The sequence below is a fragment of the Orcinus orca genome, chromosome 6 (genome assembly GCF_937001465.1).
Source record: "Orcinus orca chromosome 6, mOrcOrc1.1, whole genome shotgun sequence".
NCBI classification, from domain to species: Eukaryota; Metazoa; Chordata; class Mammalia; order Artiodactyla; family Delphinidae; genus Orcinus; species Orcinus orca.
The window spans coordinates 37,415,756-37,487,844 of NC_064564.1; the positions used below are offsets into that span (position 1 = coordinate 37,415,756).

General features: G+C 39.1%; 1 long non-coding RNA gene and 1 pseudogene across 1 annotated transcript; one reads left to right on the top strand and one right to left on the bottom strand.

The window, feature by feature from the left end:
• Nucleotides 1-4,746: 4,746 nt before the first annotated feature.
• On the bottom strand, nucleotides 4,747-5,235 carry LOC101281216 (60S ribosomal protein L31-like; annotated as a pseudogene).
• Nucleotides 5,236-24,000: 18,765 nt separating this feature from the next.
• On the top strand, nucleotides 24,001-34,141 carry LOC125964900 (uncharacterized). Its single transcript, XR_007478235.1, has 2 exons — nucleotides 24,001-24,116; nucleotides 33,672-34,141. It is a non-coding gene; the product is annotated as an uncharacterized LOC125964900 (long non-coding RNA).
• The last annotated feature ends 37,948 nt before the right edge of the window (nucleotides 34,142-72,089 follow it).

The window sequence follows — 72,089 nt, forward strand, 5'->3', positions numbered from 1 at the left end:
AATATTGTGGGTAGAGTTTGTGTAAGACACTTAAAAAAAAAGACTTAGGGGGTTCTAAGGTGCAGCCAAGAGTGATAACCTTTGGTCCATGAAAGAAGGTATTTTCTTGTTCTCTCAGAACACTTTTGTATCATAATATGTCGGATTCTATGAAAATTTCATTTCACTGTATCAAAGCTTGATTTGTGCATATGCTTCTCCCTGTAGCTAAATCATTCTGTATTTTAGGGCCACCTTCGTACTCTAAAGGCCTTACAATTCTTTTGGAAGAAATACTGCAGGCTGATGCTCTGTTCTTCTAGTTTCACAGAATCTGTGTATACTTTTCTTGCCCAAATTCACTTTGTCTACTTAACATCCAGCCTCTCTTAAGTCAATCAATATATATTTTCCTCTCTAAAGTTTTTTTCTCATTCTGCCCTAAAATGCATTCCTCACTCCCATCTGGCCAGGCTCCTCCTTGTTAAACTTAATCAATAAAATTAATTCATTTTGTTTATTTGTGCATTGAACATATATTTAGAAAGGGTCCCATCTATGTTCATAGTTGTCTCTGAGGGTGATTTCAGATGCTTGATACACATATACATACACTTCATACCTGTCCTTCTAATTGCCTAGGATGTCAGTCTGCCAATTTCTGTAAGCAGGAAAATGGCTGTTATTCTCAGCTCAGAGATGTAGGGGTGGTGTTTTGGCAAAAGAACAAGAGCAGAGAAGTATTACTCTTCTGGATTCTTCTATGTTTTGTGTTAATTGGAAGTAACTTCCTAACTTCCATTCCCCTCTTGCTTTCTAAGACTTGGAGGAACAGTTTATCACAGGTCCATGCAGATTAATAAATAAGGGTCCAGGTGTCTTTGGAACGGCAGCCTTTTGATTCTTCTGAAACCACAAAACTGGTTAATTCAAAGAAATCGTTGCTTAATTCAAAGAATTAAGATCAAGGGTGAGTTTTCTCCCCTCCCCATCTCAGCAAAACACCTTGAAATCCCAGTTTGGCTGTGCTCTACCAGATGGGTCTTGGGCTTTCAGTGATTGTATAGCAAAAGCAGGAAGCAGCAGGAGCTTGGAGTGGCTCTGAATCTGCCAATACTGGGACCTAAGCTTTGATGATGCACAGTATTCTTGTTGGAAGAAGTGTTTTTATGGTTAAAGGCAATACATCTCTTCTTCCTTAAGTGGCAGTTTGTTGGCATTACTTCCTTTGATTTTATTAAATTCATAAGAAGAAAAGCAAATCCACATGGTCTAGAGAAGAGGAACTTGGTTAACTGCTCAGACTTAGACTGAGAAAACTGCTCAGACTTAGAATCTTGAAAGGTACATAAGAATTAGGAGTTGAATACAACCTCTCCTACCATGAATATAATGTTAGCAACTGTGTACAGAGAAGATGCAAGACAGTGAGACATAGTTTCCAGACAGTGAGCAACTTCATGTTGAGTGGGTGAAAAAAAGAAAACTGTTAGCAGATCATCTCAGAACATGGGAAGGGAGAAAATGAGGTGCACAGGGTACTTAGAGGTCAAAGGACTGGGCACTTAGTCTGTTGTGTGTCTTGAAGAATTAAGTGGATAGGTGAAGTGGTGGCAGTTGGGGGGACAGGAAGGGTACCCATTCCTACTGAGTGCTCAGTGTTGTTGCTTCTAGGACCTCTCACCTGACAGAGCAAGGCAATATATATATGTATATATACTTATGTATATACACGTATCTGCAAATATTTTTAATGTAAACATCTATATCTATTTTAAACTAAACATGAGTTCCTAATGGTGTCACCAACTCTAATTGACTGACACATGGATCAATCTATTCTTCTTCCCTCGTTTGTCCATAACCTCCCACTCTAACAGGGAGAAACCTGGCTCCCACCGTCTGCCAATCATTTACTTAACTGTCTAATCCAGTACACATGTATAGTACTTTCAGGATTGTTAACCCATATCCTCATGAGAAACAACCTTGTCTACTAGAGTACAGTGCTGATGTACAGTTCTTTTGCCTTTTGTGTCTTAAAGACACTACTCTTTTCCAAAGTGACTTAGGTCAGCATTTTCTCCCCATCCCTTTTGGTGAGGTTGTTTCATACATTTTTTTTTTACATCTTTATTGGAGTATAATTGCTTTATGTTTCATACATTTTTAACACAGATTATTTTGTCACATTTGGTATTCCATCCTGGTATCCTCTGACAACCTAAATGATTTTTTTAATATTTTCATATATTAAGACTCACTCTTTATACTATAAAGCTCTATGTATTTTAACAAGTTCATAGAGTCATGTATCTGTCATTGCAATATCATATGGAGTAGTTTCACCAGCCTAAAAATTCCCTGTATTTTATGTATTCAGCCCTCTCTTACCCACCTCCCCTCCAGGAAACCTGGCAACCACTGATCTATTTACTGTCTCTGTAGTTTTGTCTTTTCCAGAATGTCCTAGAAATGGAATCATATAATATATAGCCTTTTCAGGCTATTTCCGTTCACTTAGCAATAAACATTTAAGATTCATCTATGCCTTTGCATAGCTCGATAACTTATTCTTTTTTATTGCTAAATAGTAGTCCGTTACTTGGATGTACTAGCTTGTTTATCCATTCCCTATTGAAGGACATCTTGGTTGTTTCCAATTTTTGTAAAGTATGAATAACACCGCTATAAACATTCACATGCTGGTTTTTGTGTGGCTATAAAATTTCAAATCAATTAGGTAAATAACTAGGAGTGTGATTGCTGGAATTCATGGTTAGATTATGTTTATCTTTGAAAGAAACTGCCAAGCTGTTTTCCAAAGTAGCTATTTTGAATTCTTACCAGCAATGAATGTGAGTTCCTGTTGCTCTACATCCTTGCCAGCAATTAATATGTTTTTTAAAATTTTATTTTAGCCTTTTTAATAGATGTTTAGTTGTATCTCGTTGTTTTAAGTTGCAATTCCTAATTACAAATGATGTTGAACTGTTTTTCACATACTTTATTTACCAGCCGTATATCTTTGGTGAAGTTTCTGTTCAGATCTTTTGCCCTTTTTAAATTGTATTGTTTGTTCTCTTGTTGTTGAGATTTAGGAGTTCTTTGATTATTTTGGATATGAGTTCTTATCAGATATGTGTTTGCAAATATTTGTCACAATATGTTTTCAAAGTTTTGTCCTTTCATTATCTAAATAGTGTCTTTCATGGAGTGACAGTTTTGAATTTTAATAAAATTTACTTACCACTTTTTTTCTTTCATGGATTGTGCTTTTGATGTTGTATATAAAAATAAGGTCACATATTTTTCCATCTTCTAGAAGTTTCGTGGCTTTGCATTTTACAGTTAGATCTATGATCTAAGTTGAGTAATTTTATTTTGTGAAACATGTGAAGTCTAATTTTACATTTTTTACATATGGACATCTAATTTTTGTAGCACCATTTGTTGAGAAGATTATCTGTTCTCCAAACAATTGCCTTTGCTCATTTGTCAAAGATCACCTGACTATATTTATGGCAGCCTGTTTCTAGGCTCTCTATTCTGTTGTATTGATCTATGTGTCTATTATTTTGAGAATAGAGTGCTATCTTGATTGCTGTCTCTTATAATAAGACTTGATACCAGGTAGTGTCAGTCCTCCAGTTTTATTTTTCTTTTTCAATATTATGTTGGTTATTCTAGGTCTTTTGCCTTTCCATACAAACTTTAGAACCAGTTTGTCAGTATCTACCAAATAATTTACAGAGATTTGGTTGGGATTATGTTGAATTATAGGTAATTTGGTAAGAATTGAATTTTAACAATATTATGTCTTCCAATCTATGAAGGTAGGATATATTTCCATTTATTTGTATCTTCTTTGATTTCTTTTATCAATGCTCTATACTTATCTGTACATAGAATCTTATAATATTTTGTTAGATTCATGTCTATTTCATTTCTTTGTCCTAGTATAAATGGTATTCTGTTTTTAATTTTAAATTTCTTATTTAATTTTAGTAAATTGTGTCTTTCAAGGAATTTGTTCATTTAACTAATTTGTCAAATTTATTGGCATATAGTTGTTCACAATTGTTTTTACTATTTTTTTAAATGTCTGTGGAATCTGGAATGATGTACTCTCTTTCTTTCATGAGTGAAATTTGTAATTTGTATTTTTTCTCTTTTTTATTGATAAATCTAGATAGAGGCTTGTATTTTATTAATACTATCAAGAGACCTATTCTCAGTTTTGTTGATTTTCTATCATTTGTCTACTTTTTATTTCACTATTTCTACTTTGCTTCTATTTTATTGTTTTGTTCCTTTTGCTTTAATTTCCTCTTCTTTTACTAGCTTCTTAAGATGAAAGTTTAGATCAGTGCTTTTAAATCTTTCTTTTGTCTTTTCTAGGTATTTCCCTTTAAGCTTTGCTTTAGCTGCATTCCACAAAATTTTGATGTATTTTGCTTCCATTATCATCCAGTTCAAAATATTTTCTAATTTCCTTTGGAATTTCTTTTTTGATCCATGGGCTATTTAAAACTTTGTTGGTAAGCTTCCAAATGTTTAGGGATTTTCCTGATATCTTTTTGTTATTGACTTTTTGTGTGAAAGATCATACTTTTATTTGTTTTATTATTTTTAGAGAATATGCTTTGTGCTTTATAATGGATTGTGCTTTATAATGGATTGAGACCTTTCATGGCTCAGCAGCTGATCTATCTCATGTATATTCCACATACACTTGGAAAATATGTGAATTCCACAGTTGTTAGGTGTTGTGTTCTATAAATGTCAATAAGTTTAAAATTGGCTAATAGTGTTGTTCAAGTCTTATATATATTTATTAATTTTTAACTTTTTGTGGTTCTATAACTTTATTTGACAATCAATAGTTAGTTCTCATCCACATTAAGTGTCTGTAGATTTTTGGAAGTGGTGACAGGTATATAGGTAACCAAGGTATAGAGCTCGTTTGGTGAATCTTCATGTTCATTACGTTTTCTGCACATGGGCATGAGATGGGACATTCCTTATTCCTTTGGCCCAGACTGCTTTGCTAAGCTTGGTGTCAATGCGTACATCTGGAGTTCTCATCTCCTTCATGGCAAAGTTCAGGATATCTTTGAGTGCCTGAGGGACACGTTTCTTGAAACCCACTCCATGGATGCTCTTGTAAATGTCGATAGTGTATTCTCTGGTCACCACCTTATTGATGGCAGACCGGCCCTTCTTCTTCTCTCCACCCTTCTTTGTGGGAGTCATTCTGCCGGGCTCTGGTTGGAAAACAATCTTTAATATATATGTTTTAATCAATTACTGGAAAAGAAATGTTAAAATCTCCAATTTTAATTGGAATTTGTCTTTTTCTCCCTTAGCTCTGTCAGTTTTTGCATTATTTTGAAGCTTTGTATTAGATGCATACACATTTAGGATTATTATGTTTCCTTAATAAATTGTTTATTGCATCGTTATGAAATGCCTACCATTATCTCTGGTGATACTCCTTATCATGAATTCTACTTCTTGTGATATTAATGTAGCCCCTACAATTTTCTTCTGATTAGTTGTTTGCATGGTATAATTTTCCCAATCTTTTATTTTTTAAGCTCTGTCTATACTTGAAGGCCATTTCTTGAAAGCAACATATAATGTGTGTTTCCTACTTGTCTAGTTTGACGATCTTTACCTTTTAATTGTAGTTTTAGTCCACTCACAGTTGAAGTAATTATTGATATGTTTGAATTTAAGACCACCACTGCCTTGTCTGTTCTTTGTTCCTCTTTCCATCATTTCCTTCTTTTTAAATTAACCAAGGATTTGAAAAACTTATTCCATCTTAACTCATCCATTGGTTTTTAGCTATTTTAGTGATTGCCATAGGGATTGCAGTATGTGTCCTTATATTACCATAGTCTTCCTTGAATTAATATTATACTTCTTTAAGTATAATATAAAAAACTTATTATAGCATATTTTAAATGATCTCTCCCATTCTTAGTACTATTATTGTCTTTCATTTTACCTCTGCATTTTTATAAACCCCACAGTACATTTTTATGTACTTTGAATAGTAAATTGTATTTTTAAAAAAGAAATGAAGGTTTCCCTGGTGGCACAGTGGTTAAGAATCTGCCTGCCAATGCAGGGGACACAGATTTGAGCCCTGGTCCGGGAAAACCCCACATGTCGCTGAGCAACTAAACCTGTGTGCCACAACTACTGAGCCTGTGCTCTAGAGCTCATGAGCCACAACTGCTGAGCCCACGTGCCACACTACTGAAGCCCACGTGCCTAGAGCCCATGCTCTGCAAAAGGAGGAGCCACTGCAATGAAGAGCAGCCCTGCTCGCCGCAACTAGAAGAAAGCCCATGCACAGCAATGAAGACCCAATGCAGCCAAAAATAAATAAAGAAAAATAAAAAAAGAAATGAGAAAAATACTTTCTGTTTACCTGCATATACATACTTCCTGACATGCTTCATTTCTTCATTTCTGTTACTGTTTCTTTCTGATATCATTTCCCTTCAGCACAAAGAGTTTTATATTTCTTTCTGCTGGGGAAGATTCTCTTGGCAATTGTTTTTGTCATTTTTCCCTATTATTTTTAGAGAATATTTTCACTTGATATAGAATTCTAGGTCAACAGACTCTCTTTTTCCCTCTAGCACTTTAAAGACGTCTTGTCATTTTCTTCTGGCTTGTACTGCTATGGATGAGCTGTCTGCTCTCATTCTTCTCATTGTTCCTCTTTAGAGAACATGTCTTTATTTTCTGGTTGCTTTTAAGATTTTTCTCTCTGTCTTTGGTTTTCAACAAGTTGAATATGATTTGCTTAGGATTTGTTAAGCTTCTTGGGTCTGTCTGCTGGTATTTTTCATCAAATTTGGAAAAAAAGTTAGTCATTATTTCTCCAAAATTATTTTGACTCCCATGCTTCCTCTCATTTTGGATCACCTGTCTTAAATATGTGAGACCACTTGATATAGTTTTACCATCACTGGTACTTCTACTTTTTTCTTTTTCTCACCCAATCACTGAGGCTTGGAATACTCTGCACTGGCTGCAAAAGCTTTCACAGTTAGAGTCAGGACCTAAAACACTGGAAAAGGTAACACATAGATTTGGAGTCTCATCAAGATATAAGTAACCCCAGATGTTTTTATGAGGGTAAGCTATTGTGCAGAAGGATGAAGATGAGCTGAAGCTATTTTAGAGAGGAGGTAGAAAGAGAAAAGGCAGGGAGTAAAGGAAAAGACCCTATGATTAGCAAAGATAAGCTGTGAGGATGTCACAAATTGGCTTCCTAGTGTTTATTTTCTGAGTGGTAAAGAAAGGAGTAGAAATATTTGACAAACAATCCTTTATATTGCCCACCCATTTCTGGTGAATAAACTCAAAGAGGCAACTGAGCAAAGTTTGAGAGAGAAAGTGTATTTTCCACCTCCAATGCTCTCGTTTGGCTAACATAGGTTAGAAAAAGTGTTACCAGAGGAACTGATACCCTGACTTATTGTATCAGATAGCGACTTCTCTGGGTCTCCCAAGATTCACCCCTCTGTCACGTCTCCTGCCTGGAGTCTCTTCAAAAATCTGTGAAAGACCTCCAGCAAGTCAGGTAGCAATGACTTTTAAAGTTAAACAACATGTAGTCTATTTATGTTCTCTCATCAGGGGTAAATCAGAGCAATTAATGAAATCAATTGATTATTTTTTTAACATCTTTATTGGCGTATAATTGCTTTACAATGGTGTGTTAGTTTCTGCTTTCTAACAAAGTGAATCAGCTATACATATACATATATCCCCATATCTCCTCCCTCTTGTGTCTGATTATTAATTAAATTAACTAGCTTAAGTTAATTAATTAAAATTAAATTGGAATGTAATTAAATTTTCTCCTTGGAGGGAAATTAAAAAAAACAAAAACGTTGAGAAACTTTGCCTTGAGTCTCCTCAGATGACCCATAAGAAGGCTTGTTCGATGATGCTCCACAATTAATTTTAAAGAACTCTCAACCATGTTTTTGTCTTATTTTAAAGTTGTAGATACTTTTTCTTAAATGAAGAGAGCCATAGAGTAGAAATGGCTGTCCAGCACACCTAGATAGAGAGGGCCAGAGGCATCTAGCTTCAGATTCCTTGGAAAGGGTGGGAGCAGAAACATATCTTCTGCAGAATTCAAAGAGCCCAGTGTTCAGCTGAGGAGTAGTCAGACCTGGGGTAGACCAGAAGCTGGAAGTGAGAGATGCAGTGGCAGCAGCCGTACTCAGCCTAATGTATGCCAGAGCAGATAGACCACGTCCAGTCCAGCCATGTAGAGCGTCCCAGCATTCTCACATCCTTTTGGACTGTACCTGCACCTGTAGTGGTAGGGTCAGAACTGGCTGTGAATTGAATTCGATTACATTTCCAGCAGACGGCCCAGTGGGAACTCAAAATGGAAATAAAGTTCAGGTAAAGAAGAATATAGCACATCACATTTCTTATATCCCTGCATTTTTGGCCTGAGATTTTGTCTACTATGTGAACTTATGAAGAAACGCACATCCGATAATGTGATGCGGACAGAATGCTGGATCCCCTAGATGAGCAGAGCCGCAGAAGAACATACACTGGGTATAGGTGGAAATTCTTACACGTGATATGGGTGCATAGGGATTGTTAACTTCTTCAAGCAAAAGCTAAAAATTCCAGTGTTGAACTGGCAGAGATGGTGGTCTTTCTCCAGAAATTTCTGCTGGCTGCCTCTTCTCCTTTCCCCACTTGTCATCTTTCCAGGTGGCAAAATCCTGTCTGAATTTTAGTGCTTAGGATTTTCCTCATGAGCTGCTTGAATCCCAGAAAAAAAGCCCTGAGCACTGTAAAGTGAGCTCCCATGAATAATCCTTAAAAATTTTACTGCCAAATAAGATATTCAGTTCTGTGGGCTGAGTTAACCAGCTCGGCATAGATGACAATGATGGCCCAGGGCCCGTGTCAGCCCCTGCTGCCCTCAGTTTCTTACCCCCAGGAAGTTCCACTGGAGTCTTTGTAGTGTCAAAGTGTAATTTTTGGAAAGTTGAAAATCTAAGTCTCATAGAGATATAGAGGAAGCTTGTATCAAAGATTTACTCAACTCATTAGTGAGGAAGCCAGTAAGAAATAAGCTGATTCAAGGAGAATTTGAGGAACTGAGTATTTACACGCATTTAAAAAATGTTAGAATGAATTGCCAGGTTAGTTACAAGACTTGTTGGTACCCTACAGGACAAATAAAGCCAAATCTTTGGGGTTAGTTTATATCACAAACAGAAATCATTAATAGTTTTCTTGGACAGAAATCTATAAGTTATGAAACTTCACAGGACCTAATTACTAGACAACAAAATCAAACACAGGTATGTTCTCCTGGATAACTGAAGAATCTTTTGGTCAGCTTATTAAGCCATGTCCCGGTATGACATTGAAAGGACATGATTCCTCCCCCTTTGCCTTATTTCCATGTTTTAGATAGTATATGTTAACAGCAGCTCTTTGAAATGCTGGTGACAGTGTCTAGAACTTATCTCTGAGCTATGAGCCCTGCTTAATCAGCATTTTTGGACATGAATATATATACATCAGAATTGAAGAAAAAAGCACATTGCAGGAGGGCTCTGGCTTGGAGAGGAGAAGGGGACCAAATGGGTGGTGTGGGGAATTAATTTTTTAAAAAAATGTTCTGTTGTTAAAACTTTTTTTAGTCACTGAGCTTCATGTGATTAGTCCTTTGGATTCAACAAAAGATTTTGGCACTGTTTGAGTTAGGGTGTGGAGAAAAGAGAATCCTCTTGCACTGTTGGTAGGAATGTAAATCGACACAGCCACTATGGAGAACAGTATGGAGGTTCCTTAAAAAACTAAAAATAAAATTACCATATGACCCAGCAATCCCACTACTGGGCATATACTCAGAGAAAACCATAATTCAAAAAGACACATGTACCTCAGTGTTCATCGCAGCACTGTTTACAATAGCCAGGTCATGGAAACAACCTAAATGCCCATCAACAGATAAATGGATAAAGAAGATGTGGTACATATATACAATGGAATATTACTCAGCCATAAAAAGGAGCGAAATTGGGTCATTTGAAGAGCATGCATGAACTTAGAGATTGTCATTCAGAGTGAAGTAATTCAGAAAGAGAAAAACAAATATCGTATATTAATGCATATATGTGGAATCTAGAAAAATGGTACAGATGGACCTGTTTGCAAGGCAGAAATAGAGACACAGATGTAGAGAACAAACATATGGACATCAAGGGGGAAAGAAGGGGGGGATGAATCGGGAGATTGGGATTGATGTATATAAATTAATATGTATAAAATAGATAACTAATGAGAACATGCTGTATAGCACAGGGAACTCTACTTCATTTTGCCGTATAGTAGAAACTAACACAACATTGTAAAACAACTATACCCCAATTAAAAAAAAAAATGGAAAAGAGAGTGAAGAAAACAGGTTGCTTGAATTCTGGTTCAGCCACTGACTAAATGCATGACTTGATCAAGTCACCTAAGATTGCTGTAGGTGACAGCTGGTCTCCAAAGATGGCCCCCAGTGAACTCTGCCTCCACTTTAATACTCTCATGCAATCCCCTTCCAGGGTGGCTTGGACTGGCCCTGTGCCTCCATTTTAAGCAATAGAACATGGGCTAAGTGACACCTCCTAAGCCTTGGGAAGCCCTGACAGCCTCTGCTTTTGTGGTCTTAGAAGTCAGTCTGTACATAAGAAGTCTGACTGTCCCACCGGAACGAGAGGCCATGCGAAGGGGCCCTGGAGGATGAGGGGCATGTGGGGAGGGAGATCTCAGCGGGAAGCTCTCTGGTTCTGGACATGTGAGTGATGACAGCATCCTGGACACTCCAGCCTACGTGATGTTGAAAGCACTGGAGTTAAATGCCTTAAAAACAAGTAAACAAAAAACCATTTAAAACAAAGCTAAAGATGACATTGCCAAGCAAAGGTAGACTGTGTGCGGGGCTTCCTGGTGGGAGGTGAGCCTAATGAGAAAGGAGGGGTTTAGGGAGGAAATTAAGATTAATTGCAATGTTCAAAAGTTGTGGTATATTCTTTTTTTTCTTTTTGCGGTACGCAGGCCTCTCACTGCTGTGGCCTCTTCCCGTCGCGGAGCACAGGCTCCGGACGCGAAGGCTCCGGACGCGAAGGCTCAGCAGCCATGGCTCACGGGACTAGCCGCTCCGCGGCATGTAGGATCCTCCCAGACCGGGGCACGAACCCGTGTCCCCTGCATCGGCAGGCGGACTCTCAACCACTGCACCACCAGGGAAGCCCCTGTGGCATATTCTTTTAAAAGAAGCCAAAGATGCGCCGTTTCTTGAGTTATTGCAAAGTTGTACAAATCACTGGAGAAGATGTCTTAGGGAAGAAACCTGTGTGAAAGGTGGGGAGAGAAAGGGAGACCCCAGATAACCAAATAGATCTTTTCCATCCGATGTGAATGGTTTTATAACTGCATAGTGGGAGCTTGGAGTAAACCTGAAAATGAAAGAATTACTTAAGGATGAGATTTACTATAGCAACAGAATATTTGTCATCTAATTGAAAACAAGGCTTACAAGATTTTAAACAGAAACATACTTTATTTTCAGTAGTTTCATGATTGTTTTAAAACATTTGAGCCTACCCTAAGATAAACGATACCCTCCATAAGTCTTGTCTTCAGAATAAATTTTGAATTCAGAAGAGCTAACCTTTGAAAATATGTAATTCAATGTAAAGGAAACCTTAGCTTTCTTTACCTTGCATTCTTTAGAATAGTGAATTTTAGTATTTACTAACTTTGTAAATACTGAGGGTTTTCAAGTTCTCCAATATGATGTCAATAAAGAACATAAGTATCAAATGCAGCCTTAGATGTGGTTTTTAGTTTTCCCCCCCAAATTTGAAAATGTCCAGCCTCAAGTGGTTTCTTTATGTACACTACTCCGTTTATGTGTTGTGAGCATCTGCAGATCCCATGGGGTGCATGTTGTGTCTCTCTTTTCTTGAGATCCAGGAGCAAGGCAGGAAAAGATTTCAACAGGTCCTGAAATAGGGACTGTTTTATATTACAGGGATATAGAAAATAAGAACAGAAGGTCATGGAACTGCATACAAGAAGAACAGCTGTTGCAAAAGAGATGCAAACACAAACTCTATTCTGAGTTGACTCTTCTTCTCAGCTCTCAGCACTTTTAATCTGGAAAGCTCTTCAGAAATCATTAAATCTCCATTCTGATAGCCAATGACAAAGATGGAAATAATATCTGATGTTGGAAGGAATCTTTTAAAACTGTCTAACATTATAGGTAAGGACTCTAAGGCTCATAGAAGTGAAGCAACTGGTCTAATGACTCATGATGGATTAATGGTGGAATTTGGAAAAGGGTGTGAATAATGTTCGGGAAACACTTAAGAAAATATTTTTCAGGCAGGGAAATCATGGACAATGTCTATGTCGTGGCATTATTTGCTTCTGTATATTTGCCTAACTGCAAATTGTTTTGCACAAAAAAGCATTTAGGAGCTTTCAAACCATTAGGATTTTTTGACTCTGAGTTGAGAAAATAGACATAAAGGAACTTCTGTACATATGAAAACTAGTACATGGGTGTCTCTTTTATAGCTAATTTTATTATATGATAGATTTATACACATAGTTCATAACAATAAAAAACTATTCTCTGTCTTACTTGATTATCACCATGTCATTTTTTTCCCTAAAGGCACCACTTTGCTTCTATTTCTTCCACAATTTACACCAATGTTTCCATATAATATGCTATTTTATATCAATAGAAGCAGCACTATAAGCTAACTCTCATTAATTTTAGACATTATTTATTAACTTTCTATTGTGGCGATAGAAGATTTAGCTTAGTCCAAATGTTACTTATAATAGAACCTGAGATTGAATTTTTCAACCCCTGATGAGTAGGGACATGGGATCAGATTTATTAGTTTTGAAAAATCAATGACATTTCTTTCAACTATGACATTTCTTGCAACCAAGTGTTGTGAGGGAGGTTCATGTCTGTCCCACTATTATGTGCACAGGTTGGAGTTCTTTACAGATGCAAAGTCACTTATGACCCACATCTTTTGAGATATGTATTATTCCTGTTTTCCAACATTCTATAATGAGCCTAATCCAAGGTTATATCCCGTGTAATTAGAAAAGCCAGGATTTAAACTCAGATCTCTTCGATTTCAAAGACTAATCTTTTCCTAATGTTTCATACTCTCCTTAAAAGAAAGTTTCCTTCCAACAGAACTTTCTGTGTACCTTTAGGTGCTGTGACTGCTGCTACCTTCTTCTTGCACAGGAAACCTTCCAAAAAAGAGTTCTGTGGGTCTTGAGGAGAAATATAGTGTCATGATGAGGTATGAGTGGAATAGAAGGGGGCACCTGGCATCTGGTGATGGGAGGAAAGGATCAGGCTCCCAAGTTGATTTTGTGAGAGACGAGGACAAAGCTGAGTTCAGTAGGCAGCAGATCTCAAGCATTTTACTCCTGGTGCAGGTTGATTTTCTCCCCCAAATCCGTTGAATCCAGCTGGTTGGGGAGAACTCCAGCTATAAGAGAGGTTTCTCCAGTAAAGGAGAGAAAAATTCTTTTCGTGTTGTCCTGTATTTTCAGTAGCAAGGATGCGGAAATGCTATGATGGGCATTTGTTAGTGTTAGTGTAACTGGAAGAATGAAAGTCACTTCTACTCCTCCCTTCTTCCCCAGACTGGGGAGGAAGATGGCCCTTGACTAAGAACATGATAGCATTCCTTAAAAGAGCTATTTCAAAGTTTTGGCAGCATCTTTGGTCAGCTAAGGGAAGGACAATTGTGAAGTGTCTCTCTCAGTGACAGGCTGTTTTCAGCACCAGCAGGTCTGAGTGTGTGTGTGTGTGTGCGTGTGTGTGTGCGTTTTGGTCTGTTTGATTGACTTAACAGTTACTTCTTCGGCAATCAGAAGAATGCAGAAGCAAAGCTGCAGCTCATATGGTGGAAAGACTTGGAAGAGCATGGTGCTTTGGGTACTTCTACCCACCAAACACTGAATATACATTTGTTCTCTGTTCTGCTGGAAACCTCATAGTTTATGCTAACATAAATATTTGAGCATTGAGGAAATGTACCTCTGTGAGGCCACTGGAAAAGTTGATTGCTTTGGGTAGGGGGTGAGGTTTTCTATAATGTTAGTGGAAATTCACATGAGGATTAGAAAAAGTTACTTTTGTAAAAAGGTACAAAATAGCAAAGTTAGGAACTGGAAGTATCCATGGAAGCTCTTTGTGAAGTTTTGACTTCTTGGGTGCTGTTTTCTTTTGACCAACAGAAAAGCCTTAATTAGGATACTGTTCTGTAATTCCCTTGTTAGTTCAATTCTTCAGCCCTGTGTGTGATGTTGGTGGAGAAAAGAGGGTCAGAACAGTGAAGGTGGGTATGTTGTCCCCTCATCCAGCCCTTTTGTGGAGTCCTGCTATGGAAGGAGGCATTCTGGGAACTGACAGGCCACGGGGTTGGAGGTAGCAGGGTGAAGGACAGAAAGGACTGATTGCCAAGTGAGCAACTCAGAAGAGAGCCGCATAAATCTCCTTCCTTTCCTTTCTTACACTGTGTTAAAGAAAGGTGAAGGGAAGAGAAAAGAGAAAAAAGAAGAGGACAGGAAAGAAAGGAGGGAGAAGAGAGGAGAAGACAAAAAAATAAAGTTAATAATGAACTGTGGCTTTCCCCTAAGAGCCAGAGTTAAGCGAGCACCCTACTGTGGGTTTGTTAATGTCAGTATCCACAAATCAATCATTGTGATACACCACATTAACCAACTGAAGAATAAAGACCATATGATCATCTCAATAGATGCAGAAAAAGCTTCTGACAAAATTCAACATCCATTTATGACAAAAATTCTCCATAAAGTGGGCATAGAGGGAACATACCTCAACATAATAAAGGCCATATATAACAAACCCACAGCTAACATTATTCTCAATGGTGAAAAGCTGAAAGCATTTCCTCTAAGATCAGGAAAAAAACAAAGATGCCCACTCTTGCTACTTTTATTCAGCATTGTATTGGAAGTCCTAGCCAGAGCAATCAGACAAGAAAAAGAAATAAAAGAAATCCAAATTGGAAAGGGAGAAGTAAAACTGTCACTGTTTGCAGATGACGTAATACTATACATAGAAAATCCTAAAGACGCCACCAGAAAACTACTAGAGCTCCTCAATGAATTTGGTAAAGTTGCAGGATACAAAATTAATATACAGAAATACATTGCATTTCTATATACTAACAATGGAGTGTCAGAAGGAGTAATTAAGGAAACCATCCCATTTACCATTGCATCAAAAAGAATAAACCTACCTAAGGAGGTAAAAGACCTGTACAGAAAATTATGAGACACTGATGAAATAAATGAAGACAACACAAATAGATGGAAAGATACACTGTGTTCTTGGACTGGAAGAATTAATATTGTTAAAATGACCATACTACCAAAGGCAGTCTACAGACTCAATACATTTCCTATCAGATACCAATGGCATTTTCCACTGAACTAGAACAAATAATTTTAAAATTTGTGCAGAAACACAAAAGACCCTGAATGGCCAAAACAATCTTGAGGAAGAAGAACAGAGCTGGAGGTATCATGCTTCCTGACTTCACATTATACTACAACTCTACAGTAATTGAAACAGCAGTACTGGCACAAAAATAGACACATAGATCAATGGAACAGAATAGAGAGCCCAGAAATAAACCCATGCACTTATGCTCAATTAATCTACAGCAAAGGAGGCAAGAATATACAATGGAGAAAAGACAGTCTTTTTTTTTCTTTTCTCTTTTATTTTTTGGCCACACAGTGTAGCATGTGGGATCTTAGTTCCCTGACCAGGGATCGAACGCATGTCCCCTGCATTGGAAGCACGGAGTCTTAACCACTGGACCACCAGGGAAGTCCTGAGACTGTATTTTCAATAAGTGGTGCTGGGAAAACTGGACAGCTACATGTAAAAGAATAGAATTAGAACATTCTCTAATGCCATACAAAAATAAACTCAAAATGGATTAAAGACCTAAATGTAAGGCCAGAAACCATAAAACTCCTAGAGGAAAACACAGGCAGAACACTCTTTTACATAAATCACAGCAATACATTTTTGGATCCCTCTCCTAAAGCAAAGTCAATAAAAACAAAAATAAACAAATAGGACCGAATTAAACTTAAAAGCTTTTGTACAACAAAGGAAACCTCTGACAACTTGAAAAGACAACCTACTGAATGGGAGAAAATATTTGAAATTGAGATAACAGATAAGGGATTAATATCCAAAATATATAAACAGCTCATACAACTCAACATCAAAACCAAAAACAAACAAACAAAAAACCCAATTAAAAAAACCTAAATATGCATTTTCTCCAAAGAGGAAATGCAGATGGCCAACAGGCACATGAAAACATGCCCACCATCAGTAATCTTCAGGGAAATGCACATCAAAAACACAATGAGATATCACTTCACACCGATCAGAATGGCTATCATCAAAAAGAACACAAATAATAAATGTTGGTGCGGATGTGGAGAAAAGTGAGCCCTACTACACTGTTGGTGGGAATGTAAATTGGTGCAGACACTGGAAATTGGTGCAGACACTGGAAAACAGTATGGAGGTTTCTCAAAAAACTAAAACTAGAACTACCACGTGACCCAGCAGTTCCACTCCTGGATATATATCTGAAAAAAACAAAACCACTAATTTGTAAAGATACATGCACCCCAATGTTCATAGAAACGTTATTTACATTTGCCAAGATATGGAAGTAACATAAGTATCTATTAACAGATGAATAGATAAAGAAGATATGATATATATATGTAACATTTTACATATATATAAAATGAAATACTCCTCAGCCATGAAAAAGAATGAAATTTTGCCATTTGCAGCAACATGGATGTCTTGGAGGACATTATGCTAAATGAAATAAGTCAGACAGAGAAAGACAAATACTGTATGATATCACTTATGTGCGGAATCTGATAGTGAATATGACAAAAAAGAAGCAGACACAGATATAAAGAACAAACAGGTGGTTACCAGGGGGGAGAGGGAAGGGGGGAGGGGCAATATAGGGGTGGGGGAGTAAGAGGTACAAACTATTATGTATAGAGTAAGCTACAAGGACAAAACAGTGAATATAACCAATATTTTATAACTATAAATGGAGTATAACCTTTAAAAGTTGTGAATCACTATATTGTACACCTGTAACATATAATATTGTACATCAACTATAACTCAATAAAAATAAATAAATAAAATTCATTGCTCCATTAAAAAAAATAATGTGGGTTGCCTCTTGGTCTCAGGTCAGTCTTCAGATTGCTTCCTTACAGTGCTGACTTGGTGAGATAGAAAATCTTCTCTTCATGTCACCATGACCCCATGATCTATATTCTGGTAGTTGTCCTCATAAGACAGGAGAGGGACCCGGGCAGGGTTTCTTAAGGATGAGACAGTCTTCATTTCCATGTGGACCCCCAGTGGGGACAGATTGGTGGCCCTGCATGCACAGCTATGAGAGGGTCAATTCAGGGCTGAATATGCTTCTGCTTGGCTCCCTACTACACTCAAGAAGATTATTTCCCTTAAGAATTCAAGTTTCTCTATTTCTGTCTTCCCTGTTATTGATGTCCTGACCACTCCTCTTGTCTCCTTTAAAATCTTTGATTTTTTTGTCGTTTCTGTGAGTAAAAAACTAATTCTGGACTCTTCCTGTCTCATGTTATTCCTGACCATTGTTTGTGTTTTCCCAGTGGATGACTCACATCTGATCAGTTACAGGGAGGAAATAATTCCTCAGGATATAATTGAAAGAATTTGGTGGGTACAGAATGGGGTTGAAACACAGATTAATATTTAGAAAGATTATCCCACTGCCCTGACATTATACAGACAGGGTCTTTGCTCCATCACTTCTTTACAAGTGGGAGCCATTTACAATTCTCAGTAAGAGAAGGTGATAGCATCACCTTGATAAACTGAAGATGGATCTAGAAAAACAAAGGAAGCCAAAAAATATGTAACAAGAAGGCACATCTGGGAAAATCACCCATATATGTGCAATACCTGTGCTAAGTGTGCACAAGAGATCCAAATTTGTGATGTTGGCAGAACCCACATCTTGACCTCTGAGGCTAACATGTTTGGGTTACTACAGAGTTTGCAAATCTAAGTTGCTCTAAGTTGGTACACTCTGGCTGCTGGCCAACCTAAGGTCTCAAGTCCAGACCTCCCAGTGACTGAGTACAGAAAACTCTTAATGCTTTGGAAGTGTTTCAAGTCTTTCAGGCCATTAGGGGACTATTTGGTATTCTAAGAAGGATAATTTACTAAAACAAATTGTGATAGTATGAAATAGCTAATGCAGCTCTCCCAGGCAGTTTTTAATTTCTTATTCCCTAGCAGGCTAAGGGCACCCCAGGTGGCATTCATCTCTTTCCACCAACTCTCACATTGTCCTTTGAGTGTTACTGTATTGTCACACTTGGACCAATCTGCCTTGTGTTAAAGTTGTTTGGTACTGAAGGAAAATAAGACTGTGTCATAAGGGTAGCATATGAAGAAGGCTGAGCTGGAGGAGGAGGTGGGCCCAAGACCAGTGAAGGAGACAGCGAGACAGGAATGGGCTCCCTGGTTGAGGCAGGAAGAACAATTTAGGGAAGGGAAGTTAGATGGTACCTGCTACCTAAAGTATTTCAACTCCTCTCTTTTTTAGTAATACCCAGCAGAGTTTGGCATCATGTGTACACTAGGTAGCAAATAGCTTAGACAAGCAACAGCTAACACCTGACATTGGGATTTCAGGAAGGAGGGCAGTGAGGAAACTGGTGTCATAACAAATAGGGAAGGGGCAGAGAGGAGAGATAATGGTGTGGCAGGGGTTGAATTAAGAAATACTTTTTTAAAAATTTCAAGAGTCAGGGCACACTGTTGAGCCAAGAAGCCTGGGAATCTAACTAAGAGCACGTCTCAGGGTCTCCCATGTCTCTTCTAGAAAACTCTGAAGAGACTTCTCTAGCATACACATTTACCCCAACACTTTGGAGAAGTCTCTAAATCTGGATTGATTTCTGGCAGTTTCCCAACCTTGTTGCTGTTTGCATTTTGGGTCAAAAATTTCTTTGCTGTTGGCCGATCTGAGCACTGAAGGATGTTTAGCAGCATCCCTGGCCTCTACTCACTACACACCAGTAGCACCTCCCCATTGAGCTGGGCTACTACTCTTCCCTCCTCCTGCAGGCTCTTGAGATGTCCAGGTGAGGCTGTGGTCTCTGGACACCAAGTTTGGAAGCCACAGTGCTCTGGACAGGAGCGGAAATGCTGCACCTCCTTCTTTTTTATACCTTATCATCTGGGGCACAAAGCATATTGTGGTACCTTATATTTTTCAGAAGAGTTCAAGAAATATTGCACAGAGTCCAGTAAGTTCATTATCTCTCCTTGATCTGGAATACAATTTGAATCAATTGGGGCTGCCCCATAGGACCACTTTCAGTGACAGACACCATTTTGTTCTTCTGATCTCCTTCCCCTCTAAGGATCTTGTACTGGACCATATTCTTTCTGTTATTCTCCCCACCCTTCCTTCTCAATCTCAAGAAAACAGACCTTGGTGTTCCCAGGTCTCAGGGGGTTGCAGAGCAGGAAAAGAAGTTTCATGAAAACAACCTTCTTCCTGATTTTTAAAATTAATTTTTATTGGAGTATAGTTGATTTACAATATTGTGTTAGTTTCTGCTGTATAGCACAGTGAATAAGTTATAAATATATATATATTCACTCTTTTTTAGATTCTATTCCCATATAGGTCATCACAGAGTATTGAGTAGAGTTCCCTGTGCAATATAGTAGATTCTTATTAGTTATCTATTTTATACTTAGTAGTGTGTATATGTCAATCCCAATCTCCCAGTTTATCCCTCCTGCCTCCCCTTTCCTCCCTGGTAACCATAAGTTTGTTTTCTACATCTGTGATTCAATTTCTGTTTTGTAAATAGGTTCATTTGTACCATCTTTTTAGAATCCACATGTAAGCAATATCATATGATATTTGTCTTTCTCTGTCTGACTTACTTCACTCAGTATGACAATCTCTAGGTCCATCCATGTTGCTGCAAATGGAATTATTTCATTCTTTTTTTATGGCTGAGTAATATTCCATTGTACATATGTAGCACATCTTCTTTATCCATTCCTCTGTTGATGGACATTTAGGTTGCTTCCATGCCCTGGATATTGTAAATTGTGCTGCAATGAACATTGGGGTGCATGTTTCTTTTTGAATTACTTTCTTCAAAAATCTCAACCCATGGAAGAGACTATGCTGGGTCCTCTTGAGAGAAGGGAGAAATATTTCCCAAGCTAGAAGAGCAATAGAGATCTGTGGTTTCCAGGGGCATTCTTTTCCCTGGCAATGCCTCCAGGGAGGTTGGAGAATCTCGGAAAGGAGGTGTGCCAGGTGTACCTAAGGAGTTTTAGATTCTACACACCAGGATTCCTGCCTTGACAGTGATTTCCATGCAAGTGTAGAGCCACCTGCCTTCAGAACTCTGGCCATGTGACCCTCAGGGGCAGATTTTATATTCCAAAGATGGTCACAATGATATCTTCTATCTTACACACTCTTCTACAATGTGGCCTTGCCTATGCCCTATCAAAAATTGGGATCGATTTCCTCTCCCCTTGAATCTTGGCTGGCCATATGACTGTACTGTAACCAACAAAATGTGGCTGAAGTGATGCTGCCTGACATCCAGAGTTAGGTCAGAATAGGCTGTGCGGCTTCTACCTGGTTGCCTTGTTCAGTGGGAAGTTCATGTAGAAAGCCCAACTACCTTGTGATTTCCATACATGGAAAGACACGTGTAGATGTTCCAGTGGGCATCCCTGCTGAGCTCCCCGTCACAACTGCCAGCCACGTGCTGTGGCATCTTGGAAGTCCAGTCCAGTGGAGTCTTCAGATGCCCAAAGCCCAAGTCAAAGTTTGACAGCTGCCATGTGAGAGAAGAAGAAAGAATGGCCTATCTTAGCCCTTCCCAAATACCTGAACCACAGAATCATGAGCGAGAGAAAATGGCTGTGTTAAGCCATGAAGTTTTGGGGTCATTCATTATGCAGCTGTAATAACTGGAGTAACCTCCCTGAATTTCCAGCTCTCTTCAACAACCCTAGGGTTTCCCCATGGCCCTTAGGGTGGGAAGCAGGAACCTCTTTATAACTCACTGGTGTTTCCCAGCAGCCCATGTAGGACAGAGGTCTGAGTCAGATTGATAAGATTTTTACTTTTGATATAATAATGGAACTTTCCCTGCATACATAAGCTTGTGAAGAAGAATTCATACTTTCTATACTTTACTCAACTCTCTTATCCTTTAGGATGAGTTCTTCCCTTGCATCTCCTCATCCTTTCTGTGTATGGGCTGCTGGATGGCAGACATATCTGAAATCTGCACTCAACACCACTGAGACCCCAGCTGGAACCTCACCTGCTCTCTCCACTCATGGGTTAAATAGAGAACTGGCACAGTTAGTCTATCTTGGGATGCCAGAACCTGTGTTCCCAGTGGGTCACTGAACCAGACCACAACAGGGTCCCTGGCCATCATCACCCTGTCCACTGAGTGTTCTCTGCCCCTGGCACAATGTCTAACGCTTAGTCGCTACTCAGTAAATATTAGTTGAATGCATAAACTAATGTTGAGAGAGAGAGCAGAAAACATGGAATAAGGAATTTAGGTTAAATTGAGGATTTAGAAGTGAGGGCAAGAGAGTTAACAAATGCTATATTTTTTAACTTGCAATTGCTTTAGCACAAAAAATAGTTTTAAATCTTTGTACTTCAGCCTAGAGGAACTCTAGTCTTCATCCGAAAGGGAAAAAAATGAATCCTTCAGCCTTTAGGATTAGTCATCAGTTGAGTGATCCAGTAGTAACTTCAGATTTCTACTTCCATTTCTATTTCTATTTCTCCCTCTGTAAAGCTGATTGCTTTACCAGGTCCTTTCAACTGAAGGTTCACGTTTCCCTTTAGAAATTGCCCTGGGTCTTCACATTTATTATCAAACTTAATTGAAAAATAATACACCAGGCTTCTGAAGAGTTCTGGTTCCTACTTGTATGAAATTTAAATGAAATATTTAATTTTTCTCTCTATAAATTTCCTGCTTAGCGAATAAGTCTGGGTCAGTCATGTGCTGCATTCAGATCAGGTTCCTTTCAAAGAGTGTTGATTCTAGGTCTGGAAATAAAAGTTAGTATTTATGCAATGAAATGTTATCTACCTAATTGTTCAGAACTTCCTAAACAATTCTGTACAAACTTTCTACAATCATGATTTTCATCACTTCTATTATTGTCAAAGATAGTTCAGTTGGAATTCCTACTACTGCCTCTTTATTTTCTTTCTTTTTTAAAAAATAAATTTATTGGGCTTCCCTGGTGGCACAGTGGTTAAGAATCTGCCTGCCAATGCAGGAGACACGGGTTCGAGCCCTCGTCCAGGAAGATCCCACATGCAGCGGAGCAACTAAGCCTGTGCGCCGCAACCACTGAGCCTGCACTCTAGAGCTTGTGAGCCACAACTACTGAGCCCACGTGCCACAACTACTGAAGCCTGTGTGCCTAGAGCCCATGCTCCGCAACAAGAGAAGCCACTGCAATGAGAAGCCCATGCACTACAATGAAGAGTAGCTCTCGATTGCCACAACTAGAGAAAAGCCTGCACGCAGCACGGAAGACCCAACACAGCCAAAAATAAATAAATAAAAGAGCCACTGCTATTAAAAAAAAAAATTATTTATTTATTTATGGCTGCGTTGGGTCTTCGTTGCAGTGCATGGGCTTCTCATTGAAGTGGCTTGTCTTTGTTGCAGAGCATGGGCTCTAGGTGCGCGGGCTTCAGTAGTTGTGGCTCACAGGCTTAGCTGCTCCGCGGCCTGTGGGATCTTCCCGGACCAGGGCTCGAAGCTATCTCCTGCATTGACAGGCAGATTCATAACCACTGCGCCACCAGGGAAGTCCCCTCTTTATTTTCAAGTTGAAAGTAAATTAAGTAAGTCAAGGACAGGTTTAAGACAATAGCTACAGGGATGCCCTCTGTATGAGTAGCATTTGCAATATAGTATTTTCATACTTGATATTTTGTGTGTATTCTATCAAGAATGGGGATAATAATACCTCCTTCATAGGGTTGTGATATTTGTGTGTAGAAGTTAATTTCTTGATATTCTCTGGCCAATGTGCCAGATAAATCAAATTTCTGTCCTTCGAGTTCTTTGCATTTTTCTGTCCTCATTGGTCTTACTCAATGCATTTATAGCCAGCATTGCACCATTCTATGCTTAATTAGATACCATTTTGTATTGTTTGTTAATATTTTAACTTTGTCAACCTTATTTTTGCAACTAGATTATAAAGTTTTAGACTTCTGTAGTCTCAGGATGGCTGATGCATTGATGAACAATGTCAGGCCTCAATAAATACTTGCTGTCTTTTTTTTTTTTTTTTCTGTATTTTTGTTTTCCAATCTGTAGGCTTGAAATCAAAAGATATTCTTGAATTAACCAATGGCTCACTTAATCAGACCATCTTTTATTTTGGTAAGCCTTGGGGAGGCTGTGCCTTTTCTCCTAGCTCTTAGACACATGTTAAAGAGAGGACATTTTCCAGTGGAGTCATTGGTATGCTTCACAAAACAAACAGAATTTTCATTAGGAAGGTGTTTATTAAATGAACATGTTTTGAAGAAAGCTGAGGAGACATATGAGCTAACTCTCATCATTAGTAACAAAACCTCTGGGCCTGGAAGGGAGGAGCCAGAGCCTTCAGCCTGCCAAGAAGTGCTGAAAGTCAGCTCCAGAGCAAAAAGTTAGAAAGGAAATGTGTGAACAGTGTGTGCAGCCAGACCCATTTCCAGATGACGAGACTTCTGAGGAAAACACATGTGGTGAATTTAAGCACGTCTTGAAATAAAGAAACAGACCTTTCACTTGCTGTCTGATGGCGGGGACTGTCTCATAGGAATGGTCTTGGGGACATGGTGGCAGTGGTGAGTACTGAAATCAGTGTTGTTACACTGCTGCATTTTCACTTGGGCTCTCCCCTTGTGATATGATATGATATTCTCCCCAGAGTATCATGTCTGATTTAAGACCTGCTCCCATGGCACAAATCAGTTTTCTCACGCAGTGTCTCAGATGGAAAGGATGCTGTGCAGGAACTGTAAAAGCCACCAGCCCAGATGCTGTGCTAGGCTGGCTGTGGTGTATAAAGAGGACCCTGGGAAGGGGAGACTTTCTGAGACCAAAGAAAACAAGTTGTTTCTCTGAGGAGCTGAGAGATTTTCTCCATTTCCAGCAAAAGGTGGCTCTCTGGACCGCCTCAAATAAACCATAAGACAAAGAGGCTTCAGAACAAGGGATGTCATTGGGCTCCCATTCTCCTTGCTTTTCGTTAGGGAAAAAATGCTTTCATGGGAAGTGCTTCATGGGAGGTATTGAAAGGGTTATGTTTACAATAGTAAGTCTGCTTATAGATCACACTTTAATTTCAATTTCTTATTCAGACTTTATTACCCAGAACACCTGCATGGAAGTAAGCATTTGAGTTTTAAAAGTTGAGAGCATTTAGTCACTAAAGCATTTAGTCACTCCCACTCAGTCTCCATGGAACCACAGATATAACTCCTTGGAGGGAAATCCCATCTCTTCTTAATTCCCAGGCAGTTTAGCAGGACAAAATGGTGCCCTCCTTTTCTCTGAGTTTCAAATACAAGCTCCCTGTTTTCCTTTTCATGATGTCTACAGAGATCATGGGCAAGCAGGGTGCTGGGTACACTCTCTGGGGAGATACTGGAAGTCTTGGTAATGGGTAGACTAAACCCCAAGTTTGTAGGGCCCTGGGAGGGGGAAGAACCAAGGCTTTCTGTCTATGTAGACTCCTTGTCTTTGGTAGGTACACCCTATGGAGTTTCAGGCAGGGTGAAACCACATTAACTTCTTTAGAAAATGAGGAGGATGCCATTAGAGCAGGAAGACTTCAGAGGGAGAAGATGTGGGGAGAGTAATGGGGCCAGTGGAGGCTATGGGTCATTCAGTGTGTACTCTGGAGGCCCTCCTAAGGCATTCTGGAGAACGTTTTTATTGTGCTTCATGAAAGCATCATCAGTTATTGATTCCTGCTTTCTCCTGGGTAGAGAAAACCCCCCCATCTTGGCTCACATTATTTTGTTTTCAACCTTTGCTCAAGTGCAAAAAGCCCTGGATGTCTCTTTGCTCTTCTGTCTCTTTCTTACTAACTCCACAAGCCTCCTTATGTTTCTCTGTCCCCGGTATTCAGGGGTCTATAAGAGACATTGATTGGGGGAGTGGTCATCTCAGAAAGCATTTATGAAGGAAACAAAGCCTCCCCAGGACAAGGCAGGGGGAACCCGGAGCTTCCCTGACTGGGACTCAGATTGTAGAGCATCTTGGGTCCTCTGACACAGCCCAAGCTCTTTTTCCAGCTAAAACATAGTCACTGACCTATTGATTATTGAGATATGTTTTTAAAAGCATCTGGAATCGGGCAGTTAGTTCCTGCTTAATGCAGAATGTTAAGTCAGGGCCTCTGATTCTTTAATTGATCGAGGATTCATTATTTCCCTTACATAGTTGTATGTAGACTCAGGCCAATGGGAAAAATAAAGTAGAAGAAAAAGTTGAGAAAGTGAATCCAAAGATTTATTAGCCCCACAAAGAAATACATTGTTTACCCATTCATTTCCCAGTAATTGCTTGTTTATTAAGATGACCACTCAAACAGAAAGCCAATAGCAGAGATTGTCTATAATAAAGAGGGGTTATGTGTTTACTGTAAGTAGATGGTGTTGTGTTTCAGATCTTAGAGCTCCCGGATCAGAAAAAAGCACAGTGAGAGTGCCTACACTACAAAACTAAAGGTGGGCTATAGTCCATTATGAAAGGGAATTTCACTAGAGCCTATGGGCTTTCAGAGAAAGGTGCTCTGGGTAAGGGGGGTTACCAAATATGATAGTTATTTTCTGGAACTTGAGAGATAGTGTGTTGCACTGCAAAGAGTGCAGGCTTTTAGGTCAGTCAACCATGGTTTCAAACATAAGTATGTCATGTATGAATTGCATTAATAGTTGTGTAACCTTGGGCTTATTTTTCATCCTTATCTGAGAGGTAAAATAGCATCCTAGTTAAGAATGTGGATTTTGCAGCTAGGATGCTGAGTAGGACTCCTAGCTGCAAAAAGCTCTAAAATCCTAGAACACTCTGCCACTTTCTAGCTATGGGATCTTGAACAAGTTATTTTACTTCTCTGTGCTTCTGTTTCCTCCTCTGGTCAAATAAGGGTGACGGTGGGTAGCAGAATTGATACACAGACCCAGATTGCCCTGGCTGACCTAAGTTTACCTGCCGGTGAGCTTCCTGTGCACAACTTCCCATCTCAAGCACCTGGTCTTTCTTCCCTAGAAGGCTGAGGGCTTTTTTCTGGTACCAGGCAGCATGCTCCACTGCACAGACAGTCTGGCCTTGTTGGAGCTGATGACCTTCGGGCAACCTTCATGCAATGGGAATGGGAGTCTTGGATAAATATCCCAGCTGCCTCGCTCTCTGGTGGAACAATTCTAAGAGCATCTTACTAGGTTTCTCTGAGGGTCCCCGGGAAGATTGAGCCCACTTTCCCGCAGCAGTGACATTTCCTTTGTTGAGCAGTCTCCCATTTGTTTGTTCACCTCCCTAAATCAACTCCCTCCACCCAAGCCCTTGTCTCTAGTACTGTTTTCTAAGGTAACTGTACCAGTTTATATTCATACCAACAGTGTACAAGGGTTTCCTTTTCTCCACAAGCTCACTGGCATTTCTTATCTCTTATCTATCTTCTTGATAGTAGACATCCTAATAGGTGTGAGGTGATATCTTGTTGTGGCTTTGATTTGCATTTCCTTGATGATAAGTGATATTGAGCACCTTTTCATGTAACTATTGGCCATTTGTATGTCTTCTTTGGAAAAATGTCTATTCAGGTCCTTGGCCCCAAATTGGATTATTTGTCATGTCATCTACAAACAAAGAAAATTTTATTTTTTCTTTCTGATTTGGATGCCTTTTGTTTTATTTTTTTCTTGTCTATTTGCTCTGGCTAGGATTACTGGTACCATATTGAATAAAAGTGATGAGAGTGGAGTGGGCATGCTTATCTTGTTCCTGATCTTAGAGGAAAAGCTTTCAGTTTTCATCATTGAGTATGATGTTAGCTGTGAGCTTGTCATATATGGCCTTTATTATGTTGAGGTAATTTACATCTATACCTAATTTGTTGAGAGTTTTTATCATGAAAGAATGTTGAATTTTGTCAAAGTGTTTTTCTGCATCTATTGAGATGATAATATTACCCTTCATTTTGTTTATATGGTGTATCACATTTATTAATTTGTGTATGTTGTGCCATCCTTGCAACACAGGAATAAATCCTACTTGATCATGGTGTATGATCCTTTTAATATATCATTGAGTTCAGTTTGATAACATTTTGTAAAGGATTTTTGCATATGTTCATCAGGAATAGTGGCCTGTGATTTTCTTTTCTTGTAGTGTTCTTACCTGGCTTTGATATCTGGGTAATTCTAGCCTTGTAAAATTAGTTTGGATGTGTTCCCACCTCTTCAACTTTGGTAATAGCTTGAGAAATATTTATATTAATCTTCTTTAAAGGTTTGGTAGAATTCACCGGGAAATTATCTGGCCCTGGACTTCTTTGTTGGGACGTTTTTGATTACTGAATCAATCTCCTTACTCTTATTGGTCTGTCCAGCTTTTCTATTTATTTATGATTCAGTTTGATAGGTTGTATGTTTCAAAGAATATATTCAATTCCTCTAGATTATCAAATTTGTTGCCATATACTTGTACACAGTAGTCTCTTATGATCCTTTATATTTCTGTGGCATCAATTGTAATGTCTCATCTTTCATTTCTGATTTTATTTATTTTAGTCTTCTCTTTTTTTCTTAGTCTAGCAAATAGTCTGTCAATTTTGCTTATCCTTTCAAAAAACCAGCTCTCAGTTTCATTGATCTTTTATCTTCCTAGTTGCTATTCATTTATTTCTGCTCTGCTCTTCATTATTTCCTTCCTTTGATAACTTTGGATTTAGTTTGTTTTACTTCTTCTAGTTCCTTGAAGTGTAAGCTAGGTTATTTATGATCTTTCTTCTTTCTTGATGTTGGCATTTATTACTATAAACATCCCTGTTAGAGCTGCTTTGGCTGCATCCCATAAGTTTTATTGTATTGTGCTTCAATTTTCATTTGTTTCAAGATATTTTTTATTTCTCTTTTGGTATCTTCTTTGACCCATTGGTTGTTAAGGAGCGTGCTGTTTAATTTCTACATATTTGTGTATTTTCCAGTTTTCCTCCTGTTATTGATTTCTATTTTCACACCAATATGGTCAGAAAATATATTTGGTCTAATTTCAATCTTCTTAAATTTGCTAAGATTTGTTTTGTAACGTATCATATGATCTACCCTGGAGAATGTTCCATTTGCACTTGAAAAGAATGTATATTCTGCTGTTGTTGGATATATATGTTTGTTAGATGATATATGATTGATTGATTGATATATATATGATATATATATATGATATATATATATATGATTGATTGATTAATTTTTATTTATTTTTTAAAATTTTTGCCTGCATTGGGTCTTCGTTGCTGCACGGGCTTTCTCTAGTTGCAGTGAGCAGAGACTACTCTTTGTTGCAGTGCATGGGCTTCTCACTGTGGTGGAGCATGGGCTCTAGGCGCACGGGCTTCAGTAGTTGTGGCACGGCAGGCTCAATAGTTGTGGCTCGTGGGGTCTAGAACACAGGCTCAGTAGTTGTGGCACACAGGCTTAGTTGCTCCGCGGAATGTGGGATCTTCCCAGACCAGGGCTCGAACCAGTGTCCCCTGCATTGGCACGTTGTTTCTTAACCACTGAGCCACCAGGGAAGTCCTAGGTCCATTTGATTTAAAGTATAGTCCAAATCCAAAGTTTTCTCATTGATTTTCTGTCTGGATGATTTATCCATTGTTGAAAGTGAGGTATTTTAGTTTCCTATTGCTATTGTATTGTTGTCTATTTTTCCCTTCAGATCTACTAGTATTGCTTAGTATGTTTAGGTGCTTCAGTGTTGGGCACATGTATATTTATGATAGTTATATCTTCTTGGTGAATTACCTCTTTATCACTATATAATAACTTTCTTTGTCTCTTGTTACAGTTTTGGACTTTAAGGCTACTTTGTCATATATAAGTATAGCTACCCCTGTTCTCTTTTGGTTTCCACTTGCATGAGATATATTTTTCCATCCTTTCACTTGGAGCCTATGTATGTCCTTAGAGCTGAAGTGAGTCTCCTACAGGCAGCATATAGTTGGGTCCTGTTTTTTAAGCCATTCAGTTACTCTGTGCATTTTGACTGGAGAATTTAAATCCACTTACATTTAGAGTAATTATTGATAGGTGAGGATTTACTAATGCCATCTTTTAATTGTTTTCTGGCTGTTTTGTAGCTCTCTTTTTCTAATGAGATATTTTTCATTTGTTTTCATACTAGTGTTTGAAAGTCGATAAGCTTTACAGCATGTCTCAATTCACGCTAGCCACATTTCAAGTACTCAATAGCTACAGGTGGCTGGTGACTATTGTATTGCATGATTATATTGCAGATCTCTACCTTTGTATGTGTTGTTCCCTCTTCCAGTAATACCTGTCCCCTCTATGTCTGCTCAATGAGCTTCTTTTGTCCTTCAAGAGAAAGTTCAAGTTTGTTCTGTCTAATTTATTCATTAATTGACTTAAGAAACAGAATCAAGAGTGTATTCTTTGGTACCAGAGCACCAGATTCCAATACCCTGGGAGAGTTCCATTAGTGTCTCTGTGTTTTATCTGAGAAATCTAGATTGCAATGGCACCCACTTAAATAAGTGAGTTATGTAAATACAGAACATGCAAATAAATGCCTAGTAAGTGTCAGCAGTTATTTCCATCATTGTTATTTCCAAGACTCCATGTTAGATACTGCACTGATAAGGACTAGTAAGACCCATGACCTTCACTTAATGAGCTTTGAACTAAAGGCCGTATGACATAGGAAGAAGTGTGAGGAAGTTTGCAGGCTCTTTTTACTTATTCCCCCCACCCAGCATTGTGTCTGGCACATAGCAAATCTTCAATATATATATTTGAGGAATTAGTGGATCCACTAAACAAAAGATTTTCAACTGTGAAAATATGATTACTTTGTCACTTGTTCCCTCCTCTTTCTAGGAAGAATAAACAAATTCAGATATCAGGAAGCATGTTTAACTTCAATTTTGTAATCTTGGCTAGAACATCTCTATTTTTTGTTTTGCACACACGCAGTAAAAATCACATACTTCATAGAGGTTTTCATGATAAATGAGAGTTATGCATTTACTAATAGAAAGCATTATCTCCAAAAATTAATAGTAAGAGAGTTCCTACTATTCCAAGAATTAACTTTTAAAAAATTAGAAGGACTATCTCCAATTAATTATTGCAGGCCTGTTTGCTCTTAGGCTAAGCAATTGCCCAGCAACTCATATTTATTTCTGGTTAAAACACACTTCAGTAGTAGCAGCTTGTTCCTGACTGGAGACCAAATGGCTATGCTGTATGTATGTAGCTAACAGGTGACTCTCAGAGAATAAATATGCAGAGTGTGTTTGGAGGGAGGCAATGGAGGAAAAGAGGAACTGGCTTAAGCCAATTATAGAGAAAACATTTTGCTGGTTCAGAGACACATCTGCCTGTGGCTGTTAACAAGTAAGCTGTGGCCGTTTAGTCTTCAGTGAGACTTCTGCCTCAGTTCCCCTTCTAGAACAGCCCAGGTGAGTCTGAGAAGGAGATTGGGAACAAGGATTGTACACAATCATGAAAATATTTCTGGAGCCCACTCCTGCTGTCTTGCAATGCTTTACTCACTAGTCTTGTAATACAAGCACAGTTTCCTGGCTGTTGTCAGAGAGGACTAACATGTGGTTTTAGTAGCCCTCCCCCTGGTCATTTGTGTCATGTTCCTTAGAAGGAAGCTATTTAACATATGGAAATACTTCCCCCCTTTGACACTCTGTAGGGTTATTGAGTTCAGTTATCTTGAGGGCAAATAGCTCCAACCATGGGGTAAAAAATCTCATCATACTTCATTAAGTGGCTTATGAGATAATTATTTAATGGTATGGAATTTTTTGTAGCATGCATTCTTGCAAAATCATCCCACATTTTTGACTTAACTATAGATGATTATGGAAATACTATTCTTAAAAGTCAAGCGTTAGTACAGTAGATAATAAATTACAGTTTTTAAAGAGAGAAAAGACCTTTTATTCCTTATGTGGCTTGTTATAATTTATTGCATTTAGGTTGAGATAATGAACAATTATGACCAAGTTTACATCTTTACAGCAAGTTCCATTGAATAGTAGCCATTTAAATATTTACAAAAAGCTATATGCTCCAAGGCAGTGTTCCTCAAGTATGTCTATGGTGGGCCATGAAAATCTGCTGATGGACCATAAAATGAATCAAAATATTATTATGTTTCCCGTGTAAGTCTTGTAAGTGAAAGCATACAATTCCATTGATGTTTTTTTCTTTTCAATGGCAATTGGGAATGGATAACCAAAGTAAGCCATTGAGGTCTTTTTTATTTATTATTTTTGCTCTGTTGATATGTGTTACAGTCAATATTATTTGAGAATCACTAGTCCAGGGTAGCATTTCCAAACCAAAACTACAAATAAGTCTGGGAACGATGCTCCATGTGTCCTTACTTGGAGATGCATTATACATCTGAGACTCCAAATGGTCGAAACAAGGTTTTAGCATCGTTTAATTAATCCTTTTCTCTCAATTACTTTGAAGCAAAGCCACTTTTGTTTTTTGTTCATAAAACATCTAATAATATCTTAGAGATTACTGTGGTTCCAAGGAAAGCAGTTTGGGAACTGGGTGCTTTCGGGGAACTGAAGAAAACACAATCTAAATCTGTGTACGATCACAGCCAACCAGTAACAGACCTGCAAACATGGCTACATTGACTGTAAAATGTGACTGCCCCCTTTTCAGTCTGTTGTTTGGTGATTTTAAACTATGATTATTTTGACTGTGGTTATTAAAGAATATGTACTGAAACCTCAGTACTATAATGGAAGACCTATAAATGGCTATAATACACATGGCAATTTAAACACAAACACACACACACGCATGTGATTTCTCAGGGGAACAATTCATGTTGTATTCTATGTGAAAGTCACCCCCTAGAGTAAGTCATATATGTGCAAGTGTGCATCAATTAACACATGTGTGCACATGCACTCAAGGAATTAGGAAGTAAAAGTGAACTGAATGAACATTCTTGACCAGAGTAGGGGTTGAAACAGAAGTACAGCTTCATCTTACCCCAACAGGTGAGGGTGAGGGAAAACATTTTCTCTCTGCCTCTTCCCACTTCAAAACTCTTCTCCATATGAAAAACCTCCTTCTGGTATGCAGTGCTGTTAAAAATAATTTAATAGATATTTTCTTATATCTTTGGGAAATACACCTTTAAGATCCACTCCATTATTAAGGCAAGGAGAAGCTTCTGATGGTGGTAATCATGAATTTAAGATAGTCTTAGATTTCAAGATTCCTTGAAAGAGGGTTTTAGAACTTGGAGTAATCTAAAGCATTTTCTTTCACCTGGAGATAACCAATGCCCTGACTTTCATGTAATTTCTTCCTTGCTTTACTTTTACCTCTTATTTATGCATCCCTAAAAAATAGAGTAGTTTTGCCTGACTTTGACTTTAATATAATTGGAATAAATCTATATGACTTCTTTATTTCTTGCTTACTGCATACAACATCGTTTGTAAGATTCATCAAGATGTTGCACGTAGTTATAATTTGTTCATTTTCGTTGCTATGTATTATTCCCAAGTATGAATATACTATAATTTATTTACCCATTCTACTATTGATGCATATTTTGGTTTCTCCACTTTTTAAAAGAAGCCTGAATCATGGCGTGGCAGCTTGGAGGGTAGCTATCAAAAAGATCTGCCCAACCTGTATTCAAGTGTGATGTGAGTGAGACATAAGCCTTTGCTCTCTTATACCACTGTGACTTTGAATGTACTTGTTACTATAGAAGAGCCTATCTTATCATGAACAATATTACTAGTCATAAAAACACAAAAACATTTTCACTAAGGAAATTCTAGACTCCTGTGACTTTTCTGAAAGTTTCATTGAACATTCAAGGAAGGAAAAAAAAAAACATTAACAGTTTCAGAGACTAGAAGAAGAGAGTAAACTCCCTGGTTTACTGGTTGTAGTGGGCAGAATAATGGCTCCCCATGGATGTCCATGACCTAATCCTCACTATCTGGGAATATGTCACATACTTGGCAAAAGAGACTTTGCAGATATAATTAGGTTATGTCCCTGAGAAAGGAGATTGTCCTAAATTATCTAAGTGGGCCCAATCTAGTCACATGACTTTAAAAGCTAATAAACTTCCCTGGCTGTTGACAGAGCAAGATGTGACCAGGAAGAAGGATCAGAGAGATGTGACAACAGAGGACTCTGACTGGCTTTGAAGATGGAGCATGAAGGTTTCCAGACAAATATACAGAAGCCTCTAGAAGCTGGGACTGACTCTTTGTTTCCAGCCAGCAAGAAAACAGGCATCTTAGTCCTACAACTTCAAGGAACTGCATTCTGGCAACAATCTGAATGAGTACGAACCAGACTCTTTCTTAGAGCCTTCAAAAAGGAACACAGGGGGCTTCCCTGGTGGCGCAGTGGTTGAGAGTCCGTCTGCCGATGCAGGGGACACGGGTTCGTGCCCCGGTCTGGGAAGATCCCACATGCCGCGGAGCGGCTAGGCCCGTGAGCCATGGCCGCTGAGCCTGCGCGTCCGGAGCCTGTGCTCCGCAACGGGAGAGGCCACAACAGGGAGAGGCCCGCGTACCGCAAAAAAAAAAAAAAAAAAAAAAAGGAACACAGCCCTGACTCCTTGATTTTCCTTTAGCCCAGTGAGGTCTGTGTCAGAGTTTTGACCTCAAAACTGTAAGTGAATAGATTTGTATTGTTTAAGCCACTAGATTTGTGGTGATTTGTTATGGCAGCAACAGAAAACTAGTACACTTGTGTAACCTTGATATCAAAACCTGGCAAGGACATTATGAGAAAGAAAAATATCAGGCCAATCTCATTTATGAACATAAATGCTATACTAAAAATATTAGCAAACTAAATCCAAGAATATATAAAAAGAGAAAAGCATTATGACCAAGTTGTGTTTATGCCAGGAATGAGAGGTTGCCTGAAAATCAATCAAATCATCACATTGACACATTTAAGGAATATATCATGTGATGTCCTCAGTGGATAAAAAACAGCATCTGATATAATTTAACATTCATTTATAATTAACTTCTGAGGTATTAGTGATGTGTTCTCCTCCTAGAATTGCCACACTGAAGAAATGATGAAATTCTAAAAATGGAATTTCAAGGGGGAGGATGAGGTGATGTAGGGAAGGTGAGAAAGTCTTACCGCGGATGCCCTTGAAACCTTACACGTCAGTGACCCAGACCTGTCCATACAGTTTGAGAATCAGTACACACCTCTTTATTCTCCACTGTTCAAACACCACTGTACACCCTGGAACAGACCAGAACTCCTTTTATCAGGACAATCTGTTGTCGACACCTGCAGGGGCCTGGATTCTACACCTCCTGTGATTTTAATCTTTTCAGAAGCCTGCAAAGTTCATTTCCAACTCTGAGTCTGAGTCATTCTTGAGCCAACAGTTACAATTAGGAGCAGTGTTAGAATACACCCCCAGCCCCTCAAATTTCCATGCCATCTCACTTATTTTCCTTGTTTAAAAAACTAAAAAACAAAAAAGAAACTCCTTTCCTTTGTCTTGTCCAGTGACTCCTTTTGACCTGTTTGCATGAGATGCTGTGGCATTGATCTTCCTTCTTTAACAGGCATCACTGTTTCTTTTAGGATGGATGGATAGGCAAGCAGTTGGCCACTGACTTTCTTTCTAATTACACACCGTTGGGCATTATACATCATTCTGAGGGTGAGCAAGGCTGCCACTCTGCTTTTATACTTTATACTTTACTTTCAATGGAGTCGAAGACCTCCAATGTCTAATTCCTTTCTCTTTTCCTTATTAACAAAATAATTGATGAATCAAGTTGGGTCCTTGGTCAAAACCTTAACTAATGAGTTCTTATAAAATTCGGGAGTAATTCCTTCTATTTATTTTGGAAACACCACGGAATTTTGTAAAAGTTTTTGTCTCTAGGTGTTTCCAATTTTCCTTGTCCTAAAATTCTGAAGTTATTTCTTGCATTCTTTCCCTTTAGATAAAAAATATATGGTGCTGCCAAAAGGCGGGAGGGGGAGGCAGAAAGGGAATGGCTATTATACCTAACTTTGTCTTGATTTGGCTTTGACATGTCCTTTGGTCACTGGAATCCTTATTGCTTCCTCGTGGGTGAAGAGGCAGCAGCCCCCAGTGTCCACAGTGCTGGTTTTGGAGCTGGTTTGAGGGTCAGTCTGGATCTCATCCCAAATCTTCAGCTTCCTACCTTTGCACCTTGAGTAAGCACTTTATCTCTCTGATCCCCAGTTGCATCATCAGGGAGAAAAGTCCATGTCCCCCAAGGGACTGATGTGAGGAGTGCCTATGTGGTGCCCTGGCTACAGAGTCTGGAAAAGTGTAATCTCTATCAATGCTCACTCTCATCCCTTCCAGCTCCTGTCTCAGGGCTGGAAGTGAGGACACCTGCATTTCAGTCCTGGCGAACTCACCATCACCCAGGGCTCTAGCAGGTCATTTTACTTCTCTGAACTTTTGTTTCTTCCTTGAGAAAATGGAGGGGAGGGCTGAGCTGTCAGAAAGGCCACTCCAGCTTTCAAAGGCCACTCCAGAACCCCAGGCTACACTTCATTTCCTATCTGCCTTTCTGAGTCTGTGATCCATGACTCTTGTCTTTGCAACTGGCACAACTCCCTGTTAATCTCTTCTCCAACTTCTCTCCATCAAAGTCAGCCTTCTTCTTCCTCCTCAGCTACCCCTACCTCTTCTTCAACCTCACCCCAACCCCTTAAAATGATCTTTCTCTCTCCTTTTGATTCTCTCCTTGGTTGACCCATATGTACCAGGCAGAATTGATGGGACTGGAAGATCTAATTTTCCCCACCGTAAAGCATCATAGTTCTGGCAACTGAGACCAACAGAATGGTTTTCGCGGGAGGACACTGAATGGAGGTTCTCTCTCTCTCCTTACCAGCCCCTTACCTAGAAGTTCCCTCAGGCATGCGTTCACTCTTGGCTCTTTCTGTCCAAATAGCAGTGATCAGCCTCTAATTGTCACCTCTGATATTACAGGATCTGGCAACTAAGCAAACATCTTCCTTAGAGTCCCTATTAAAGTTTCAGTAAAAAGTTCTTATTTTGGCTTCTCTCTGAATTTTAACATAAGATCTCTAAATACTTCTCCCCATCTGTAGTGTATTTTGGCATTTCCCCTCCCATCTGTCAGACAGTTTTAGTCCCTTCCTCTCTCTAAGGTGTGTGCAGGAAAAGGCCTCCTATGTCCCTAACCATCTTTTTACTTATTTTTTTTTTTTTTTTTTTTGCTTACTTAGATTTATAGTAATTGTCATCATTTATGTGTTTGAATTTTAAAATCACAACTTTCCAACTAGGTCAAAGAGAGATAGGTAGGAGTTTTTCAACTAAACAAAAGACAGAGAGCATTCCAGACAGAGATCACAGTTAGAATTGGGGATCCATCTTGGCTATTATTTAAATGTGATTTGATCCTGTACAAGTTACAGGATATTTGGAGCTTTCATATCCTCATCTATAAAATCTTTCCCACGTCTAAGCTGGGAAGAGTAAATGAGATAACATAAAAATATAATTTGGTAAACTTGAATATGGATTCAAATGCAGGCTCTTATAATTGTCACAAACGAAATTGGAGATAGGCTGGATCTATAGTGAAGTAGGCCCTGAGGATTTCACTTCTAAACACTAAAGTCTGCAAAAACCCTCCTTGCCTAAGAGCTTGTTTCTGGCTGCTGGACCATAGCAAATAGGTGAGCAGGAGACATAGGAATAAACCAGGAGACATATGAGTAAACCTAGACCAGACCAGCAGAAACACCTGGTCAACCCACAGATGTGTGAGCTGAAATGTTGTTCTTTTAAGGCACCAAATTTTAAACCATTAAATATTATGCAGCAACAGATAATTAATATACCATGCCTCTACTCTCTTGCTGCCTCAGACAGCCACAACACTAAGAGGTATGATCAGGGACCCCTAGGTCTGTATATTTTCTCTTCTGAAGGCCCACAAAGCACCCCTTTCTCCAGAGCCACTCCTAATTGTGTATTAGGGAAGGAGATGATAAACAAAATGTTAGTAGAGGTTACTTTTCCTTTTGGTGTAAGCTCAGACAGAAAATTGTGAAGCATCTGAGGGGTAAGGCATAATAGAATATTCCAATCTATCAGACAGGCTATAAATTTGCCTCCTATCACTCCAAAATGTTTTAAATAGGAAAATTTGGAAATTAAGTGAATTGTGGAGCCAAATGACTTGAATGGATCTGATGGAAATTTAACTTTTTGGTCCAACTAGAAACAGATAATTAATAGTTATAGTTGAGGCTAGTTGCAAACTCATAACCAGTTGCAAAAATCGTAACCATATGGGTTCAATGTAAACAGAATCTAATTCAATGTCTGAATGTGATGGCCCCTTACCTCTTCCCCATGTGACAGGGCTGGGAGTGGGGACAGCAAAGTTTAAATGACTTCTGAGGACAACATGAGCATCAGAGAAAAATGGACATGGTTATTGAAGCAGGCTTTCTCCCAGGAATGACCATTTCTCCTTCCTTCTGGTGAGCTATCCACTTTCGGGGCATAAACCAAGCTAGAATTTGTAGGAAGGAGTTATATTTTCTAAGTGCAAATCAGTTACCCGGCATTCAGTGTTATTGTCACAGTGGGATAAGGAGGTGTACCCATTGGTTGCTTTAACAAGTTCAGTCATGGCCTCTAATTCTACAGCAGGAAAAGTGTCAAGTTGTTTCCTCCCTTTTCATAAGCATGTCACAAATTCTCTCAGAGAGATGGAAGCATCTTGCTCTATTGTACCTAACCAGATATATGCTTCAATTGGAGGTTAATACTTTCATAAACCTTATGATTCTTTTTATTAGTGTGATCTAATCTAGAGGCATTCTAATTTCTGAACAAGTAAGTGTATTTAGTAGTTCCAATATGGTTTTCTTAAAGCCATAGGAAAAATCAGGCTGGACAAAACATTTAAAAAAACATTACAGGCAAAAGCTGGAATATAGCTTGACAGATGAGCAGCAAACAACTTCTATTTCTCAGATTCCTCAGTTATCCTTTGTTAATCTTTTGTAGTTATTCCAAAATATTTGGGAAAGAAAGAATAATGGTAAAAACACTGTCTTATTTTTAAATACTTGTCTACATTGACATTTAGTTTTCATTTGTAAGCAAATGTTCATGATAATTGTCGAGTCACTTATGATCAGCACTGGCAGAGAAAATCAAAGATTGTATAGATCAACCACGTAATGTTTAAATCCCTTCTGTAAATTCCAACTAAATGGTCATTCAATTTGTGCTTGCATGCCTGCCAAGACGGGGAGCATCCTACCCTGCATGAATCTCATTATCTCTTTGGACTTCCCTGTTTGGAAGGCCTTTTATATATTAAATGAAATAAGTTCCTAGAAATTTCCAAAGATCAATTACTGTTCACAGAATTATCAAAGATCAGAATTGTAAAGGACTTTCTAGGTGTCATAGTCCAATGCCTTCCAAACTGCAGAAACCACTAGTGGATTATAAAAAACAATTTAGTAGGGTTCAACCAGCATTTTATAAAAGTGAAATAGAATATCACATCAGACTACATCACCTGTAGCAAGGACACATTTTGTTTTGTAAAATTTTGTTATATATGTGTGTGTGTGTGTGTGTGTGTGTGTGTGTGTGTGTGTGTTGGGTTGCAATGCAAAATTTATTTACCATTGATACTTTTAAAGACTTTAAAAGATACTGATATAGTTTACACGCATTTTGTAGATGGAAAAATTTAGGCCCAGAAAAGCAAAATGACTTGTCCAAGACCCCACAACTGGCCAGCAGAGGAATCCAGCTGGAATTCTCTTGACCTATATCTAGTATTCTTTCTGCTATAACATCAATGCTTGGGACTTTGCTGAACAAACCTAATTCCTTTTTGCATATATTGGTCCTTCAACTATCAGTAGCCCTCTTGCCTCCCCACTCAGTTTTCTCTTCTTCATGAGATACATTCCAATTTTTAAAAATAACGCCTCAAGTGAAATCATTTTGAAGCCCTTAATCATCTTCATTTGCGTTCTACAAATGCTTCAAATAGTTTCTACCCCTTTTTAAGTATGGTATATAGAACTGAAAAAAAAATTCAGATGCGTTAGTGTGGCCATCATCTCCATTATTCCAGACATGCTGCTTCTATAAAGGCAATCTGAGTTTGCATTATTATTTTGGGAAGCTATATCATATTATTGAGTCTTACTGAGTTTATTTTCAATTCTACCACCTAATGCCTTTTACTCATGATGGGACAATAAGGAAGGAAAAAAGAAACTAGCATTTATTAAATGCCTACCGTACCCCAGGTATGGTATTACATTTTCACAAGTGTAAATTCGTCTCAGAATAATTTTGTGAGATGTTCATTAGCATCATTTTTTAAATGAATAAACTGAAGTTATGGATGGAATATCAAGGACTTGCCAAGATCACTTAAATTGGCAGAACCAGGGATTGAGAAGAGAGCTGAATGCGGTCTATCATTCTACTGTAAATCTTAATTATCTCCACTGGGAACTTAGAAGGTCCGTTTTAGGAATAAACATCGTATCTTATTTTTCTCACTATACCGTGGTGGATGGGCTGGAGATACCCCATCACTCAGTGTTCTGGTTAACATTGGGTAGAATTCTAATTCTGTAACCTGGTACTGTCTTGATAACTCCTTAACAGTACTTTGCTTTCCTAAGCCCAGTTTAGTCATGCTTTCTCCCACTATTGTATTCCCACACTGTGTGAACTATCACACTCTACCTGGGCCTTACAGACTACATAAATCAGGCTTTTCATTGGTTTAAACTAGAAATCCTCTCAGTGCATTTTATCACTATGGATATTTTAATGCTTTAATGTATGTTAAAGTCCCCAGAGTGATAATAGGAAGTGATAATATGTTCTACATAGTCTTCTCCATTTCACTAGCTTTATTTCAGCTTCCCCCCTCCCTAGCACAATCTAAAAAAAATTATGATCTTTGCCATGTAAGGAGATTCTACCCACAATCAGGTCCCTTGGGGACCTCAGCTTCTTTCTCATGGAATTTATTCTAAACAAATACAGCATTCTTCTTTCAAAATTTCTAGTGAATATAATTTTCTCCCCCGCATTAGGCCATCATTAGATTTTATATTATTATACAGTATGTAAAAGGAGACATTTTTGTTTCAGTTTTGGCCGAGTCTACAAAAGCAGTGAATAATAAAGTAGGCCCCAAATACCGAAATTTCCTAGACAGAGCGGCTAGAGCACACATGCAGAATGCAGACTACCCTAAGGTATTATAGAAGTCTGGTCAGCACTAGCCTATCATCCTTTACCTGGGCACAAAAGAGGCAAGGTGGAGGAGTGTTGTTGCAATCCTTGGGCACTGACTTTCTGCCCCCATGGAGAGAGGTGTGGACTTATCTCTCTCAGTTCAAACTATGTGAGAGGAACTTTAAGGCATCCCATCGAGTTTGGGAACCCAAGGACTGGGGTTGCCAGGAAAATTCTAAGGGCAGGAGGCCATGTGCAGATAAATGGGATGCAACAGAGCTACATGTGGAGAAAGCTGCTCATTCAGTGAGCAAGGGCAAAGTCCATGTTTCCATGGCTCAGGTGTGGACCCTGCAATAGGAAATTGGTCTGGGTTGTCTTAAAAAGTGTCTTGTCCAACTGAAGTCCTACAGGGTGAACAGAGGGACTAACACCAGAATGCCCTGAGGATGGGGGAGGAGTCTTAACAGATAAGCTGGGAGAAAGGCATTTCCTAGTTGAGGGACCTGCCAAGTGGAAGTCCCCAGCAGAGGATCTCTGAGGAACCCACAAAAGAGAATTAGCTTTGAACTTCCCTCATGCTCAGAGAGCAGCAATGGCGATAACCGATTGCCAGTCACGACAGAACTCTTAGCCCACATTCCTCTTTTCATTCCACCTGCTCCATTCCCAGAGGGACCAGAAACTAGAGGGACCATAGCCACTGAGTGGGAGTGAAGCTACAAAATAGTGAAGAAGCTGACTCACTCACTCCCTCATTCTAGACTTCTAAACCCAAATCAGACCTGAGCTGGGTGGAGGTAGGGAAAAGCTTTAACTGGATAAGAATTCAAAGCTTTGACAATTACCCTGGATTGGACTGAGAATTCTGTGGTTATTAAACTGGGCTGGACATTCTCATACCCTAGTAAAGTAACTATTTGATTATTTTCTGAGAGCAATCTGAAATGCTACAGGACAGGTCCAAGATTTCATCCATAGACAGTAAAGAATGAGTTAATGGAGGAAGTTTAGAAGGGAGTGGTGAGAAACAATTTAAATTGTTTGTTTTTGTTATGCATGATCAATGCCAGTTGTTCAGTTAGTAATGAACATAATAGGAATATTATGATAGCCAGTAAAGATCTTTTGTGGTTTTGCTTTTCTCTTTCCACGTATTTACTCTCCCATCTAGCTTCTTATCACTCACAAATTTGATAAGCCTTTTCCATTAGAGTTGCAAGGAGTTATTTCATGAGGCTGGACATTGGCATTGCATGACATTGCATTCTGGTTGGGTTGTAAGGACAGGCTGCCTAGTGACAATGAATAAATTCCACTGGAGAGATCCTATGTTTGTGTAACATACTGGTCACACACAGAGGTCTACTTGTTAGAGAAAGTACTTGCTAAATTAAGAAATGCTGTAACAAATGTTAGTACTAATGTGACTTTTCTTGTCATTGCTGCCACCATCTGAATATAGTTTGAAAGGTATATAGTCATTACTTAGTCTGCTTTGGCTGCAATAACACAATACCAGAGATTGGATAGCTCATAAACAACAGAAATATATGTCTCACAGTTCTGGAGGCTGAAAGTCCAGGATCAGGATGCCAGAATGGTTGGGTGAGGGCTCTCTTCTGGGTCATAGACTTCTCATTGTATCCTCACCTGGAGCAAGGAACTGGGGAACCATGTGGATTCTCTTTTATAGAGGCATTAATCGCATTCATGAGGGCTCCACCCCCATGACGTAAAGCACTTCTCAAAGGCTCCACCTCCTAATACCATCACATTGGACATTAGGATTTTGACATATGACTGCTGGGGGGACACAAACATTCAGAACACAGCACCAGGATGCATTTTTATGAACTCTCCATTCCTTTTTGTGAAGTAGTAGTAGTAAAGTGACTAAGATACAATCTTGATTATTTTTTTAGCTGAAAGCATAAATTTGGAGGAATAAGTGGCTATTTTAAGTCTATTTTAGAGTGAGTATTATATGCCTATTTCTTCAACTACAAAATCTATTTTGGCAAGAATCACAACTTTTATTTAACTACACTTAGTACTTGGCAGTGCTCTGGGCATGCCTTGAAGACGTTAACAGGAATTCTGCATTGAAATTAAACCCTTAGCTCCCAGCACCATTCTGCCTTACTCAGAAGTCTCTCAAGCTTGTGTGCCTGTTTCCTTTAAACCATGTCAACATCCCATTCCAGACAAACTACAATATTTAAAACTGTTGGAAGTTCCATTACCAAGGGGTAAGAGTTCTTCTTTAAGAAAACATTATTACTGAATTTCAGAAGGGTGGTGTTCAACTTCAAAGACCAGTCTTGCACAAATACGGTATTAGAAGACATGATCCTAAGAAATTGCAAACATCACTGGAAATTGTAATAGAAGCTCAATTTTATTTATTTATATCTCGTTTATATCTTAGTTTGTTTTCTCAGTTGGGTTCTCTCAAAAGTAGACACCAAGACAAGGCCTCAGTCGGAAGTAGTTTATATGAAAGTAGACCCCAGGAGACACCAGAAGGGGGCTGAGGAGCCTGGGAAGGGATGGCAATCGAACAAGACTGTGTGACTGAGCAGGTCCCTGGGGAGTTTAGGGAGTCAGTAAAGCACACCTCAGCCTGATCTCCCCAAGCTGGTGTCACCAGGTGGGGTCTGCTCCAGGGGCGCTAACTCTCTGGCAGTTCTGGTCTGCCCTGGGTCGGCTGAGGGGACTCCCAATGTCAGAATAAAAGAGGTCCAAGTCCGTAGCAGGTCTTTGCTTTAAGCGGACTTCAGATCCTTCAGATAGGGGAAGGAAATGCCCAGGGAACATAGGCCAGACACTGACAGCATCTGCTACGCCTGGGCTAATAAGAAACGAAAAGTCACTGCTGAAATTGGCAGTGGTGCCCACTAGAAATCAAGAGACCAGGTTAGTTTCCTATCAGTATCACCTTTCTTGATGTGAATAGAATGGGCAAAGGTTATGTTCAGAAACTACTACATTTGGAATAATGGAGGTCATTGAGATCAGAGGGTACTATGTGAAGGACATTAAATCTGTGCAGTGAAACGTCACATGACCCCAAATTAAGGGAATAAAGGGGATAAAGCCAGAACTAAGGTTAAGTATGGGCATGGAGGAAGGTCTGTGAATGCCTGAGTGGGTGTGTCTGTTAACCCTACACTCAAAAGAGTTTGAGGGCTTCCCTGGTGGCGCAGTGGTTGAGAGTCCGCCTGCTGATGCAGGGGACACGGGTTCGTGACCCGGTCCGGGAAGATCCCACAAGCGGCGGAGCGGCTGGGCCCGTGAGCCATGGCCGCTGAGCCTGGGCGTCCGGAGCCTGTGCTCTGCAACGGGAGAGGCCACAACAGTGAGAGGCCTGCGTACCGCAAAAAAAAAAAAAAAAAAAAAAAAAAGAGTTTGAAAAATCCGAAAGATTTTGTGTCCTGTTGTGAAGAATTTTGTGAGAATATTTTTTATTTTAAATATACATTTAAGGATAGGACAAATTATAAACATGTTAGAAGTATTATGACCTGTGAATTTGAATCATGACTACCTTTACAAACTAACAAATACCCACAAGCAATTGCTCATTCATTGCCAAGTTAACCTCTAGAAATCTCTGTTCTGTCCTCTGAACAATTGTAGCGACCCAAGAATCTAATTTGGTGCCTCATAAATGATTGTGTTCCATCTCCTGACATTTATTTTTAAATTCTACGAAAACACCAGCTCACAGGATGTGTTTTTTTTTTCCTCCAGTATTTCTGCTGTTCCCCAGCTGTTTGAAACATGTTGTGGCTTTGACTTCTTCCAACTACCTCCTGTGATGAAGATTACCTTAATTGGTTGTTTGTGGAACATTCAGTCAGAGACAGAATATGCTGTAACAATTACCAATAGATGAAGGGTGACATTTTACATTCCTTGTTATTCCATTAACAGTTTCTTGTGAATTCTTGTTTGGCTCTTTTTTTGCCTTGAAGCTAGAATATCCTTTGAAGTCTTGTGATCACTGTTCATCATCCATCTACAGGGTGGGTCACATCACAGAGAAAAGGCTTGTTTCCTTTCAAACAACATCCTACGAGCATTTATTGAGCACCTATTGTGTGCCAGACACTAGTTGTAGAGAATGCAGATGTGAATTTATCAGGCTGAGTCTTGCCCCTCTGATGCCTACATTCTAGTGGAGGAAACAGAAAATAAACACATAATTGAATCAATATGTGAGGTAATTTCATGTAATGACAGTGCTATGAAGAAAATAAAGGAGCAACTGACGTTATCTTTTTTGGTGTTTTCTCTACCTACAGCTATTTTATGCACATATAAAAAGTGCAAATACATATTCTATTTTCTTTCTTTTTATGCAAAAATGGTAGCATACTATATATACGTTTTACTGCCTTACCTTTTTTTTTCTTTCTTAAAAAAATTGTGGTATAATTGACATATGATATTATATTAGTTACAGGTGTGCAGCACAATTATTTGATATTTGTATATATTATGAAATGATCACCACAATAAGTCTAGTTAATATCCATCACCAATATAGCTACAATTTTTTCTTGTGATGAGAACCCTTAAGATCTACTCTCTTGGCAACTTTCAAATATAAATATAGTATTATTGACTATAGTCACCTTTTCTACTTAGCCATGTATCTTAGAGATCATTCCTCATCAGTTCTTAATGAATTTTCCCATTCTCGTTTACAAGGCTACACAGTATTTCACTGTGCAGTGGTACAGAATTTATTTCACCAGACTCCTTTTGATGGATATTTAGATCACTTCTAGTCTTTTCCTTTTACAACAAATATTCTCTTACATGATTTTACATATGCAAATGTTAACTATTGGATCATTTCTGAGAGGTTGAATTGTTGAGTCAAAGATATGTATATCTATCATTTTTAAGAGAATACATTTTATGTCACAACTTTTATGAATAAGTAACATGCACACATAGTAAATCTCTAAAAGGAACAAAATCATAGAATGCAAATTAAATCCTTCTTACACCTCTTTTCTCTTAGCACCAAATTTGTTTCTCCAGAGATAACGTTACTTGTCTCTTGTTTATCATTCAGAATTATTGTATACTGTAAATGTATTATATAAATATAATATGTGTATATATGTTATAATATATGTACTTATACTTTATTGCCTCATCATTGTATTTCAGCCATATAGTATTATCTCTTGGACATCATTAGTAAAAGTGCTGGTTCCATTGATTCTCCTTATGCCTTTCTTTTTTCTAGGGGGATGGCAGCTATAGGTATGAAGTCTTATATTGTCCTTGGCCACAATTTTTGAACTTGTTCCACTATGTCATTTCCTTTTGTGTTTGATGCATATCAACCATCCTGGGAACCTCTTTATCATCATCCTAAAGATTCCCCTAGCTCTTTGTGTGTGTGCATGTGTCTGTGTGTGTGTGTGTGTGTGTGTGTATGTATGTGTGTTGTTTCTTCTATCACCTGTGTTCTATGAATTCTTCTTTAGTGGTTTATTCTCACCTTTAGGTAATATACATTCTTGAGTAGCTCCCTGAGAAAGAGTTTGTGGGAGGTAAATTTTTTGAGACATTGAACATCTGAAAATGTTTTTATTCTATCTTCTCAAATCATTATCTCTTGACTGTTTGGGTAGGTGTAGAATTCTAGGATAGAAAATAATTTTCGTCAGGATTTTGAAGATATTCTTCCACTGTCTGTGAACTTCCAGTGTTGCTCTTGAAAATCCAACTCAGTTTTAATTACTAATACTTTTTAAGTGAATTTCTACTTCTTCTGTTGAACTCTTAGGACTTCTTGTTGATCCCAGTGTTTTGTAATTTCACAATGATGTACCTTAGTGTGAGTCTGTTTTCATCTATTGTGCTAAGCATTAAGGGGCTCTCTTAATGTGAAAGAATATATTTTTCAGGTCTTCATAATCTTCTTGAATTATTTTATTGCATATTTCCTCCCTACACTTTATTTATTCTGTCTTTTTGGATTTTCTGTTATTCAGATGTTTCAGCTTCTGAACTAGTGATCTTCCAGATTTGTTAACTTCTTATTTTATATGCTTGATTTTTACTTAGGTTAAGGGAGATTTTCTTAATTTTACCTCCGAAGCTTTCCACTGATATTTTTCTCCTCTGCTCATGTTTTTAATTTCAAAAACCTGTGTTTTTTGATTTCTCAATGCTTCTTTCTTATATCATTCTGTTCTTGCTTCATGACTGCCATGCAAACAGATATGCCACCATCTCTTTTCCCTCTCTACCCATGGAAAGATGAGTGTGACACAGTCTGAAACTATATATCTATAGTTTGAAACTTATATCTAAGAGAAAATTGAAGTAGGGGATTGTGATGGGAGACTGAGAGCTAGAAAGCTTGGAACTGTGATCAGTGACTGAGATTTTAACAAGCAAATAAAAAAATTGCCAGGCTTGATTTAATTCACTGGAATAGAATAGACCAAATTTTTTCTGTAGTTGGATTAGTGGTTCAAAGTCAAGAAATTATATGCAATCATAAAACCAAATATAAGCCTAATATTTATACATATATGAGGAGTGATTCTCTGATAACACCTGTGTTTTATACCATCTGCCTATTTTGTAGGTTTCTGAGTGATGTTGAAGTTCTCACATCTCTATCATTGAGCAGAGGTGCTCCGAGAGAGTCCTTATTTATGGACAACTGTGATGGGTAGCTGACCACCAAGTGTCCCTGTTTTCCTTTCCAGTGGTTGCTCAGCCAGAGGATATATATCCCATCTACCCCTTGTATCTAGGTAGGGCCATGTCGTTAATTCTCTTCCAAAGTGTGTGAACAGAAGTGATGCATGCCATTCCCACCTGAGGTGTTAATATTAGGTGCATATTCTCTGTACTCATCCCTTTCCATGAAATCTTAGCTACAGGAAGGAAGCAGCCTGGATCCCTGGGTCATCACTTGGAGGAAAACCTCATTGTAAACAGAGTCATGAGCAAGAAATAAATTTTCAAAACTATGTTAAGCCATTGAAAAGTTAGGGTTCTTTGTTATAGTAGTGAATACTGATAAATACATATACAGACACATTCTGTCTACTTAGGTGAAGAGCTGAAGCTCATGGGGATGCTTCTTTTGTTACCAAGATTGCCACCTGTGACAAAGATCACAAATATTCTTACATCTAGGTGCACATTAAATTTTGGAGGCACTTTTTTTTTTTTTTGGCGGTGCGCGGGCCTCTCACTGTTGTGGCCTCTCCCGTTGCGGGAGGAGCACAGGCTCCGGACGCGCAGGCTCAGCGGCCATGGCTCACGGGCCCAGCCACTCCGTGGATGTGGGATCTTCCCGGACCGGGGCACGAACCCATGTCCCCTGCATCGGCAGGCGGACTCTCAACCACTGCGCCACCAAGGAAGCCCTGGAGGCACTTTTTATGAAACCACTACATTAGAGCTTATCCCACAGTAAAAAAATGTGAAAATCCAGACTCATACCAATAGATAAAACAGGTAATTATTCTCACTACACAAGAGGATCATTCACTTCACCAAATCATTGATCTTATCATTAAAAAAAAGTCAGGCTTCCTTAGAACATTTGGAAATATAATTTAACTTAACAAGATGAGTATTACTTCCATGCAAGGACCCCAACCTCATGCTTCCCATGATCCATCCAGGTCATTTGGAATGTGGTACACTTGGGAAATATTTCCCCAAAGGTCCAGGAAGGGCCATTCCTGCTCAGTTGAATTCCTTCCACACACTCTTCACATTGACAGGTAACACTGTGGAATACACTTCACATGAGTGCAAACTGGGAAGGACCAATGAAAATTTCTGGGTCATCTCAGGCTCAGAACAGCCTTTTACCTCCTGTGGGACTTTAGGCTCTAGATCCCTTCTCAGGATTGTCCCTGGAAGCCCTCTGATATATGTCACTTCAGTTCCCTTCAAGAGTCACCCAAGACACACTCACTTAGCATTTGTGTCCACTCACTCCCATGGGCTTGCTCTTTGTAGAGATAAGAAAAGTCTTTTAGAATCATCTCATCTCTCTTCTCTATCTTTTTTTTACGGTACGCGGGCCTCTCTCTGTTGTGGCCTCTCCCGTTGCGGAGCACAGGCTCTGGACACACAGGCTCAGCGGCCATAGCTCACAGGCCCAGCCGCTTCGCGGCATGTGGGATCCTCCCAGACCGGGGCACGAACCCACGTCCCCTGCATCGGCAGGCGGACTCTCAACCACTGCGCCACCAGGGAAGCCCTCTCTTCTCTACTTTTTGACACTCATCTTGGTAGAGGCTGAAGGAGTAAAAGGAATTTCCAAATTCCAGTGGGTCAGTGGACATTCCAACTTTTCTGAGCCTTAGCAACAGATCAAGGCATTTGAGGATACTGTTTGAGTCTCATGATATTTCTAGAAATATACCTAGTATAAAATATGTACAACTGTTAGTAGTAACAGCTAATATTTATTGAGCACTTACAATGTGCTAAGTACTGTTCTAGTGCTTTGACAAATATTAACTCTTTCAGTCTTCACAATTATTCTCTATGTGTTTAGAGAGCAATGATTAATTGCCCAATAAATGTTGACTGTTTTTTTTTTTTTTGTCCAATCTACTTATCCAGATGGTCTCATCTTGTCATTGTGATTCTTCTCTCCTGCGGAATCCATCGCATTTCTGGGTTCCTGGCTTACAGGCCTTGTTCATCTGGCCTCTGACTAAACCAGGTTTTTACAATTAATAATACCTGTTTTGATTCTCTGTCTGCAGTCTCTACCACATTCTCTCCCACCTTACACCACCCCACTCCCTTCTACACATCTTTTCCCTCAGCTGTAATAAAATATATATATCACATTCATGATTTGGTATTTGCAGAATAATTTTTAATATCATAGAATCATAAGCTTTTGGAAGTGGGAAAAAAACCTCATAAAACTTTTTGCTTTCTGAAGATATGGAAACTGGGCCTAGATATATGAGGTTACTCGACCAGGATTATGGAATTGGTTTAATTGTTTAGCTGGTACTATTCTTCAGAAAGGCTGCTTTCAACTCCCTTCTCATCACTCTATGCCCGGTAAAAGTTTTTGTTTTTTTAAATGTTGAGCCTTCTTTTAATTTATTTATTTTTATTTTTGGCTGTGTTGGGTCTTCGTTTCTGTGCAAGGGCTTTCTCTAATTGTGGCAAGCGGGGGCCACTCTTCATCGTGGTGCGCGGGCCTCTCACTGTCGTGGCCTCTCTTGTTGAGGAGTACAGGCTCCAGACATGCAGTCTCAGTAGTTGTGGCTCACGGGCCTAGTTGCTCCGTGGCCTGTGGGATCTTCCCAGACCAGGGCTCGAACCCGTGTCCCCTGCATTAGCAGGCAGATTCTCAACCACTGCGCCACCAGGAAAGCCCAGTAAGAGTTTTCTTAAGGGAAAAAACTTTCATCTTAAATCTTGTTTCAAACCATGAAGTGGATAAAAGGAAAGTCTCTCTCTCTCTCTTCCTCTTTTTCTATTCATCCATCTGTCTTTCCATCATCTAAATTTCCTAGGTAAGTTTTTTCAAAGTGCAGCTGGGCATAACTTTCATGTGATATACCTGTATAATGCCAATTAATAAGAAGGTATTCATTAGTCAAGTGAATACCCTGTCTATTTATAAATGTTATAAATGATGGAAAATTCAGTGACTATTTGTAAGAATTGAATACATTTCTGTGCATGTGGTTATTTAATCACAGAATTTTATACATTTGGTGGACATTTATTCACCTTTTTGAAAGGTAAAAGTTTTAAGGTATATGAAAATGGTTGAACTGTGTACAAGAACTCTAAGAAGCCATAGAAGAAATGCTAATGAAGACAGATCAAATGGACTATCAGACTTAAATTAGACTCAGTGTTGATGATGATGAAAATGGATAGAAAAATTGAATAATGAGAAATAATTAGAAACGTTAAGAAGAGTAAAGTGCAATGGGTTGGTCAAGAAGTATACAAGCTTAAGAGCTTGTAGGAAATTCGTTAAAACAGAGAGCTTGAGAATGGAAGATTTTGGGAACAACTTTTAAATATATTGAATACATTCCCTCAATGCTGTCAAGATGAAAAGTTTTCTCTGAGTCTACTGCCTGAGATAGCCACTCAATGATAAAATTGTATATATGTGAAGAAAATAACCCACAAAGTATATATTAAAGAGCACAACTCAACAAAGACTTTCACACTGCAGGAGTCTGAGATGAAGCCACCACCTGGAAATGGTCCAGGCTATTTTCAAATATTTGGCCTGGTAAACAAATGCATCAATATTTTATTAATACTGATTAAGTTCTGCTTAATGCATATGTTATACAGTGGATGGCTAAGTTATTGTTAACTCCCATATGGAGAAACAAAAACTCTGATAGGTGTTTGGCAGAGCTACCAACCTATTAGGGTCCTACATTCTGGAATTCTGACCAAGTCTGGAGAGACCTCAGAGTAAGAGGAGCTGAAAGAGGGATAGCTGGACCTGAAATACAGGCCACATAAAATGTTAGATTTCTTTCCTAACATTATTTCCTCCATCTATTGACCTCAGGATCAAGGCCGAATTCAGGAGTCATGTTTTAGGTGGAATATTGATAAAAACCTGAGGATATATGGGGTGGTGGTGGAGGGGAACAACCAGGATCATGGATGATCTAGTGACCAAGTCATATGAGGAATGACTGAAGAAGCTGGATTCATTATTCAACATAGAATAATGATGTTCCTGAAATATACCAGGGACTGAACTATACTCTGGGGATACAGCAGTAAGCAAGGCAGTAGAATGCCCTTCTTCACAGAGCGACATTTTGGTGGTGGAGACAGACAAGTGAATTGATGATTTTAATGCAGTGCATTAATATTTAGAGTATGGATTAAGAGCAGAGTGCCATGGGAGGGGTGCCTGGTTCAGCTTTGTGAGGGGGATAGTGAGAGAGGAGCCTGAAAAGATGAGTAGGAATGGTCCACTTGACAGGGAAAGAGGACATTACAGGGAGAGGGCATGTGTTAAGGACCATGTGGGAGAGCAAGATGGGTTTGGGAACTCAAAGTCACTCAGAGTTTAATACATATTGTGTGAAAGGGAAGGAATGATGAGTGATGAGCCTGGAGAAAGAAACAAGGACAATAAAAGGCTAACAGGGTTTAGAAAGTGAGCTTTATCTTGAAGACAGTAAGAAGCTTTTTGAGTGTTTCTGTTTGTTTGTTTAAAGGATGAAAATTTTGGAAACATTTTCCAGGTTAATGTATTAAGAATGGATTGCAGAATCAAAAGCACAATGAGGTATCACCTCACACCAGTCAGAATGGCCATCATCAAAAAATCTGCAAACAATAAATTCTGGAGAGGGTGTGGAGAAAAGCAAACCCTCTTGCACTGTTGATGGGAATGTAGATTGATACAGCCACTGTGGAGAACAGTATGGAGGTTCCTTAAAAAACTAAAACTAGAACTACCATATGACCCAGCAATCCCACTACTGGGCATATACCCTGAGAAAACCATAATTCAAAAAGAGTCATGTACCAAAATGTTCATTGCAGTTCTATTTACAATAGGCAGGACATGGAAGTAACCTAAGTGTCCATCGACAGATGAATGGATAAAGAAGATGTGGCACATATTTACAATGGAATATTACTCAGCCATAAAAAGAAATGAAATTGAGTTATTTGTAGTGAGATGGATGGACCTAGAGTCTGTCATACAGAGTGAAGTAAGTCAGAAAGAGAAAAACAAACACAGTATGCTAACGCATATATATGGATTCTAATAAAGAAAAAAAAGGTTCTAATGAACCTAGGGACAGGGCAGGAATAAAGATGCAGACGTAGAGAATGGACTTGAGGACACGGGGAGGGGGAAGGGTAAGCTGGGACGAAGTGAGAGAGTAGCATGGGCATATATACACTACCAAATGTAAAATAGATAGCTAGTGGGAAGCAGCTGCATAGCACAGCTCGGTGCTTTGTGACCACCTAGAGGGAGGCTCAAGAGATAGGGGATGTGGGGACATATGTATACATATAGCTTATTCACTTTGTTATACAGCAGAAACTAACAGAACATTGTAAAGCAATTATACTCCAATAAAGATGTTAAAAAAAAAAAAAAAAAAGAATGGATTTCAAGAGGTAAGACTGGAGGCTGGAAGATTTCCCAGGACACTAGGAGTAATTCACGGGAGAGGATATAATGGAAATGAGAATGGAGAGGAATGGGCAGTTACCAGATGTATTAAGGAGGTGGACTTGACACAACTTGATGTTTGATAAGATGACAGGCAGATATCTTCATATATTTGAAAGACCGTCATTAGGAGGTTCTTCTGACTCCAAGGCAGAAGTGAAACCATTGGGTGGAATCAAGATTTACAAGTAGAGAGCTCGCACAGTGAGCGTGATTCAACAATGGGATGGGCTGATTTAGGAGACCATGGAGTCCTGGTAGTCACTGGGCTCCATGGAGGTTTCAAGTACATGTCAGGATAAATGCTTGTCAGGGATGTTGTAGAGGATATTCTCATATGGCACTTGGTCTAAATGACACTGAATGTCTCCTCAAATTTTGAAATTCACTTGTCATGGTCGACATGACTCCATGTGGCATTCCTCAAGATTGTCTCCAGGCAAGCAGTGATGTCCTGATACTTACTTATTACTATTGGCTTCTTAGATCTGCACTTCTTGTTCTGAAATGCAGGTAACAAGGAGTGGAAAAAGGAGGGAATTAAGGAAACAAGGAGAGGAACAAAGAGGGAATTAAGATATTAAAACTTGTTTTTCTCTGCCAAAGCCATTTCCAACTTAAATGTTCTAAGTCTGCCCACCATGGTGCAGTGATGCAGTGATGAGGTCAAGAATGACCTCTAAGCTTCTAATTCACTGTGCTTTGTCCACTGGATTTATTGATTCCAAATGTTAAGATATGGTTGGAGCAGACATTAACAGCATATAATCCATGAAGTTTCTTAACTCTGGTATCCTCCAGGTATTGCTGAAACAACGTAATATAAAGTAGATAAAACACTCAAGGAAATTCCACAACAATCAAACCACAGTGTAGATACATCAATGTAGGCAATGAGTCCTGACCTGAGGAAAAGAAAGTGCGTTCATCCTTGCATTTAATGTGCATGGTTTTTTTCCTCCCTAAAGAGTCTCAAGTTTCCAACTCATCAACTCTAGTTGGGCTTTCTTCATTATTAGAAAAATTAGGTTATATTCTTTCCCATCCCCACTCCCCAGTTCATAATAGTTGCCTTGCCCAGTGCAAGGTCTTTGAAGGTATGAACTTCTCTGACATTCATTTTGACTTGGGTATAAATACACACAGATTTGGGGGATATGTCAACAAACTTAACAAAATGGGAATATTCCATGGCAGAAACCTAAACTTTGGAGGATATTATAATCTTTAACAACTTTTAAGAAAATGTCACTATCTTTACTTCATGAGTCTTCATTGGAAGCAGAATTTGCCTTCCATGTCAGGCACCAAAATGGCTTTCTGAGTCACCTTTGCTGCATTGTGCAGGCACAGGATGAAGTCCACCAGGAGAAGGGGCCTGAAACTTTGAAATGGGAGCTAGTGGAGGCCAGAAAATACCCATTTTGGTGGCAGTAGCAGAGCAGCAAGACTGAATTTCCAGGGAAGTGCTGACAGTGAGGGTCACAGTGGTCTCCAGTACCCCTACCAGCAGGCTGGTGGTATAAGTGCAGCATCTAGAACTTGAAGGTATTGACAGTGGTGACCTCACTGGTTCCTTGGACTGATTTGAGGTGTTCCTGCCCACACTGTTGGAGTTTTTTGTTTTCATTCTCTTTTGGTGATTATGTGAACTACTCAATATTCTCATAGTAAATTCAATTTCTGCTTCAAATCACCCAGAGTTGATTTCTGTTGCTGCGACTAATAATCCTAATCAAAAGAGGACAATGTAAAGGAATATATTTATGCTCTAATGATCTCATTCTAGTAAACATAAAAAAAGTCACATGGACAAATGCTTTCTCTGTTCACCGTTAAACTCTCTCTAGTACAATAATTGTTCACATACTATATAGGAAACAAAATAAGAAGTGTTGAATATAACTGAGTTGCTTACTATTCTGTTATTCTAAGTGGGCAAAGGATTCAGGAAAAAATGCATGGTATAGAAACTAATTCATACTGAAGTATAAATTACTCTATGATTAATTATATTTGAAAATAGAAACTTGTATTTCAACCAAGTCTTTAATTAAGGCACAGTGAAAAGATTTTTAGCAAGTTAATGGGCAAGTTATTTCATTGGACTTCCAAATCCTAGTTACCCAGAAAAGAATTCTACATAAGAACAGACATGAAGAAAGAAATGGTGAGGTAGGGAACAGCCATCTCATTTCCTCCAGAGTTTCCTTTGTCAGAGCTTCTTCCAGAGAATAGAGTCCTTTGGTCAACTTTGGTCTATGGGATCAGAGTCAGGTGAAATATTTAAATATCCCAGGGTAAATTCTTGAAATCTCTATGGCCACAGGGAGCCTTATGCTATTGCTACCTTGACTGCTTAGCATGAACTGTGGAGTTAAGGAAATCGTGTAATCATCATTCTTTTTTAGATTAAAGTATTTGTTTTTCATTGGTTTCATTTGCTTGCTTAGTTAGTATCATCAGTTGCCGAAAAATATTGTAAGAATTATTGTCACATGTTCCTAGTCTTCTGGTCACAGGTCCATCATCTGTTTAAATAGAGGTTTTGGTCTTTATCAGAGTTGTTAATGTGTGAAAAGATACTGGCAGAATGGGGTTCCTGGGATGATATAAACACATTTTCAGGGTTTAATGGTTCGGCAGAAACTCTTAAACAAAGAGCCTTGAATAGAGCAAGGGACAGATTTGTAATTATATTTCTCCCATAGGGGTCATTAACCAAGATTTGCTCTTTAGTTTTTTCTAAGTGAAGTAATTAAAAGGAAAGCTTTGATTCCATTCATTTATGCATTCAGCAAAAACCATGTACTGAGCCCTTGGAATGTTCCAGGTTCTATGCTAGGACTTGAGGATTCAAAGAAGATGAACTTAATCCCATATCTTCAGGATCTCAAGGTCCAATTCTGGAAAGGTGTTTAGGCTCACACGTGCTCCAAGGTAGTTGGTATTTTTTAATTACATACACTAGAATAGCTTTAAATTCTTGCTACTACTTTAGAAAGCACTGAAAGGACTTCAGGGGTTGTGTTCACTATGGGGAAATTACTCATGTAATTCTCATTAGTGCAAATGGGGAAGAGGTGTAAACCCACGGTGATCTAGCTGAGAAAACACTCCTTCTTTGACTTCTGTTGTTTGTTTCTATTTGTTCCTGGTTGAGTCAGGGAAATAATCAGGAAAATTATACGTGTTCAATTGCCCAGTTGCTCCAGAACCCTTGGAGTATCTAATCACAGTTAATAATTAAAACAAAGCAAAGAGACTCACATGCTGGATTTAAGTACTATCAAGAGGGAAAGAAACCTTTAGATAGAAGGGGAAACGATGAGGGGTGCTTTGTGGTAGATGGATTTTTACAGACAGAAACATAGGCTATTAAGCAGGAATATTCTTTCAGGATGGATGTGGATTATGGTGGATCAATAAATAAATACATACTAAGATTCAACTGTGTACCTAGCTCTGTGTTAGATCGTATCGGGGACAAGGGATATGTTCCACATTTCATCAAGGAAGATACAATCAACGAACTGTGTGTGACTGACAGAGAAATTGGGACTTGTGGTTTAAAAATGGGACAGAATATTTGAAATAAGATACATTGACAGAAATTGCAGGACATGTGGTCATAGTTTCAGGTAATATCAGTTATCCTGATATTATTCAGGTAATACAAGCTATGCTGCAGTCAAATAACCACCAAATCTTAGTGGCTTGTGGGAACACAGGTTGGGGGCCCTTTTTATGTCTCTTGGCTCCAAGATCCAGGCTGATGGAACAGCCACTGTCTTGAACATCACTATGAAGGGAAAGTCTGAGGCACTATGGCAAGTTTGTGGTCCCATTCAACCAAACGGGGGCCAGGAAATATAATCCCACTATGTGCCCAGAGAGCAGATAGCTAGAAATATTAGCTGAACAGCAAAATGACTATGCCTCTGACCTCAACAGGCAGAGTGTTCAAATGAGGACACACTAAAAGTGATATTCTACATAATGCCCCTCACCTGGGTGAAATTTTAGGAAGACCTAGTGGTCCTCATACTTGGGTGTGCACTGGAATCACCTGGAGGGCTTGGTAAACCATAGACTGCTGAGCCCCAGTCCCCCTTCAGAGTTCTGGGTTCAGTAATGTAGGATGGGAACCAAACATCTGTATTCCCAGGGGATACTGATGCTGCTCAACTGGGAACTGCACCTTGAGAACCACTGGTCTAATAAAATCCAATGAAAGGTTCCTCTCTCAAGCCTTCAGTGAGATCATATTAAATGTTAGAGCCTGACTTGTGTTCTGGGAAACAGATGGAAGGTTTGGATACTCCAGGTGGAGGGACGACTGTTTTCAGAACCCACAGGCTCTGGCCCAGGCTCAACAGGTGACTTTAGGTCTGCCTCTCTCTGTTTTCCCTTGGATGCCTTCTTGTGGCAGAAGCCATCGTTCCCTCACTGGCTGGAAAATTCCAGAAACAAGCCTTCAGATTCCACAACCAATAAAATAAGGCTCAAAGAGAAGAAATTGTTCCTCTTCCTTCTAAGGTCAGTTTTCTAAGTCTTAATTTTCTCCCTTGGACCCTCCTTTTCCTGGGATCATTGATGATTTAAAAATATCTGTGTCCCTATTGGGACACACTGACCCAAACTCACAAATGTGTGGTCCCCACAGCACAATCACAATAATGCCACATCCTTAAAAAAGATAAACAAAAAGTCAGGATGGAAGGGGTGGGAAGTAATTTCCACTGCATCTCTCCCTACATATTACAAAGAAAGCATGATTCCTCTCATTTAAAATATTTTCTTGAACCTGGGTTGTTTAGAGTGAAGCAGAACCATATGTGGGTCATTAGCCCTTCAGTTCAGGTTGAGCTCTACCAAGCCCACCCAAGATTTTTTTTTTCCCCCTGCACTCTTCTGATCCTCAAACTTCTGATTTCCCATGAGCATGCCTCTGCTTGATATTTGAGTTAACTTCCAGAAAAAGGAATACCTGCATTGGAGGTGCCTTCAAAGCTCTACCTCCTGAAACTCAGAAAACGGTAGGTTAGAAGTGGCATTTTTTCCAGCTTCTGTCATTCCTGCTAAGATTTCAAAATCTTAAGGCTGTTTCAAGCCAGAGCTCAGGCTCAAGGTACAATGTGCTCCCTTTCTTAATAGTCTTTTCAAATATAATATATAATAAATAAAATAAAATAAAAACAAAAACAGCTTTTATTCTGAACATAACTTAGAAATAGTAGCTTATTCCTGTGATGTCAGCAGGGAAAGGACCACTTACATTTTCTAGCATTTGATTAATTCTTTCTCCCAGGATTCCCACTAGCATGGTACATTTGTTAGAATTGATGAACCTACATTGACACCTCATTATCACCCAGAGTCCATAGTACACATTAGGTTTCACTCTTGGTGATGTTCTGTGGGTTTGGACAAATGTGTAATGACATGTACCCACCATTATAGTGTCATACAGAGGAGTTTCAATTGTTCCAAAAATCTTGTGTTCCGCCTAGTCATTCCTTCCTCCTCCTCCAACCCACGACAACCACTGACCTTTCTATTAATATTATCTGCAGAGTTTTGCCTTTTCCAGAATGTCCTGTAGTTGGAATCATGCAGTATGTAGCCTTTTCATATTGGTTTCTTTCACTTAGTAATGTGCACTTCACTTTCCTCCATGTCTTTTCATGGCTTGATAGCTCATTTCTTTTTAGCACTGAATAATAATAGTCCATTGTCTGGATGCACCAGAGGAAAATTATGCATTCACCTACTGAGAGACATCTTGTCGCTTCCAAGTTTTGGTAGTTATGAATAAAGCTGCTATAAACATCTGTGTGCATGTTTTTGTGTGGACATAGTTTTCAACTGCTTTGGGTAAATACCAAAGAGAGTGATTGCTTGATCATATGGTAAGAGTATGTTTAGCTTCGTACGAAACTGCCAAATTGTCTTCTAAAGCGGCTGCACCATTCTGCATTCCCAGCAGTAGTGAATGAAAGTGCCTATTGCCCCACATGTTCGCCAGCATTTGATATTGTCAGTATTTTGGATTTTTGCCATTCTGATAGGTGTGTAGAATGTTATTCTAACAATTAAATTTTAATTGTTTTATTTTGCATTTCTCTGATGACATGTGATGTGAAGTGTCTTCATGTAAAGAGTGACAGTTTTGTTTGTTCCTTTCCAATTAGTATATGTTGATATTTCTTCTTTTTGCCTGCTATGCTGGCGAGAGCCTCCAAGAAAATACTGAAGAGAAGTAGTCATCCTTGTCTTATTACTGATAGAAAAGAGAATGCTTTTACTATTTCACTATTGCATATGATATTTATGGTAGATACACTTTATCAGATTAGGGAAGGTTCCCTCTTTTTCCACTTTAATATTTCTCTCATGAATGAACATGGATTTTTTGAATGCTTTTTCTTTGTCTATTGAGGTCATACTTTCTTCTTGTTTTCAATCTTTTGATGTGGTGCATTATGATAAGTATAATGTCAAATCAAACCTAAATTTCTGGAACAAATCAATTCATTCACAGTGTGTTATTTATAAATTATTGGATTCAGCTCAATAATACTTTCATTTAGAATTTTGTGTTGCTATTCTTGAATGAGATTGGCTTATAATTGTCCTTTCCTGTACTATCTGTGTCTTGTTTTGATATCAAGAGTATAAAAATTCACAAAAGTGTTTATGAAAGATATACATTGACTATTAACAGTGATTATGACTGATTAATTGAATTAAAGATGATTTTGTTTTCTTCATAATTTTCTGCACTTTCAACTTTTCCACAATGAGAAAGGGTTATATGTGATCACATGTTATTCATACAAACACAGACGTAATCACAGACACACACATACAGCCTAACACAGGGTTTGACCATTGGTGCCAAGACACTGGATTGTCTACATTTTGTCCTGAATTTTAGGGTGCTCCCTGAGCACATAGAATAAAGAGAGGTGGGCAAAGTCCTTTGGTAATCCTCAAAACTAACATGGAATGTTAAGATGTACTACAATGAAATTCAGGGGACTTGGAGGCCCAGGTTTGAATATGTAGTAACAAGCTTTAATTTTCTCACCTGTAGAATGAGGAAAATAATTCATACTCATGTTTACGTCATTGGTATTTTGTAAGTATAGTGAATCTGAAAGTGCTTTATAATTTTAACTTGTCTTCATATGCATCACATGTATATGAATATGTATATCTGCACATGCGTATGTAGATATACAGAGTCAAAAGAAAATGATTTAAGGGACTCAAAGGAGTTTGGTAAGGCTTTATCCAGATAATTCCTAGATTCAGGGAACAGCTGTGGACCTGGAGGCTCCCCAAGGAAAGCAGGGGCAGAGTTTCACAGCATCGGGGAAATGAAAGCCCTGTCTTAGCCATTTTGCCTTACAGTTTGCAACTATAACTGAAACTCATAGTTGGGATTCATTCCTATTTTATGTTCCTCACTCAATAACTACCAGAACAGTATTCTCCAAGGACTGTTTATGCAAATCTTGCAGTTTATTGCCTATTCAACGTTCATGAGATAGAAGAGGTATTTGGCAAAAAGAAAGAAAAGAGGGTGAAGGTAGAAGTCAAGAGGAAATGAGGAGCTCTCTATTACATTTGTTTTAGTGCTTTTCCAATAGACAGATAGATATAGGTAGATACAGATTGATAGACAACAAACCAGTATTCACTACTTTCCGTCCTTCATATGTACACCCTACTCACTGCCCCCAGCACACACATATCTCACTCTGACTCCTTGAGGGAAGAAAAGATGCTTCTGGATAGCATTTGTTGTAGAGATTACATGCAATAGAAAAAGGAACAACTACTAAAAAAACCCAAAATGATAAAGAGTCTTAATTGATCTTACCAAAAAGGCAGGCAGTCAGGGTGAGGAGAGATACAAGTTGTGAGGATTGAAATTTGGAGAACTTTGAGGTATGGGAAATAAAGAGTGGAAAAGAGTTGCTGGGGAACAGATATCATTCCTGCAAATGATACTGAGAAGGCAGAGCTGGGGAGAGAAAATTATAAAAATGGTTTCCTGTGCATAAAGGTCCAAAGGACTCAGAAAAGATTTGAAGTGTTTTAAGTTCATTTTTGTCTGATCAGAACCAACTGTTTCTTTTAATATGACGCCATCCCGAGACTGGACCACATGGGGCCCCAGTTAAATTTAGGTTACTCATAAATTTTTTTCCTTTAGGAATAGAAGCCTTAAATAAAACATAGTGTGTAAATTAACTGATTTCTCTTTTTTTACCTGGGACATTAGGCAGGTATTGGTTAGTGATATAAGATGACAAGAAGAAACAAGTCTCACTGAATTATTCCCATTGGTCATTATTGTTAACCAAAGCAGAGTTACTTAGTACAAATACAAGACATGAATTTCTCCCTGAACTCCCACCAATTCCCTTCCCTGTGGTCCAAACCTCATCAAAATAATTCTTGTTCAGATTTTTTAATGTCACTACATGCTCAAGTGTTCTCTCCCATACTCTCCCCCCACACACAGAACAAAAGATAACTAACTTTAAAATGTTTGGAGAAGGAGAGAGAGACATGCAGAGAACATGGCTTGGGAATGCTGAGCAAATACAAGTTGGGATGGTGCAGCAGACTCTGTTCATATCCTATCCATATAACTGTGGCACAAACCATTCTAGTGCATACCCACAACCTCCTACTGCAAACCTGCCACTGTCCACATGAGGACTTTCTCTTGACCACCTTTGGGGAGGGCCAGAAGAGTTGGGTAGTTAATGCCTCTGGGAACAGCCCAGTCAATAGGGATGAGGTTGGTGGACAAATACCCCAGCTTCCTTCTTCTTTGCTGGGGGCGGGGGTTTCTGCTTCTGGGGGCAGCCATCCTGAGACAGGTGGGTATGGAGGGCATTTGAAAGGGAAGTAAGGTTGTCAAAGACAAATGGCGCCTACTTCTTCACTGTGCCTCTGTTCAGATCTTCTCTTTCTCCCATATTCGTTTTCCATGGTGAGGTTTTGCAAACACAGCACTGCTGTCCTGTAGAAGCAAGTTGAAATAAAAAGACAAATAATTGCATGATGGGCTTCTAATGGATGAGATGTCACATTTAAAAAGACAGAGACTTGGAGGGAAGTCTGTGCTTTCTACAGCACTCTGAGAATAAAAATCCATTTCTGATTGATTTCTTTCTTAATGGTCTCCCCTCCTCCCACCCCACTCTCCAGTTGAATAATCTGAGCAGTTATCTACCTCATGTTTCGGGCAATGTGCCTTTGACCTGGATTGTCTTCCAGAAACCTTGACAAGAGATGCATTTTTAAAGATTTTGTACCATGTCAGCACTATATTTAGTGTTCCAATAGTCTGTCAGAGATTCTTTTACTAGGGTATTGAAGATAGCAGTCAGAAAATGAATACTTAGCAGACTGCCCATGACAGTTAACATCCAATACTTTGAGACCCCAGAAATAGTAAAGAGTGATTCCTAATAATTGCTGGAAATTACGACGAACTGGAATGTCTTTATCTGTATAATGAAAAATGATATCCTTTTGAACTTCCCTGATTTTGGGGTGTGCAATTTTTTAGAGCTACCTTGAACCAAAGTTTATCTTCCTTGCATTTTCTAGAATAAACAAAATGGTATATGCACATCTGGATTTCAGGGTGCACAACCCACCATTAACTCTGAGTCTAGGTGGAATTTAAAAGTGGTAGCATAATAATCATTTTCTGAGGCTAGCCACAGGTGCCCCTCTAGCACTCCCTTTCTCTACCAGCCCCATCATCATTACCTGTACTCTTTGCTTCTGTATCTCTCTCTTTTTAGTAGTAAGCTTTTCTAAGGACGTGGCTATATCTTTTAGATTTGAGACAGCAATGGATAAATAGTCTGTGCTCAGTAAATGGTTGTTAAGTCGAATTTTCAAGACTTTCATGGTCTCATTGGAAAGCAAATAATTAATACCAAATAATTCTCACCTTTTCATGAAAGCAACTGTCTATAGATCTTGGCTTTTGCAAACTTTGTTAATTTTTCGTTTGTGCAGTGGTTTAAAAAACTTGCAGCTCTTCAGTTCTTAGTAATTATTTTATAATTTGGACTTGTCACTATTTCATATTGTCCTTCCTCTATCTGTTTTCATATTTAATGATATTTTACTGTACTTCCAAGGAAAGAAATGTTTGGAAGGCCAAAAGGAATTAAAATGAAGGATAAACTGATGATTAAAATTACAAGAAGAGGGCTTCCCTGGTGGCGCAGTGGTTGAGAGTCCATCTGCCAATGCAGGGGAGACGGGTTCGTGCCCCGGTCCGGGAAGATCCCACGTGCCGCGGAGTGGCTGGGCCCATGAGCCATGGCCGCTGAGCCTGCACCTCCGGAGCCTGTGCTCCGCAGCGGGAGAGGCCACAACAGTGAGAGGCCCGCGTACCGCAAAAAAAAAAAAAAAAAAAAAAATTACAAGAAGAAGAGAACTTCAAGGGCAACATATGTTTGTGAAAATTTGCATAAATTCAGTACCATATAGCCAACACTAATTTAGCACTTACTTTTTACAAAGAACAAGTATTCTGAGGGATTAATAGGTTAATAATAGTTCTCAAGATGCAACAAAAACCTCTAAAAAAATGATCATCTTTACAGAGCGCAATGATTGATGGGGGTGAATTGGGTAGGGTTTTGGAAATACAGTTGCTGCTCAGTATCCTTGGGGAATTGATTACAGGATCCCCTGTGGATACCAAAATCCTTGGATGCTCAAGTCCCTTATATAAAGTTGTGTAGTATTTGCATATAATCTATGCACATCCTCTTGTATAATTTAAATAATCTCTAGATTACTTATAATACCTAATACTATGTAAATGCTAGTGCATGGCATATTCAAGTTTTGCTTTTTGGAACTTTCTGGAAATTTATTTTTCGAATATTTTCCATTCGAGGTTGGTTGAATTCACAGATGTGAAACCACAGATATGGAGGGCCAACTGTATAATGTTTAAAAAATGATATTATATTTGGAAAATAGATTTTATATGTATTTATATGATGTAAAGAGGAGACAGGGAAAGAGAAGCTTCAGGAGCCCCTGGCAATGGGAGGTGGGATTGGGAAGGAAGTTTACTTTGTATTTTATATCCTTCCCTTTGATACAGTTACAGTTTGCAATTTTTTTTCTGTGTTAGCATTATTTTTATAATAAAAATGTTTTAAAAAGTGGAATAAATAATTCCCAGTCCTCAGAGAACTTCAAATGACTTCACAGAACATGTGATTGTAGCATGATTACTTATAGAAGATCACTTCCAAATGTGGCCGCATGAATTTCTACTATTCACCTATGTCCATGCCATCAAGAGATGCATCAAGGGAGCATATCTTAAAAGCTCTCATCACAAGAAAAAAGGTTGTGACCATATATACCGATGGATGTTAACTAGACTTATTGTGGTGACCATTTCACAATATATACAAATATTGAATCATTATGTTATATACCTGAAACTTATAATGTTATGTGTCAATTATACCTCAGAAAAAGAGAGATGGAGATGATTTCTCCTACACTTGTGACTTGGAACGAATATCATGTTGTTCTGGATGCTCAGTACATAGTAGGGTCTTAGTAAATATTAATTCTCATCCACTCCTCCACTCCCTGTGTTACGGAACAGAGCAAACTTCCTGTTCATGCCAAGAAACAGCAGGAATGGAAGAAAGAAAGGGAATTAGCTGGAAAGAAAGGAGACTCAGAGGGACCTGAAAAATCTCAAAGCAGTGCACAAAGCAGTGAAGCCTGGGTCCTGTGTTAAATACAGACGTGATGGTCCAGGGCATTCCTGGGCCCTACTTAGATTTTGGCATATTCCCTCCATACTTTTGTCCAGGATCTTATTTTTCTGAGACTGCAAAGACTTAATATTCCCCTCACTCACCACTTCTCTCTTACTCCTCTCCCTCTTTGATCCGTTTCTTATCTATTCCCAGCCACCCAAGATGGGAAAGGAAATGACAGGGAGCCCACTGCATGCGTGTGAGCCCAGGCACGCATTCCAGAGCCTGAGGCTGGAGGCTCAAAGGACAGAACTGCTGCCTTATTTAGTTTTGTTGGGGTAAAGGGAGATCCTCAAATAAGATGTGTTGATTTTTTCAGGGTACAGCTGACACACACAAGGATCTGTAAATTTCCAAACACTTGCCCTTCAAGGGGAGGAGACTCACGTAGTATCTTCGGTGAGACTCGGACCAGGGGAGTCATGCACATGAGGACAGTCTCTTATTCTGACTGAAAATGAAGTACATCACTAGGCATTCATGGAGATATTATTCAGGGACCGAAGCAAAAAAGTATAAGCGCTCTTGATCTGTAACCCACTGCAACAGGAGGTTTAGAATCCTGGGTCTACCCTTTTGAAGCTGTACAACCCCACTCAAAATATTTGATTTTTGGGTTTTCCTGGTGACGCAGTGGTTGGGAATCCGCCTGCCAATGCAGGGGACACGGGTTCGAGCCCTGATTCGGGAAGATCCCATATGCTGCAGAGCAGCTGGGCCCGAGTGCCACAGCTACTGAGCCTGTGCTCTACAGCCCGAGCGCCTAGAGCCAGTGCTCCGCGACTAGAGAGGCCACCGCAATGAGAGGCCCGCTCACGGCAGTGAAGAGTAGCCCCCGCTCACCGCAACTAAAAAGAAAGCCCACGCACAGCAACGAAGACCCAAAGAAGCCAAAAATACATAAATAAATTAATTAAAAAATTTTGATTTTTGAACTTTAATTTCCTCATCCGCAGAATGGGAATAATATCTACCCCACAGTGCTGCTCTGAGTGTTAAATTAAAACAAGTATGGAAAGCACCTGGCACATGGTAGGGGATCTAGAAATATTTATAAGATAAAGTAATGGTGTGTGGGCGGCACTCAGTAAGTACTGTCCCCTCACTCACATCCAGGGAGGACAGAAAGCAGAGAGGGGAGGGGAAGAGGAACAGGTGTTCCTAACACTATTCATTCAGGCCCCAGGAATCTATATGCAAAAGTCTACAGGATCCAGGCATCTCAAGTAAGACTCAAGTGCTTTGACACATCTCACCTTGAGAGGTGGTGTCTAGGTCCCTTCAAGTTGAATCTGGATGGGCTTATTAATGCTTCAGCCAACAGGATATGACTTCTGAGGCTAGATCATAAAAGATCGTGCAGTTCGGCCTGGTTCTCTTAGGATGCTTGTTACAGGGGAAGCAGCCACTGCAGAAGAAGTCCCACGCTCCTCAGTCTCCACGCTGCAGAGGCTATGTATCGCTGTTCCAGTCTATAGCCCTAGCTGGGCCCCCAGCCATCATCACCTGCATCGCCTGCAGCCTCGTGAGTGGCCGTCTTTGGCCTCCAGCCTGATCAAACCTTCAGATGACTGCAGCTTAGCCAACACCTGCCTGCAGCACTACAAAATCATGAACAAAATAAAATGGTTGTTTTAAACCACTGACTTTTGGGGGCAATTTATCACTCGGCTATAGATGTCACAAGAACAGGAGAGTAAGTGGGCCCATGTTGTAGTGGAGAATGTGCCTTATCTAAAGGGGCTCATGCAAGCGTTGTGCTGGAGGGTTTCAGGTCCTGGACAGCCAGCTGTGATCTAACAAAGAGATGTTAGATCCAGAATTTTGTAAAATCTCCAAATGTTTTAGCTATCAGTTACTAACTAACAATTTTTGAAAACACCGTGTGCATCATACAAAGCTGTCTATGTGCCAGTAAAGCCCGTGAGCTGCCAGTTTGCCACCTCTGTTGTCTTTAGAAGTGAAGAGAGTCTGCTTGCCCCACCCTATCCAAGGCCTTCTTGTAAACTGGGGCTATCAGCCCCAGCTAGTGGCCTCCAGCCCAGCAGGAATATAATGTATTATATTATCCCTATAATGTATTAGCATATGAAAACCTGCATTTAAGCAAGGTTTGCACATTCCCACATCTAAACCAAACAAACTGCCTCTTGTTTCACCAGTGATTGGAGCTCTGACCCATTTAAGCATGACAGCAAAACAGGGATTAGCAGGGGGTGTTGCTAGTGGTGTTTTGATTGGGAGGGGATGCAAGAAGTTGGAGGGAGAAGGGTGGGAGGAGGGACGATGAAGGAAAACTTCTTGGAGGACAAAAGTTCACCAGTTTTCCCTTGAAATTAATTTAAGGGCAATGACATCAATAAAAATTGCTGTGAATTGTTAAGTGTTTTTGAAAAAAACAGCCCTACTTATTGTTTTTGGCTTTTGCTGAGAATATTTGCTCTGGGCCCTAAAGGAGTTCACCTTTAACTGTGGAGGGTAGAATTGCATATCATTTTTTATCTACTTCTTGTGGAATTTCTTTAGGATGTGGGTGAGGCAGAAGACAGCGCCGCTGAGCTGACACAGACATGCTCAGTGCCAAGGCCCAGGGGACATTTGTGGCCTATGAGTAGGGGACCTAAGAGGTGGGAACAGGTGAGCATTGCAGAGCCAAAATATGTGTAGTCATGCAGGGAGAAAGGCAGCACCAGGATAGGGGCAGCTTTACAAAGAATTGTGGAAGGGTCCCTGGCCATTGGGGTGTCAGTGGCCTCAGGCTTCATCAACGGAATGAATAAATATATGACTATTTCCCAAAGGTCTGATAACAAAAAAGTATTCTATAGTGTGTTTAAAAACTATTAATGTTTAATCTTTTATATTGAACTTAATTTTGAAATGGTCCAAAGGGTAAATAGTAAAATGTCTCTCTCCCATCCTAACACCCTCATATTGTTTTGTTCCCCCATATAATCAATATAATCTAGTGTTCGTGTATTTTTCCAGAGATACTTATGCATATACACAGTAGAAAAATTATTTTTTTCACTCAAGTAGAGGCATACTATATATACCGTCCTATGCGTATCTGTTTTCTCATGACTGTGTAACCTAAAGAACATTCCATATTTCCATAGCTGTTCATGCGTGTGGCCTCATTATTTCCTACAGCTGCACAGTACTTTGTTTTACAGGTATATCATAATTTATTTAAATAGTTCTCTATTGATGGACAAGCATATTGTCTCTATTGTAATTTACTTATGAAATAATTTAGAGTAAATTCTGTGATATGTGTATAAGTGAAACCTGATCTGTGACATGTGAGTCGGCGTTTGAAGTAGCCTGAGTAATAGCGCTTCAAGGGTAAATACTTAGAACTTCAAATATCCTTATTGTAACCTACCTCAGAGGGTTTGCTAATTAGCATAAGAGATGAAATGAGTGGAGTTAAAAATAGTTGGTTAGGAAGATCATATACTTCTCATGGTCTGACTGTCTGACTGTTTGCCTATTTGACTGACTGAATATCTGACCGACTGTTTGTCGACTGACTGACTGACTGACTATCTGAATATCTGACTTAATGATGGGCTAGTTGACTGGTCTGGGTAACCACAGAAGGAATATGTTGCAAGGGACTTAAGGCATCTTATTGGGCTTGGAGTCTCCCTTCCAGCTCCTATGCTGTCCATATATCGGAAGCTCTTTTTCTTTCAGTAAGAAACCAATCGGCTCTGTGAAGAAAAAACACCACCAAAGGAAAATAAGTTCCTAAATCTTTGCTAACAGATTTATGGTGTTTGCAGAATCCTGAACAAACAAAAACAAAACAAACAATTTTTAAAACTCCCGAAACATCCCTAAACCAAATCTCAGAGCTCAGTCAGCTTCTGTTGCTGCCTCCCAACTGCCAAAAGGAATTCTCTGAGGCAAATCTGTGACGTAAGAAAATTTCTCTCCCATGAGCTTTCCCTCTGGTGGAGACCCTTTATCTTCTTTCAGCTGACCAGGGCATTGCCCCCTTTACCTCCTTCCTCACTCAAAACAGAGAAAGATCTGATAACCAGTCATTGACCTTTGTTCACTGATGGATTATATTTTGACTGGAACTCATATTCATCAACACCTTGTCTGAAATAAGCTTGTGAAATTGAAGACTTTTAGCTGTAACTATGGGATGAAAAGCGTTTCACTCAAGTTAAAAGAATTTCAAGCACTAGCAAATGGGAAGGGAGAGGTGCAGGTCTACTCAGCCACCTCTAAATGTGGTCCTGGTTTGTCTTCTTTTAGTGGGTGTTTTTCCCCACAAGAAACCTCTGGCATCACTGTGGAGAACAATGCAGGGGCTAGCAGAGCTAAAGCTGCTAGAGGTCTGGCTCAAGGATTGTTTGGATTAGAACTGTCAGTGACTTCTTCTAGAATCTTCCAGATCTTGCTCCCACCTTCCCTACTTGACCAGGGACAGACTTGTTCCTTACTACCTCAACCAAATTCCTAACCTTGGTCCATCTGTTCCCAGTCTCTAAGAGACATAATTTACCCATTCTGGGCATTTTGATTGTGTAGTGATTATTTAAATATTTTTCCCTACATAAATCCTGTGTCCGTCAATCTGAAAGCATTTGTCCAACAGTATCTCTCCCTCAGATTAGGAAGCTTCTAACTGCAACAGAAGACATGCTGTTAATATATAGTTTATTTATTAATTAATTAGAGTTTGAAGACATGATTAACTAAGAAACGTGGGAATGAGGATTCTGAGTTTCAGTGTCCCTTTGGGGTCTCTATGTTTGAAAGAAGGGGTGTACTTTGAGTCCTAATAACAAAGGTGGGTATTATCTTCATTTTACCTGTGAGGAAATTCATGCTCAACTCTGTCTAGTAATTTTCCCAAGAATACCTAGCTGGTGAGCTGTGGAGCCAATATTTGAGCCCAGTTCTGACTAACTGCCACGTTCATGCTTGTTCCATTAGAGCACAACAGTAAGAAATGGTTTTATTTCCTAAGACTTTTGTATCTGTAGCTACACAAACAGATAGCAATCAGTTCTAACACTGGGCTGAAATCTATAGGACTTGTTTAAAGGTAGGCAACGAGCATCACTATTTTTAACATCTTACTATTGTCTTCCAATTTTTTCACAGTCCAAAATTTTCTAAGAAAAGGATTTTCAATAATGTCCTGATTATAATAGTTCTTACTCTTGCCAGAGCTGGCAAAAATAAATGCCCAGTGGACAGAGTAGGTTTTATTACTTTTAAAGAAGTAATTATTAGTGTAAAAACAAATGAGAGAGAGGTCTTTCATGAAATGAAAAACATGAACTCTTGTCCCTGTCTTGGTGGACTTACGTCTTAGGGAGCAGGTTAAAAGTTTACCATAATACACTAGGGTTATCTGTTCAATTTCAAATCCAAGATCGATAAGGCTTATCAGAGCATTTTTATGACTTCAGGGAGGTTATCGCTATCTTAATATAGTGATGAAGACAAAAGCCAGACCTCAGGAGAGGTCAGAACTGAGCAATCAAATTAACATCTGTCAGGAATGACTTGGTCCAATCTTCAAGGTTAACATATTCACAGATGACAAAGTGTCTAAATGGAAAGATGATAATTATTGACCCTGAAACCTTCTGGGGCTTGGCGGGCAGCTGTGGGGGAGATAAGGAGATTTCAGTTGAGATACAAAATACATGTTTGAATGTAACTTCCTTATTTTCCTTTTGTGAAATTGGAGGAAATGCCAAAACCAAGTCTCAGTTAACCACGGTCCTGTTGGATGGAGATAAAGCAGATCATTGAGGGCCTCCTTCCCCACAGCCACTTTCTCCAGAATTATAATTTAGGGTCCTTGACAGATATGAGTTCCATGGTCTTTCTTTTATTTATTAACCCCAAAGAAGAACGGGAAAGAGGTGGGCAGCCAGAAAAAGAAAGAGGAAAGAAGAAACTTAGGTAAGGATAATCAATAGAGAACTAGGCAAAATTTGCAAAGAAAAGCTTCAAGTTTCATATAGTTTATTATGCCATCATTAACTAGTTAATTTCTTAACAAGGTCTATAAACTGAAAGGTTTTCCCACTTCAGAAATTGAGTTCCTAATTTTAATGTGAACCTGGACTCAAATTTATTAAAAACAAACAAACTTAATAGAACTGACAACTGTGTTATTTACAGTTTACAATTTTGTGGCCTAAATGAATATTACCTACTAATAGTACAAACTCCTGAGGAAAGGAACATTATCTGTTTTGTTCCTCAAATATTTCCAATGCCTAGAGCAGTAAAGAGGTATATTATCTCTGTCTCTATCTTAAAGTCTGCTGGTGCATTTTCTCTCACAAAGTGAAGCAAAGAAGTCACCTGGAATGTGATAAACTTTCTTGATGGTAAGCATACTTTGACAAGGAGATAAATTGGACTGGAGGCTCTGGTCCTCATGGTGACTCCTTTAAAGAAGTTCTGATTTATTGGGTGTGAAAGTCAGACCCAATGAAACTGTTTTTTGTAGAAGAATCAACCAATATTTTACTCATTCGTGAAATGTTGGTGCCAATCAAGACTGATTTGTAACTTGATATTACGCCAGTCAAGACTGACTTGACTTTCAACTGTGATGCATCACCCAAGTTTATGTAGTGATGGCCCCATCTACACATTGGCCACAAAACAATGAGAACGGTGGAATACAGTTAGACAAAACACTAAGACACTCTTAGCTCAGCTACATGGCTGATAATAAAAAAGTAGTGCTGTCTAGATATTAAAAGGACCCATAGCAAAGCAGAAAAAATAATTGCAATCAGCAAACAGTAATGGCTGAGCCCATGAGACTTGGCCAGAGTCTTGCTGGTCTACCTAGGAGTGACAGCATGGAGTAGTGGAAAGAGCACTAGGATTGGATAGGATGGGAGACCTGGATTCAGGTGCTACTTCTGTCACTTACCAACTATGTAACTGTGGGGAGCTTGGTTAAACCGTCTCATTCTTGGTTATTTATCTCTATAGCATTAATTCTTCCAAAGGGAGATATTGTTATCCAAAATAAGACTCTCAAGGAAAGATACTTGGGTCATCTCTCAGTTATTAACCTATAAATTATCCATAAGGCAGACTTCCTAATATACTTTTCAATCCGAAATTGGCTTCTCCTGTTGCTACTGGGACACTTCCAAGCAAGCTTCCCCTGCCAAACAGCC